Source organism: Triticum aestivum, chromosome 1D, assembly GCF_018294505.1.
Source record: "Triticum aestivum cultivar Chinese Spring chromosome 1D, IWGSC CS RefSeq v2.1, whole genome shotgun sequence".
Lineage (NCBI taxonomy): Eukaryota > Viridiplantae > Streptophyta > Magnoliopsida > Poales > Poaceae > Triticum > Triticum aestivum.
In genome coordinates, this window is record NC_057796.1 from 484,371,881 (window position 1) to 484,443,969 (window position 72,089).

General features: G+C 44.6%; 2 protein-coding genes and 1 pseudogene across 2 annotated transcripts; 2 read left to right on the top strand and 1 right to left on the bottom strand.

Moving 5' to 3' along the window:
• The first annotated feature begins 22,411 nt into the window (after positions 1-22,411).
• On the top strand, positions 22,412-28,665 carry LOC123183286 (peroxisomal biogenesis factor 6). Its single transcript, XM_044596062.1, has 16 exons — positions 22,412-22,798; positions 23,201-23,322; positions 23,422-23,510; positions 23,628-23,663; positions 23,972-24,065; positions 24,560-24,602; positions 24,693-24,790; positions 25,243-25,301; positions 25,377-25,873; positions 25,947-26,022; positions 26,101-26,187; positions 26,548-27,116; positions 27,217-27,355; positions 27,447-27,515; positions 27,875-28,117; positions 28,204-28,665. The coding sequence occupies exons 1-16, from the start codon at positions 22,578-22,580 to the stop codon at positions 28,315-28,317; spliced, it is 2,556 nt and encodes an 851-aa protein (XP_044451997.1). The 5' UTR covers positions 22,412-22,577; the 3' UTR covers positions 28,318-28,665.
• A 14,143-nt stretch (positions 28,666-42,808) lies between these two features.
• Positions 42,809-42,940, bottom strand: LOC123183783 (uncharacterized; annotated as a pseudogene).
• Positions 42,941-48,100: 5,160 nt separating this feature from the next.
• LOC123177948 (serine carboxypeptidase-like 50) lies at positions 48,101-49,066 on the top strand. Its single transcript, XM_044591356.1, has one exon. It carries the CDS (start codon positions 48,189-48,191, stop codon positions 48,804-48,806), a length of 618 nt encoding a protein of 205 aa, XP_044447291.1. The 5' UTR covers positions 48,101-48,188; the 3' UTR covers positions 48,807-49,066.
• Positions 49,067-72,089: the final 23,023 nt, after the last annotated feature.

The window sequence follows — 72,089 nt, forward strand, 5'->3', positions numbered from 1 at the left end:
TATTAGCCTGGGGCTAGAGTAGCTGTTTGCATATAGCTTTTGGGATTCTTTCTCAGTTCTTATATTTTTTTAATCCGCTGATGACCTTCCAGGTACAGACCACCATCGAAACAAGAACTGCCCAGGCTGCCTAGCCAGGAAAAAACAATCGAAATCCCAGGCCCAAGCCAGGCATCACTTTTGCCCAGGCATGTGGCTAAGGACAGCAACCAAACTACCCCTAAGAGCTTGAGTACAGTCTCACAGTAGGCAAGTGGTAGGACTTGCTCCGATTTTGGGAAAGTTCAACATGGGTTTTTTATTTTGTATTTTTCTGTGTTTTCTTTATGGTTTATATGGGGGGGGGGGGTATTTTATTTTTAGTTTTTGCAAATGCATGTCTACTGTTTTTTATACATGTTGTATATTTTTTGTATACACATTAACCATTCTCTTGATACTCGTTGAAAAAATTTCAAATATATGGTGAACATTTTTCAAATAGATGTTTGAATATATATTTTCAATACATGTTAAAAAAATTAAATACATGTTGACCAATTTTTGAATGTACACATCAAACACATTTTTAATACATGTGGAACATTTCTTCAAAGACACCTTCACATTTTTAAAAACAAATGATGAACATTTTTTTCCAAAGACACATTGAACATTTTTTAATATGTGTTGTACATTTTTCATGTACATGCTAACATATTATTGATACGCATTAAACATTCGTCAATACATGCTGAATATTTTTTGTCAAAATGCCATGAAAACAATTGTTAAACGTGACAAAATTTAAAGGTCATGAACATATTTTTGAATGGTGCAAACCATTTTTAATACTTGTGCGAACAATTTTTTTTACACTGAATGTTCATTTTTAAACGCGTGATTTTTTTAATGAAATAAAATAAAGTAAAATCAGCAGAAAAAAATGTAGATTCCACAAATATTGATATAATACACGTTGAACATTTGAAAAAGCTAGTAAAAAAATCATGTATGTATACGACAAGCACAGATGTGCTTCTGGTGTAAGCACAGTTTTGCTTCCGCGAGAAGCATAGTTGTGCTTCCCCGAAAATAAAAGGGAAAAGCACATCTTGTGCTCGAAAAAAATATGAAAAACTGCAACCATGCTTCGGGGCTCTGGTTTTTTCTTGGTATTTTTTCTGTGAACCGCGTTTTTGGTTGTTGTTTTCTCCAGATTTTGTTTCTTTTATTATTTATTTTGTATCTTTTTATTTTTTATTTCCGGGTTTTTCGGTTTCCTTGTGATAAAAAAGTTCAACGAACCCTATTAATATGGGATATAGATTCATATATCTCGACGCGAGAAACCAATGGTGAAGATGGTTCCAGATTTAGAAGCACGATTTAAGAGTTAAAACATTTTTAATAAACAAATTTATGAAAAAAAAAGGAAGACACACAAGTTATGACAAGTGGCGCACATGCAGTACACCACTTGTGAGTGTCTGAGATGTTGGGGTAACTTTGCAAGGGGTACCCCTTTACTAGTGATTTCAGTTTGCATGAGTTTTACTTTCTGTTCAAAAGATCATCGAGGCCCATGTATAGAGTCTACACATCGATCTTTAATTTTCCGAAGCCCGTGTGATCTATGGCCCACTATAATCTCTACATTAACACTCAACAAATTAATCTCTGCATTACGCTAAAAAAGATCAGACTCTACATGAACTGACTAATCATGACCACCCTGAAAAATGCACATCGATCCAGTGTGTATATATCCACAAATCCTTGCCACTTACCCCGGCTTCTTGGCAACACTCAAAGCCTCCTTGCACAACATCTCCTTCACCACCTCAAAGGTCGTGTGTCTCCTCGACACCTGCAACCGGCTCGACTTCCTCTCATCGGGCCCAACCATTGAAGAAATCGATGTCTCGCTTTTTACTCCTGCCCTTCGGAAATCCATTGCCGCCCTTCCCTAGAGTGGAGCTGATTGTGGTCATGAAACTTGAAGCTTTCACGTCACGTGTACCCACTTCAGCTCCACAGAAAAATGGGACGTTGCTACGTCTAACATATTGCGCCATTCTGTCAAAAAATAAACATATTATGCCACATGTCTTCTAAATCTTTTTGGCTTTCACACTAGTGCAGAATCAGGCTTCAGTGTCGATTAGCAAGGGCTTTTAGTGTCGGTTCAGCAACCGGCACTAAAGGGTGGGGACTAAAGCCCCCCCTCTTTAGTCCCGGTTCAACACGGCTCGGGACCAAAGGCCCACCACGTGACACGAGCCGGTGCCGGGGGCTGGGGGACCTACACCAGCTAGGACTAAAAGGGTTAGGTGTTTATGAATTATGGTTTATTTTTCCTTTTGATTTTGTGTTTTCCATTTAATTCTTTTTCATTTCAAACATATTTTACGCTAAATATATTCCTACATATTCAACTTGGTCACTTGGATACATCCACTTTAATCTAATATGTGTTTCTTCCACCCTAATGATATACAACTCATATCATCATCATAATGATATATATAACAATCATCATCGTAGTCATATATACAACTCATATTGATCGTAGTGATATAACAACCTCACCATTATGATCATCATAAGTTAACCACTACTAGGTAATTAAGGTGCTAGTGATATAACAATCTCACCATTATGATCATCATAATTAAGTTAACTAACTGCACTAGGTAATTAAGGTAGCAGGGCCTACTGCTCTCTCTCGGGTAGCATAGCATAAAATAGAAAACCCCTCCTTCTCCGTTATGTAGCATAGTGATCCAACTGTCTCCATTTTGTGGCCTTTGCTGAGCCAATATTTCTCTCCAAGCCTTGATTTTGAGGCCTCCATCTGTTTTAGAGGTCGAGTATGCATATTTGGGACCCTCCGACCATGGTCGTACGCAAACAACTGTCATCTCACCTTCGACAAACATAAATGGAAGCACAACCACATCTGGGAGCTTCTGTTGAAGAGCATAATAGTAACATATATAGTTAGCAATGAAGTTTACTTTAGACGAATGTATGAAAAAGATGGACTAACTAGTGTCACAACAGTAAAAATCTTACCATGATACTAGCACGAATGTTAGCATCGCATAACTCGTGGACTAGTGGCACGTATTTACCATAATTTTTCCCAACTCCATAGATGATCTTAAATTGCAGAACATCTTTAACAAAGGAGATAAGATAATTCTTCTCCTCCCAAGTTAGCTCTGCGCCATGACTGTAGTAGGTGTCGTCTATTATCTTTTGTGTTTCTTGGGAAGAGAGAAAATAAGCTGTCAATTATAAAAAGCAAGTTCAGCAAGTATGAATAACAAGTATTTTTAGATAAGGAATATAAATCATTTAACAAATGTGTTTAACAAACTCACACGGAGGCAGAATCGGAATCATGTTAGGATCCAGCCAAATGTTTTCATCTTCTGGATTGCCAAGATTGAATGTTATTTTCATATCCTCCTTGAATCCATAGGCTTGTATAATCCTTCCCAATTTGAACATCCAAAATGAGCGTGACCTACTTCATTTATGATCTTAACCTCAAAATCAAAACCATGTTTCGTTTTAAGGTGAGCTATCTTCGTGTCCACCTTGGACATCTCTTCGAAAGATAGCTTCTCAAGGACATATGGTCTTGCATAGCAGGGTATGCACTAGTCAAATTAAAAAAAATGGAAATTACACATTAAAGCAAAAATCTTAAGTCATGCTTAATTCAGAAGAAACACGTGTCACTGAAGTTACATACAGTAAAACCTTCGAAGCCCTCCTTAAGCGTGAGGGAGAAGCATGTACTGTTATCTAGGTGCGGTCTGTCGCACATACCCCCTTCGTCCGTGCAGTCATCGCACTCGGGATCTTATCGTCGTCAGACATTATTTCCTATATATGTTCATAATTCAAAGATTAAAAATTACGGCATGACCTTTGCTAAAATAGGACATATCGAGCGCCTAAAATTTCTCGGAATGGAAATGAATCAACAATCGTCCTAAAAGGTATAGCATTCTTTGATGACAAAGTGATAATGACATAAAAATTTATATTGTAAACCTATATTCAAAAAACCTATACGATTACTAGTTTACTGTTCTATTCAAAAGACCATTCTACCTATGACATAAAAAAGCCTATATGCAAATTAATCCACACTAAAAGGTATAGCATGCTTGATTGTCAATACATGGTCAACTTTTTCTATGCAACTTTTTTCTATAACTTCTAAATAAAACATCAAACTTTCATGCATACATGTATAAAAAAACTAGTGAAAAAAAAACTAGTCAAAATTCCTCAAAATTTCTATACATACATTATACTAATTAATTCCGGTTTGAAAAAGATACATGTGGTCAAATGTTTTCTATGCAAATTGTATACATACATACATACATATATTGTATACATAAATCATACATTGTATTCATACATATATACATCGATCATACACAACATATAGTAAAAAAATCAATCTATGAATGAAAAAAGAAAGATGAACACATTTTGTGTGTGTGCGCGTGTGTGCACCTGCGGCGGCGCAGCGGCTTCGATAGGAGGGAGGAGAGGGGCTCACAGCGTGAGCGAGGTCGAGGCGACGGTATGGCGAGGCACGGGCGAGGTCGAGGAGGAGATCGAGGGGGCGGCGTCTAATCAGAGAGGAGGCGCGGCGGCGTCGGCGACGATGACGACGGGCTCGGGGGCAGCCTGGCGGCGTCGATCGGCGCGGGAGGAGGCGCGGGCGGCGGTGGCAGCCTGGGGCGTCTGTTCGGCGTCGATGAAGAATGGAGAACGAAAATTTCGTAAGTGCTGCTTATATAGGAGGCACCTTTAGTCCTGGTTGGATCCACCAACCGGGACTAAAGGGTGAATTTTGGCCAAGCGGCGGGAAGCCAGGCCTTTAGTCGCGGTTGGTGGCTCCAACCGCGACTAAAGGGTGGGGGGTCTTTAGTCGCAGTTGGAGCCACCAACTGCGACTAAAGGTGGTGTGCTGGCAGGCGAGGTGCATGAAGTTTAGTCCCACCTCGCCCAACGAAGGGCGGCCGCACTGGTTTATAAGCCCCGCCCCGGCTGCTCATTCGAGCTCCTCTCTAAAGCAGGCCTTCTGGGCCTACCGCACTTGTGCTGCCCTGTGGGGCCTACTGGGCCTTGCGGGCCTGCATCCTTGCCCAACTAGAGGTTGGGTTTCTAGTTGTATGCAAGTCTGGTGGCCCAGTAGGCGGGCTTTTTTAATTTGTTTATTTTTCATTTTTTTGTTTCTGTTTTGTTTATTTTCTTTTGTTTCTAAAATGTTTTTTGCTTTATTTAGAGTTTCTTTATGAATCTTTTTGCTTTAGGTAGAAAAATATAAACTTTCTGTTAGTGCTAGTAGTTTTTAAATTTGAATAGTTTAAATTTGATTTATTTGAAATTTGTGTGAATCACTAGTTTGTGAATAACTTTACTTTAAAATAGATTTTCAGTGTTTTTTTCTGCTGTTTAATATTAGTGTGTTTTATCATTATATTCAATTTGGTAATTCTTAGGTTATTTAAAAAAATGTAATGCCTTTGTAAGAGATGAGTTTTCGTCTGAAAACCTTGATATTTTGAAAGAGATTGTCCATTTTGTACACGAAGTGCATCCAGTTTATGCTGTAACCCTCTCAACTTTTTGCACATGCTATGTGGGTGGAATGATAATATCGTGCCAACTTTCAACCTTTTCAGAGTTCATTTGTAGTGCTTTTCAATTTCAGGGTCATTTAGCTCAAAAATATCAGTAAATGCATGAAAAATAATAAATGATGTCAGAAAGGGTTGAAAATTGATGCGTGGCTTGAAATGGTGCGTACTGAATGCACAAAAAGCCTGAAGTTGAAATAAGTTTTAAAAAAATGAAATGCCTTTGTAATAGATGAGTTTTAGCGCACAACCCTGATACTTCGAAAGAGATTGTCCATTTTGTACACGAAGTGCATCCAGTTTTTTCCGTAACCCTCTCAACTTTTTTACATATGCTATGTGGGTCAAATGATGATACCATGCCAACTTTCAACCTTTTGAGAGTTCATTTGTAGTGCTTTTCAATTTTAGGGTCATTTAGCTCAAAAAATCAGTAAATGCATGAAAAATAGCAAATGATGTCAGAAAGGGTTAAAAATTGATGATGTGGCTTTGAATGGTGCATACTGAATGCACAAAAAGTCTGAAGTTGAAATAAGTTTTTAAAAATGAAATGCCTTTGTAACAGATGAGTTTTAGCCCACAACCCTGATACTTCGAAAGAGATTGTTCATTTTGTACACGAAGTGCATCCAGTTTTTGCCGTAACCCTCTCAATTTTTTGCACATGCTATGTGGGTGAAATGATGATACCATGCCAATTTTCAACCTTTTCAGAGTGCATTTGTAGTGCTTTTTAATTTTAGGGTCATTTAGCTAAAAAAATACATGAAAAATAGCAAATGATGTCAGAAAGGGTTGAAAATTGATTACGTGGCTTTGAATGGTGCATGTTACTAGTCTAAGTTACTCCCCACTGTGGCTAGTATTCTAGACTAGTGTAGGTGAGATGGAGGGTCGTCGTGAGAAGTCCAGCGGACTCGAGGGGGCGTCGGTTCACCTCGAGGGTGGCTCCCAACCCAGAGAGAAATTAATCACACGGGAGTTGTTGTCCCGTCAGTTGTCAAGGCTCGAGAGATACAGAATGGTGCATACTGAATGCACAAAACACATAAGTACCCTAACTATTATGAAGATTCCATCTGGTTTGTCTGAAGTGGGACTTTTCAGATATATATAAGTCCAGAAACTCACTAGAGAAGAAACTGATGACAGTGAAGCCGGTCACATCCCAGAGTGGGATCTTTGGGTGTAAAACTTTTTCTTCGCGTGTGTCCCTTTGCGCCGTAACCATGGACAATCTTCAAAGTCGTCCCACTTTCTCTCGATTTTTCTCCACTGCGACCCATCAGCGGGTACTCTCAACTTCCCGTGTTTCTTACGGTCTTCTTTGTGCCATCGCATCAACTTGGCATGCTCTTTGTTTTGGAACAAATATTTCAACCGTGGTATTATAGGAGCATACCACATCACCGAAAAGACTAAATTAATACACAACACCGATTGTCGGCTCATCTTCATTACACAACACCGAAAAGACTAAATTATTACAAGTTCATACACACTTATTCTCATAAAACAACATACAAACTCTCTAGCTAAAGCATTTAAATGCAGCAACAAATGCGATCAAGATCGTAACTAAGGTAACAATTGATCCAACAGCATGATGATACCAAGTCTCACTATCAATGGCATATTTTCTAATCGTTCTAATCTTCAAGCGCATTGCATCCATCTTGATCTTGTGATCATCGACGACATCGACAACATGCAACTCCAATTCCATCTTCTCCTCCTCAATTATTTTCAATTTTTTCTTCAAGTAATTGTTTTCTTTTTCAACTAAATTTAACCTCTCGACAAGAGGGTCGGTTGGCATTTCTGGTTCACATACCTCCTAGATAAAAAATATCTATGTCAACTTGATGGGCATAATTGTCATAAACACGAAATGCAACAAATAGTTATAAAAAAATATACCACATCCGAATCATAAACCGGACGAGGACCGACGAGGACGGATATCAAAACCATGCCACTATGTATAACAAACAAGGTACGGGTAAGAAAATTATACAAGTAACTATCTAAATCACACAAACATGATTTTCTTTTTATAAAAACGATAAGAATTAGAAGAGGCTCACCAAGGTGGTGCTGACGACGGGACGGTGCTTAGGACGGGGACGGGAAGGCACTAAGTAAACCACACCTACATATGCAAACTAAGAAGTTAATTTGAGCTCAGATTGCATATAAATCAAATATAACTCCCACATATATATATAATTACTCCCAAACTAAAACCCACAAATCACTACACTTATAGAGCATTGCAGAACTAATCTAGCAATGAGAGATGAAAGGGAAAAACAGAGAGAATGGGCTCGGGCTGGACGAAGGGTTTATAAAGTGGATTATTAGTCCCAGTTGGTTATACAAACCGGGACTAAAGGTGAGCCTATAGTACCGGTTCGTGACACGAACCGGGACTAAAGGGGCTCGTGGGGCCCCAGCCTGACACCAGCCTGCCACCACCCCTTTAGTCCCGGTTCGTGTCACGAACCGGAACTAATTATCCCCGCCCCCTAGCCATTGGAACCGGCACTAATGGTCATATTAGTACCCGTCCGTTTACAAACCGGGACTAATGTGTCTCACGTAAAGTAGTTTTTCTACTAGTGTCATCGTGCCATAAGTGGTACACCCTCCGTTCACAAATATAAGATGTTTTTGTAGTTCAATTTGAATTAAAAAAAACGTCTTACGTTTAAGAACAAAGATAGTACTAGTATATTGCTCTCTACATGCATGCGTGAGTGAGTGCATGCACTGCATGAGCGTGGCGGTTCCTGCTAAGCTGACAAGCCGCCGGAGACCGATCGTGGGCCGGCGAGGAGGAGATTCCATTCTATCCATGCACACCAATTATTTGCTCCATTCCATCAAGTTGGTTAATTATCACGTTTGCATGCGTGCTGCCAACCTAGGACACGGGACAAGTGTGCACCAGGACCTGCCTAGCTACAAGTTTAATTAAGCTAGTTATACCCTCCTACGTACGTGGTCCATGCATTGTACAAGTGACTCTCTGTACGTGGCCGCAGCACAAAGTTGCATCGAGACTATTAACAATGCTTGCCGCGGCAGCATGCAGTGCAACATTCTTTTTCCACCACTATAAAAAAAATGAGATGTCTTTAGTTGCCATTGGGCACTCTCGGCCAGGAACCATGTGCGACTTGACGCCCTCAGCCCTTCACAATCACAGCTAGCCATTCATCGATCCATCACGTCAATTTTTTTGATTAAGACCACCGTGTCAGTCCCAACAATAGACTAACCAATTAAGCTTTTCATGTGAACCCCGGCCAGGCCAGCTGATCTGATCCGATTGGTTGGCCATGCTCATGCATCCTTTGCTTGACCCTGATGCCCTGTCACTACTTTATCTACCGCGGGCTGATAATCAATTCACTGGAGCGTACGATCAGTGTCGGATGGACGCCATGTTCCCCAGCGAGGCTAGGGGTAGCCCCAAGCTACGCAGCTTTTTCCATGGCGGCCGGACGGTGACATGCATGCATATGCACCGATCATGGGAGCAGAGCTAGCTAGTGTGCAGCACCACCGCCGAGTAGACCGTAAAGAAATTTTGTAATCTTTCGACCGACACGCACGACAGGGACGGGATCCTGGTCACTGTCAAGCCCCGATTTTCCAATATATATTGAGCTAGTGTGTTACAATTGCTGTTCGTCCAGGGTGGCAGGTTAGTAAAGGCTAAAGGGCCTTTGTGCATGCCTGCCAAATAGGATGCCCACTAAGCTAGCTGAGTGGCCTCATCGTGCGATGGACGGATCCAGCGGGTGGCCGTGCGTGGTTGTTGACCTAATTTGCGTTTGCATGCCTTCTGGCCGCTCCTTTTGAGTTCCCTCCGTGTGCACCGTTGAAAATCCAGCTTAATTCCATCCACTGATTTTTCATTCTTATTAGAGTGCCCAAAAAATGCATGTGTGTGCAGTTCTGTTCGTGCATGCACCGTTGGCATTACAACCTTTACGTCTACATACATATGTGTGATGTTTGTGCTATGCCAATCTACAGATGTCTGTTAGGATGTGGAGTAGAGTATTGTCAGAGCCTAAGAGCAACTCCAAAGGGCCGACCCGTTTCGTCTGTCTGCGTCCGTTTGGATCGGCGCGGACAAAAGTGACGGCCCAACGTGCCGACCCAAACCCAAATCACGTCCGCGTCGCGTCCGCGCCGACGCATTTGCGGCCCAAATTTGCGCTCCAAATGCGTCGGCGCGGACGCCGAACGGACGCTTCGCGCGCCTTCTTGCTATCCGCCGCGTCCCCACATGGCGGCCGTCCAACTACCCGCTGCCCACGCGGTCAGCTTAATTTATGACGACGGGCCCACGCGTCAGCGACGGTGCTCGTCCTTTTTTAGGCCGACCGTGCGGCGGGGCCGTCCTCATCCAAACTCGCCATCCACATCTGCCATCCTTTGCTCCCTCGTCGCCGGCAAACCCTAGCCACCACAACCACAGCGAGATGGGCCTCTTCTCCGGCGCCAACGGCAGCAAGGCCAAGGGCAAATCCCCCGCCACCCCTTTCCCCTCAGGGTTCCTCCCACCTCTGCCGGCGCCGGCGCCTCGCCGGCAGAGGCAGCGCGTGAACGTGCCAGTGCACCAGGCGGAGTGGCACTGGCAGCACCGCCAGCCTCTGCCGTATCCCAACGTGACGCTGCCGCACGACTGTTATCTGGATCCGGATAGGATCCCAGTGCCGGCGGCACCGCGGACGGCTCGTGCTCACGCGGAGGAGGTGCGGCACCGGCGGTCGCTGCTGACGCCGGAGCAGCGCCGCGACCCCGCCTACGCAACCGACTCGCCCAACTGGGCGAGGTGGTTCGCCTTCGAGCACGAGGAGGCGAGGCGACGGGGCGTGCGCGAGGTCGGCCGGAGGTCGCTGCCACCGGCGCTCGTCGTCCGCGAGGAGGACCAGGCGGCGGAGGACGCCTACCAGGCGGCCCTTGCGGCCGTCTACCGAGAGAGCAAGGAGGACGAGCGGCGCAGAGCGGAGGCGGCGGAGGCGGAAGAGCAGGCTCGGTACGAGGCGACAATGGCGCCGGCCCTTGCCCTCTCCGCGGCGGGCGACAGCGTGGTGCCGCCGGTGGCCCCGCCGCCCCCCATCAAGCCGGAGCCGGAGCGGGAGCCGTCCCCCATCGAGCGCTACTCCTGGACGGGAGTAGTGCGCGAGTGGGTACGCGCGCCGCCGGTCTGGATGGGAGCGACGCCGGCGCAGGAGTAGGCGTACCTCGAGCACTCGCGCACGATCAGGGTGGCCGAGGAGCGCCGCAACGGCGAGTACCTCGAGATGCTCAAGCGCGACCTCGAGGAGGAGCAGCGCGAGGCCGAGGAGGAGGCGCGCCAGGCCGCGGCTGCACAGGCGGCCGCACCCCCCCCCCCCCCCCGCCCCGGCACTGCCTGCGCCGGCACAGCCCGACATGATGGCGCTCTGGAACACGGCGTTCGCCTGGGCCGGGCCGGCGCCGACGCGCATCGACCTCACGGACCCCGAGAACGACGACGATGACGCCTAGGGCAGCGCGCCGCCTCGTAGTTTAGGCTGTTTTATTTTTTTTAAATGCAAATATGGACGCGTGGACTCTCGCCGGCCTTCGTGGCCGGCTTTAATGTTTAATTAATGATGTTTCTCTTTTTTTAATATGCATGCATTCATTTTTTTTTGCGCCGTCAAAATGGGTTCAGGCCAGCGTTGGACGCACACGCCGACCCAAATGCGGAAGCGGGCATCCATGTCCGTCTGGCCGACCCAAACGGACTAAAAGCGGACGAAATCGCCGTCCGTTTGGGTCGGCCCATTGGAGTTGCTCTAACTGCTCCACTAGCCAGCCTAGTGTTGCTACGGGATGGATAGCAGCAGTATCATACAGTGTATGGAATAGGATTCAGCGTACATGTTAAAATGGAACATGTCCGTACGACACAAGCTCAAGTAGATACTACCACTACTAGCGACAGTATAGTTGTATAGTAGTGTGGATCAGGGTACGTTCCTGCAATTCTGCTGTCGACAGTATTTTATTTTCATTCATCGAAAAGGAGCGGTGCCGGCTGCTATGTTACTGTGCACATGCTGGAGATGCAGACGCAGTGGGCGATCGGTCGACAACGCAACCTGACATAGTGACATGCAGCCACTGGTCCAGGGAGGCACGCACGCGATCTTATCCTGACTTATGGGAGCTGCTGCAACATCTTCACGTACGCAGGTACATGTCAACATGTGTGTGCCGGCAGACGGCAGTGGAACGTACGCATGGTCCCTCGATCTCCTCTGCCATGCATTGCAAAACCAACGTGCTGGCTAGGTGTGTGATCGTATGGTACACATGGTCCCTCGACTCTGCCGTGCATTGCATAAGCAACGTGCTGGCTTAGATGAGAGAGATTCGCACGTACATGCATAGACGCTAGCAAGGATTCTTCATGAAATACATTGCCGCAACGGCTATTTGTAAGTAGACTGAATTTACATTTTGGGTCTGCCAATTGAGAAGAGGAGGAGGCACACGCCGATGCCAAGGACATGGGCGCCACAGTGAGCGCCAGCGAGGTGAGGGGATGCCCGCAAGGCGTCGGATAGGAGCGATGCAGAGCCCGCGACGGCGCAGCATGGTGACGCGGGTGGAGGAAAGTCGAAGGTCGACGGTTCGGGTGCCGGGGAGGAAGAAGGGAGGTGGTGTGGTTTCCGTCGTCGAAGAAGATCATAAGGTAGGAATTCACCGCTAACCGCGGTTGGTGGCGGCAGGCGGCCCGGCTGGCGTCGGAAGGCGGATCAAAAAGGGAGGAGCGTTTGGAGAGTAGAAGAATGCACTGCGGCCATCCGATTTAGATCCACCGGCTAAAAAATCGGGTGGCCCTTGTGTTTTTCTTTCACGTAATTTATCTATAGTCGGTCCCTTATCAGTAGTACACCACCTCGGTAGTCGACCAAAGTTGCATATGAACATTTCCAACTCAAAACAAAAGGCTGGACAAGTATTCGGTTTGGCCATTTGGTGCTATGTGACAGAGGTGACAAGGAACATGGGCCGGTGCCCGTTTCCGCTGCTGAGCTGAGCTGAGCTGGTTGCAGTGGGTGGTGACTCACCGTCGACGCAAAGGAATCGCCATCTCCGGGCAGGGCAGGGCCGGCACGGAGCCGCACGCTGCTCTTCGACACGTCACGCTGGCTACCCTGTGCATTGCCAGCCGTTGCTGCCAATAGCATGGACGGACGATCCACTGCCTCGAAAAGTTGTTTGGCAGGGAGCGGCGCGTGCAACCGTCGCTCTGTCGACCCATCGAGCGACGCCCAGCACATGGATGCAATCGATCCCATTCCACATGCACCCACGAACTAATTCAGTGCTTGCTAATCTTCATTTTTCATGTCGCCTAAAATGCTTGTGAGACCGAACATATTTCTGTAAAATGTTACGTTTACTTTGCGCCTTTTTATAACACCGCAATTTAAGATCGTTGGACGCACATTTAATTTCCTTTACTTGTGGAATTGTTATTTTTTTCCGGAAGGTCGGGTCAGCGATCCATGCGCTAACCCCTCCATGGAATTGATCTTTTTTTTTCAGAATGCATGCATGTATTCGTGTGGTGTACGCCATGCATCCAATCTTCCACGCAAATTTAATTAAGTTTGTGCATTTTTAGGCTTCATTCTTCTTTTATTGTAAACAATTCTTCCTCTATAGAGTTCTATCTCGTTTTACTCCTGGGTAATGCTTCTCCATGAATTCATTTTTTCTTTCGGGTTTCTCCCCATCTCCATGAATTCGTTCTCCAATAGGAATTTGTTTACGTGACTTTTGATGTTGTTTCTCCCTCTTTTTCCCCTCCAGGCAACGAGCATCATCTGTGAGTGATAAGACCTTCACGGTTCCTCGAGAATCCAAAAATATTAGGCATGTGGTCGAGATCGATATGCCTTTACCAAAGTATTCACTTGATGATCGCCAAGTGAATTTTGATTTGCCCAATGTATGTACAGCCATGCCTACAAAGACAGTTGCAAATGTCAACTACTCTAAGAAGATATCTCGATGCAACATATATAATGCATGTGTGCATGCATGGAATGGAGGAAAATAACTAAACAAACAGTGAACTTGACAACTTGTAGCATCGATCGTTATGCATTGCTTGTACGTGACCAAAAGGCGGACAGATTGTGTTCATGCATCACACAAAGTCGATCGCGGCGATACCAAGAGCCTTTGTCCCCAAGCAAACTGCAGCTAGCATGCACTAGCCGGCCAAAAGAAGTCAAGGTGAATGGCCTCAAGTAAAGAATATTTGTTTGCAACGCTCAAGGTGGTATTCTGAAAGCAACGCATTGGAAAGTTTTGAGTAGAAAACAAAAGGAGGGCCAAAAAAGTTATCATGCATGAGAGCGACACCATCGGCAAATACATAAGAAATGAAAAAGGTTGGCCCAAATTAAAGCCACACTAAGATTACTTGGTTGCTAATTAACCGGTGCAAAAAGGCTCTTATATATGCTAACTCTCATTTCATGCACTACCTTTGGCTAACTAGCTAGCTCAGTGCATGTGCAACTTTCTTTGAACTTTTCACCTTTCACAAACCCCCTGATGTGGTTGGTGCTTTTTGGGCTTGTAAAGGTGGTCGCTAGTGCCACCTTTGCCACGTCGGAGGCACCAACGAAATTAGCAATTGATTCGTGTCAAATCTGTTGTTAGAAGGGACTAAAGAATTGTAGACACTTGACAGTGTCCACACCATCTTTTCGGCAATTACCCATAATTTGCTTTCCTACCGACCATTTGACCAATAGCAAAACTCTACTTCGGTTTACCCTTTTTTTAATAAAAAAGAGTGCATATTCTAACTTCTGCACTAATTGATGCACATAGTCATACTCCCTCCGTCCCAAAATTCATATCTAGACAAATTTAAGACAAGAATTGTGGACAAAGATATACCTTTGCATATATCTGTATATACGTGTATGTACTTGAAAGCATCTTTCAGAAGAAAGATTTCCACGAAGATTCAAGAAAGCAACCGGGCAACAACTGAATATCACACATTGGCGTTTTGTTGGATCCAACATTAGCTGCGTTGGCTTTTGGCTTTTGCATGTTGGCAAACTTTTACCACCTTTGATTGATTGATTGTTTAAGCCCAGCACATCACGCCTTTTTCCCAAGTAGTGCCGCATCAGTACCACATATGCGAGAGGATGGTTTTGATTCCGCACCGTCCTTTTGCACACAGATGAGATTATAATATATACTTAAGTGGGACACTAATTAATCAAAGCTAGGGCACCAATCACATCCATGACCTGTGTTCGGTACGCAAGAAAACAAAACAGAAATATGCCGTGACACACACAAAGAAATTAGAAATTATGCCAACAATAATGGTATCTGTCCGAAGGAACATTATGTATGTGCTTGCTGGACATGAATCAGCGATGGGTCTACTTTTATAGATCACATAATATATATAACGGTATGTACTTGGGTACACGGCTTGACACTTGTGGACAAGGACTCCATTTTGTAAACCACTTGACCTAACATTGTGGCCAATCATCTGCCATATGCAAGTTGTTCAATTGGTACGGATTGCTTATTAGGAAACAACCAACAATAATGGTATGTGTCCAACGGAACATTATGTATGTGCTTGCTGGAAATGAATCAGCGACGGGGTGTACTTTTATAGGTCACAGAATGTATATAACGGTATGTACTTCGGTACACGGCTTGACACTTGTGGACAAGGACTCCATTTTGTAAATCACTTGACCTAACATTGTGGCCAATCATCTTCCATATGCAAGATGTTCAATTGGTACGGAGTGCTTATGAGGAAACGACCAACTATAAGAAACAATTAGCTGATCAAATGAACACAAGAGTGTCTCTTTCATGTTGTAACAATAATTAATTAGTTACAAGTGTCGTTTCATTCTGAGGAAAAATATATATTTAAGGTAGTTAGGACGTGGACATGAGAAATGATGGCTTGTTAGGCCGTGTGACATGGGTGCCACGTAGGATTGGCGTCTCTTCCCGGCCAACCACACCTCATGACCGCAAGATTCTAAAAATGTGTGGTTGCAAATGTCATGTCCGGTCAAATCCTACATTATCTGATTTAATTAATTAATTTTTCTTTTCAACTGGGCACCCTGTTCCATCAATTGCTCAATGGAAATACTCCTAACAGCAATTTAGTAACTTACAGCCATCATAGAATACAACAATCAAGGGGAAAATGGAAAGACAGAGAGCGAGCGAGTTGGAGCATTGTCAGGAAATCCACCACAAGTGATCGATCTCAAATCACTTGTCGTGGGACGAAAAGATAATTTGTTTCCACTAATTAGTTTGTTTGGTTGCACCACAGGGAGAACAAATGATTCTGTAGAAGAGGTTCCATTGGCTGGGAATTATTTTCCTATGATATATGGTTCAACAGAACCTTTAGAAACAACTCGCACAATCTTTTTTTCTAAGGATGAAAACCCTCCGTAACTTCTATAGAAATCTTTTGAATTCGAGAGACCCTTGTTTTGAGTGAGAGGAAGCCAAGAGACATCAATCAAGAAAAGTTATGGCTGCATGTATCATTTTGACGCAGAGGCCGGGGGCAATCCTCCTTTGAAAAAATGAAGGAAAAAAAATAGATGTCAAGCGACGTCAACCCAAAAATAATTAGCTACACACTGATCGACTAGTAGCATGAGATCAAAACGTACAAGCGACGAAAAACATTAATTAAAACAAACAAACACAAGAGATATTAGATACAACGATGGATGAGAAGGACCAGGACAGCCAGGGTACACAGGAGGTGGTCAAGGAGGCTGCCGCCGCCGGCTTCAATGCGCATGGCACGCGCGGCGTACGAATATATTACCTTTTTTTTCTGGATGATTTTGAACATTTCGTCGCTGAGCAAAGTCCGTTGAAGTTTTGTTACGTCGTCTTCATCGATGGAGCGTGATGGGAGGCCGATGGCACGAGCCGTGGGCACGAAAGGTGGTGCCGTGTCGGATCCACGGCGGAATCCGGGCAGGGCACGTCGGCCCCAAGTGGATCCACCGGCCACTTGCATGTATGCGTCGTCTTTGTGTGCGCCCTAATCAACTCGGGCCGTAATGTGTCACCATCGGCTGATCGCTATGCTGGTGGCCGGATTTGATTAACTATATGGAGCTAGCGCGCACGCACGCTCATGCGGTCCGGGTAAAGCAAACACCATATACGAAATCAAGTTTAGATCATCTCTAACCGATCCCTTAAAAAGCTTTTAATTTCTCAAAAGAATTGTTTTAAAAAGTTAAATCAGACCTAGCCGAACCCTTATATGGTTTAAATCCTCAAAAATTATAAGAAAGCCAGGCCGGCTAACCCTCAGATATAAGCACTAGCAACCAGTTGTCATGAAAAATATACCCTCTCCCGCTCGCCCGCATCCATGCTGGTGTCGCCCTCATTGCCTCCGCCGGCCACGATGCACCAGCACCGACACCCTGCTACACCTGCCGTCCTTCCTCCCCACTTTGATCGCTCGTTGATCGCGTCGCCGGAATCAACACATCTAAGACCGTCACCGGATTCGACGCACCCAGGTCCCGGCACCGCCGCGTTTTGTAGGGAACCAAACTGCGGAGCCACCCCGAGCGCTCCATGCCGCCTCTAGAGCTCCTCGCAGTATGTATTCCTCCTCTCGGCGCTGGCATTTCGTCCCTCAATCGGCCAAGCTCAGCCCGCGTCCAACAACTCGTCAGCTCGACTTTATCGATGACAATTGTTGTCAGTTGGTGTTGCGCCGAGTCTCGAAGACGGAAGAACAGCCTAGATGGGTCTTCTACAAGTGTGAAATGGACAAAGTGAGTGCATTTTCGTGCGGTTGTTCTTCGGTTTCAAAGCAATTTGACTTCATTGTCCGCTTGATGTTATGCAGAAGAGTTGCAACTTTTGGTTTGGGGATAGTTGCTAGAGATAAGATTACAGAGGATTTAATGTCCAAATGTCTTCATGGGGAAGGATTTACTGTCCAAATTTCTTCATGGGGGGGGGGGGGGGGGCGGAGAAGAAACAAGTGTGCAAGTCAGAGAAGTCAATAGATAAGAGCAAAATTGTTGACGATGAACTAAGGAGACGGAAAGTATTGATTGGACTTGTAGGAGCAGTCAACGAAATTGTGTTTCTATTAAACATTGTAATTTTGAGAGAAATTTTCAATCTATTCGTCAATCATAACAATACAAAGAACACAAGAGGTAATAAAAATTACAATTAGGTCTATGGACCACCTAGCGGCGACTACAAGCACTAGAGCGAGCCGAAGGCACGCCACCGCCACCGCCCCTCCATCACCAGAGCCGAGTAAACCTTGTTGTAGTAGGCAGTCGGGAAGTCGTTATGCTAAGGCCCTAAAGGACCAGCGCTTCAGAGCAGCAACCATCGTCAATGACAAGAGATGTAGATCAGAAAGATCAAACCTGGAACCACACGAACGAAGACAAACAAAAAATGAATCCAAATAGATCCACCGAAAACCAGCACCGACTGAATCCCACAAGATCCGACAAAGACACACTTCTACACATCCTCCTCCGACGATATTTGCATCATCAGGACGGAGATAGGACGTGAGAGACATTATTCGTACTAAGGGACAACGCCGCACAGCCCCAACCAAGACGTTGGACCTAGCAAATGAGAACATTATTAAAATGTGTAATGTATCTTGTCTTTTTCTTTGGATCAGTTCTCGTAGTGACGAACTAGTGAAGTATGTGCACAGGATATCATTTAATGAGTAATTGAGTAGCGAAGGTTAACTCAGATGGCCTAAAAGTAAATGAATATGTTAAAAGTTATGTTTTAAAGGGTTTGGCTAGGAACCGTTTTTTCAAAATCCTCATATAAATATGAGTTAAGGTTTGAGGAGGCATTTGAGGAGTTAAATTATAAGGGTTCGGCTATATATGCTCTTAGGGTATCTCTAGCCGATCCCTCAAAACTGGTTAGACGAGTAAATATTTGATTTTGAGGGGTTAAAACGGACCTAGCCGACCCCTTATCGGCTTTAGCCCCTCAAAATATTTACTCCTCACATCGGTGGCCACTTATATTTATTCAACCGACATTACTTCTCAGAAAAATATCTCATTTCCCCTCCCCAGCGGCCGCCTCCCCCCCCCCCCCCCCCCGCCGCTTCCACTCTGGCACGGCCGTCCTTGCCTCCGCTGACCATCACGCACCACCGCAAACGTCCCGTAGCACCCATCGCTCCTCCGCCCCGCTTTGATTTGGCCGCCACTCATCTCTGCTGCCAGATTCGACGCATCTACACCCGTCACTGCCGTCACCAGGTTCGACGCATCTACGTCCCGTCACTACCGCGTATCGTCGAGATTCATCGAAAATCATACCGCGTAGCCACTCGGAGCATGATATGTATTCCTCCTCCCGCCACTCGCATGTCTCTCGCCGTCCGACCGCCATCGCATCCTCGTCCGCCGGTCGGGCGGGCTCGTCCCTCACCTAGAAACTCATCGGCGTGCCTCTACTGATCATCAAGTGTGATGACTACTGGCGGCTGGTGTTGCGCTTGGTCTCGAAGGCAATAGAATATCCTGGATGGTTTTCTCCGCATGTTAAAATGGACAAAGTGGGTGCATTTTTGTACAGTGATTCCTTGGTTCAACTAAAATTTGTGCGCATTGTTTACTTATTGTTATGTAGAATGTTGCAATTTTTGGTTTTGGGAAGAAGAATACATTGATATATTGATCGACAGAGGTCTATTATATGTTGGCGCACTAGTTGCTAGAGATTAGATTGTAGATGATGCAATGTCCAAGTTTGAGGAGGCAGAGAAGACAAAATGTGCAAGTTAGAGAAGTCAATAGTGAAGAGCAATAGATGGAGAAACTATCAATTGGACTTGTAGGAGCAGTCAAGAAACTTCTGTTTCTATTGAAGTGTGTAATTTTCCTTCCCATTTTCTTTGGATCAGTACTCCTAGTGAGGAACCGGTGAAGTATGTGCCCAAGATATTGATGGCCTCAAAATAAATGAGTTTGTGTAAAAAAATTAAGGAGTTAAGTTTTAAGGGTGCTTTTTCTTATCTCCACAAATATAAGGAATTAAGGTATAAGAGAACTTTTAAGGGGCTAAATTTTAAGGAATCGGCTAGAGATACCATTAGCTAGTTACCAAGAAAGTATTTGTTTATAAACAAATTGCAGTGGAAATCGGTGAAAACCATGTGAAAATCATATGCTTCGAAATTTCTGAAAATTAATACGGTGCGCTGGAGAGATGACCTACAAACATGTAAAGTTTCGGTCTTAGATTCAAATTCATTTATTATCATTTTAAAGGATTTCGCCACGCTTTATATTATAAAGCAACCACCACCGATCACATAGCAACTGTTGGGGCGATGAACACATCAAGCCCAAAAGAAAAGAGAAAGAAATAAGAAATAAATGCCAACAACGGCAGCTTGACAAAGCACGGATGATCCGCCACCGTTGCGCCCTCCGCATTCATCCCACCGCACTCCAAGGCTCCGAACTGCCGCGTACCAAGCAACACCTCTAAAAAGGATGCAACATCGACGATACTGCTTCCCGGACATGTCCTAGGGTTTCCCCCGGCACGCAGATGGGAGTGGGGGATGGGTAACTACGAGGGTTTCCCCCGATACAGGAAGGAATGGCGGCACCCGCAGGCGACACTGTGTTGGTGCCAGATGAACCAGCAGGGATTTCTCCCGCACCCCAAACACCACTACCCGCCCGATCTGAAGCCAACCAGCCAGTTTACACCCGCCAGCATATCTTTCACTTAGGAGCTAGGGATGCTGAATTTGTTTTTTCTGGCTCCAAACTGAATCTGGTTTTGAATTTTACATGTTTGTGAAGGATGTGGCACTATGTTTTTTTTTCAAAATTTCTAAAACTTTTGAAATATGGTTTCACTTAGTTTCATTGGCATCCGCAGAAATTTAGTTTTCATGAATATTTTTTCTCGGTTGTAACCCACCATGAGAACGAGAATGTGAATTCAGGAGCATCTAGCACGTACGTGGCGAAATTCTTGGGGTTGCGGCTACCATGGAAAAAATATGGTGTCCGTCCATGCGACTTCAAAAGCTATGCTCCAACTGTCGATGGAGCTATCAAATACATGAGGAAAGATGCTGAGGCCGTTGCCACATTTGGGTAGACAGGAGAAGATGGGAGCAAAACAATTCACATGACATGCATGTATGTATTAGTACATCGCTAACAACAGCACACGGTTGCTGTCCAAGTGCATGACTTTCCTAACCCACACTCAAAGTGGCAGTTTTGGATCTCCAATATAGTTCTAGTGTTGTGTATAAAAATATAGTCTGCCCCCCCACCCAAAAAAAATCAAAAGAACATTAATTAGTAAGATTTTATCGCAGATGAACTAAATGAGTAGTCTGAAGTATCACCACAGAGTACATGGTAGTATCATATACATATGCAACACAAAATGGAGGTATAATGTTTACGATGCAACCGAAGGCCAAAATCACTGTTTTGACCGTTTTTGGTAACTTTGGCACGATTTGGACTCTTCCAGATTTTATTTCATGATCTGACCCTTTTGGTAACACCATAAACCGTGCCGTTTCTGCCTTACCTAGACATGCCACACTTGCCAATGTTTCTTCCCTGAATAGATAGGTGGTCATGGATGAGCGTTGCTGGAAACGCCAAGGGCCATGGCGTTTCTTCTTAGGGCAGAAACGTCATGGGCCATGGTGTTACTGGAAACGTTGTGGCTCATGACGTTTCTGCCCTGCTACGTAGGACGCTTGGCTTGGGCATGGTTAAGCAGAAACGCCAAACTTGCCTCCGTTATGGTATGTAGCAGAAACGCCACAATGCTTTGCGTTTCTGAAAGGTGTTAAATTGTGCTAAAGTTTTCGACTGGGTTCATTTTGCGCTAAAGTTCCAAAAAATGGTCAAAACAGTGATTTTTGGCCCAACCGAAGGGGCTGCCTCCGCGATGTTGAGACCCAGGCATCGAGGGGCATGCATGTTGCACATTTGTCAATGGTTTAGTCGAAGGTGAGCTTGCTTGTGTCTTCGGCTATGGCTATGACTCCCACTCCATTGCCCCTTGGAGCCTAGCTAGGCATCCACTTTCGAGGAGTGGTGGTTTTCTCGTTTTCGAAGAGGGCCATTTCATCTCCAAGGTTTGGTTGTGCCTCTTATCTTTGTCGATGTATTTTTCTCAAGTTGCAACCGTACGATGAGGCTACCTCTACGATGTTGAGACCCATGTGTCAAGGGTTTTTAGGAGTTGCGTGTTGGGAGCATTTGCCGGTATGTTACTTGTTCTTCTTTCTATAACAAATTTGTAAGGGCTTTTTCTCGGCTTTCCGCCAATTCTCGGGGCAGTTCTCGTCTTCTTTGTTAATGTATTAGTCAAAAAATGCCTCCATTTAAAAATATGTTTACGATGCATACATGTGTTAAGCTAACTTCTTGGGAAGAAATTAACCATAGGGTGTTTTAGTACACTAATAGTGGGGGGGAGTATAATCGAATTACCATATCCTCTATGCTAAAAAGCCATTGGTCTAGAAAAGCCGCTTTTTCACCGGAAGCCAAACCCCATGTTCGCCGGCTGGCTCGCCGCCATTGCGCCGCCTATATATACCCCCACCAACCCTCCCCCAATGGCTCATTTCCTCTCCGCCTTCCTCCTCACATCTCCTACTCTCCCCCGCCTTCCTCGCTTCTCCGGCCTGCCTTCCTCGAGTTGAGTTCGGCTGGAATCGCGGGGTCTTGCGAACCGTGCGTGCTCGAGGACGCGGTGATCGCGAGCGCGCGCGTCCGGACTAGCATGGAGCAGAGGAGCCTGCTCGCCTCGGCGGTGGGCATGGGCGTGGGCGTCGGGCTGGGGCTCGCGTCGGCGAGGTGGGCCAAGCCGGCGCAGGCGGCCGAGGGAGGTAGTGGCGGCGCGGGCGCCGCGGAGGTGGAGGCGGAGCTGCGGCGGCTGCTGCTGGACGGCCGCGACAGCGAGGTCACCTTCGACGAGTTCCACCACCGCCACTGCTACCTCAGGTCCGTTGCGCTTGCCTTGCTCGCCATCGCCGGATTCCGATCGAAGCTCCGATTTGGTCGGTCCGTCGATTTGATGCTTCCTGATTTGACCGGCGGCTCGACTCTGCCTGCGGCGTTCTCTCACTGACTCACTGTAGCTAGTCTGAACTGAACTCTGCTTTCCAGCTTCTTCACCAAAATGTCCCCACCGTTACCGTCCATGTTCTTCTACCAAAAGTAAAAGGCAGTTCGTTGGGTGATTCGCACGCATGGTACCGCAGATGTTCAGTTGAGTTGGTTGTGAAATTTAAGCAGAGTTTCTTGTAGTACTTTGCTCTGATCAGTTCAAGTTCAGTTCAGTTTTTGGGAGTAAAATTCAGTTCAGTTCAGTTCAGTCATATAATGTTGATGCGTGTGTTGCAGCGAGCAGACCAAGGAGGTGCTCATCAGCGCGGCCTTCGTGCACCTCAAGCAGGCCGACCTGTCCAAGCACATCCGGAACCTCTCCGCCGCCAGCCGCGCCATCCTCCTCTCCGGCCCCACCGGTCAGTCCTCCTTCCGGCCACCATCATCATGGACATGATTTCTCTCCACACCTGCCCTGCTCCATGGCTGACCAACTGCTGCTTCATGTATGTTTGCAGAGGCTTACCTGCAGTCGCTTGCGAAGGCTCTGTCGCACTACTACAAGGCCCGGCTGCTGCTCCTCGACGTCACCGACTTCTCGCTCCGGGTCAGCAACCGGAGATCAAACCCCGATACCGCTTGTTTTCACCTTCGCTTCGTCGTCGGTTCTCATGCCGTGATTCTGAATTTTTTGTTGTTTGCTGAATGTTGTTGTGTGCTGCAGATCCAGAGCAAGTATGGGGGCTCCGGCAAGGCCTTGGTGAGTAAAACAACATGCCTGCTTTGCGTGCCAGTGCTGTTGGTTGGGGCATCTTGAGATTTTTATTTGGGCAACTTGGCAAACTGGGTCCCTGATTGGATTCAGCAATAGCAGGCCCACAGCGTGACTGATAACAGAAGAAAAAGATATTGCCATCATTCAGTTTTGTCTGCATATACGTAGCCGTCGCGTCGCTTATTTTAGACTGATTTCCATGGATTTGTTGTCTTGCTTGCTTCTGTTTTTATGTGCTCTGAATTTACATGCTTCATTTTTTGACAGCCTGAAAACATGCTTGTGTTGTGCAGGTTCAGAACCAGTCCGTGTCCGAGACGACGTTCGGGAGAGTGTCCGATTTCATTGGATCTTTTGCAATGTTTCCAAAGAAGGATGAGCCTAGAGGTACCAGAGCATTACAATACAACCTATTTTATTTTGTTTTTGCAAGAGTACATACAGTGTACTGTCTTTGATATGCTTTTTCGATTTGATAAAAAAAAGGGGTTTTCGACATTTGTTTACTCTTCGGTATGTAACATTAGAGTACATACAATTCAACCTATTTATTTTCATTTTGCAAGAGTACATACAGTGTACTGTCTTTGATATGCTTTCTCGATTTGATCAAGAAAAAGGGGTTTTCGACATTTGTTTACTCTTCAGTATGTAACTTTAGAGTACATACAATTCAACCTATTTATTTTCATTTTGCAAGAGTACATACAGTGTACGTAAAACTAGCTGTTATGTGCACTTTCTTTAGCCCTTTTTTCCACCTACCAAGTTTTCAAAAAGAAAAATGGAAACCTTATTCTAAATAAGAATTCAGTTTTGTTGCTCAATATTTTTAGATTTTAACTTGTTACTGTCCTGTTGTTGATGAAATACTTTCGCAGAATCATTGCGTCGTCAGACAAGCAGTGCAGATTCGAGAGCTAGGTAAATCTACACTTGCTAGTTTGTTTATCGAATACGGAGATTAATATGTTCTGTTATCTGATCTCTATACCCACTGTTCTTTTTCTTCAGAGGTTCTGATGTTGCTAGCAATGACCCTTTACTCCGGAAAAATGCTTCTATGCCATCTGATATGAGTGACGTAGCATCACAATGTTCTGTGCATTCAGGTGAACATCTTTGTTGCAGTGTTCTTCACTTTAGTTTTTAGCCATTTTGATTCGAATATGCAGAATTTATTGTAGATGTCCCATACATAATACTCCCTCCGTTCCAAAATAGATGACTCAGCTTTGTACTAACTTTAGTACAGCTTTGTACTAACTTTAGTACAAAGCTGAGTCATCTATTTTGGAACGGAGGGAGTAGTTACTAGTGTCCAGTACATTCAGGCTGCATGACACCCATGTTTTCAGGTTAAATTATGTATACATGAGTTTGTACTAGTTCATGAAAATGAAGTGCTGGCATACAAATGGCATCTGTACTACAATTACTGCTCTGTGTTTTTAGTGCTTTTAATTTAGACAGGTTCTTCTTCTTTTTGCACATGTGGTCATGTAGAACAAGAAAATCAGGTCGTCCTTATGGCTGTTAACCTTTTATGTTTATACGATTTCAGCTAGGCGAGCCAGAAGCTGGTGTTTCGATGAGAAAGTTCTGATACAGTCACTTTACAAGGTAATTACACTTCTTGGCTGAACCTGACTGGCTCTGTTTTTCCATGGTGTGCTTAGCCTGTAACCACTTTTACAGGTCATGATTTCTGTGGCCGAAAGCGATCCCATTATTCTTTACATAAGGGATGTTGACCACTTCCTTCACAGATCCCAAAGAACTTACACCATGTTCCAGAAAATGTTAGCCAAGTTATCTGGGCAAGTGCTGATACTAGGTTCCCGGTTACATAACTCTGACGCTGAGTACAACGGTATGGAAGACAGAGTTAGTAGCCTGTTTCCTTATCATGTTGATATTAAACCCCCACAGGAAGAAATCCATCTCAATGGTTGGAAGACTCAAATGGAAGAAGACGCAAGGAAAATTCAGATTCAGGACAACAGAAACCACATTGTGGAGGTACTCTCGGCAAACGATCTAGACTGCGATGATTTGAGCTCAATCTGCCAAGCAGACACTATGGTTCTCAGCAACTACATCGAGGAAATTATTGTGTCGGCAGTCTCTTACCATTTGGTTCATACCAAGGATCCTGAATACAAAAATGGGAAGCTCCTTTTGTCTTCCAAAAGGTTCGGCAATTTATCTTAATGTTAGTATTGATTAGCTTTGTTCTGGTTTTCTTAACAAAATGTTACTCTGCAGTCTGTCTCATGGATTAAGCATTTTTCAAGAAACTGGCCTTGGTGGGAAAGACACGCTGAAACTCGAAGCAAACGAGGTATTTATGATGTACATATGCTTAAAATAGTGTGCCAGTTTACCTATGAGGCTAACCTTAATGCTACTGTTTGCAAAGGATGGTCTGAAAGGTGCACCTGGATCTAAGAAACCTGAGAGTGATAAATCGCCGGGTAAAGATGGCGATGCCCCACCGCCAAAACCAGTAAGTTCTGTTCAGTTTGCTTGTGCCTTTTGTTCTGCTACATATTTGCAAAAAGACAGGGTAGGGAAAGACTGGTGACCGATCCAATTTTATTTAAAACAAGACCGGAGTCACTCACTACACGTTACAGAAATTAGGGTACACCTCTTTTTACTGCCATGCTGAAGTATCTTGTTTGGTACTAGTTTACTGAATGACAATCAAAGCAAAACATGGTACTCCCTCTGTAAAGAAATACAAGAGCATTTAGATCACTACTTTAGTGAACTAAACACTCTTATATTTCTTTACGGAGGTAGTAGTTCTTCTTTGGAAACATTGACAGAAGTTCTTATCCTTGATGCTTTCCTGTCTGAGCAGGAAATACCTGACAATGAGTTTGAAAAGCGTATCAGACCAGAGGTTATACCACCAAGTGAGCTAGGAGTGACATTTGATGACATTGGAGCCCTGGCTGATATCAAAGAGTCTCTTCAGGAGCTGGTCATGCTTCCTCTTCGACGGCCCGACCTTTTCAAGGGAGGAGGACTTCTAAAGCCTTGCCGCGGAATTTTATTGTTCGGGCCACCAGGGACTGGCAAGACAATGCTTGCTAAGGCTATAGCAAATGATGCAGGTGCCAGCTTCATCAATGTGTCAATGTCCACCATCACATCCAAATGGTTTGGGGAGGACGAGAAGAATGTCCGAGCATTGTTCAGCTTGGCTGCGAAGGTGGCTCCTACTATCATCTTTGTGGATGAGGTAGATAGCATGTTGGGGCAGCGCGCTCGCTGCGGTGAGCATGAGGCGATGCGGAAGATCAAGAATGAGTTCATGAGCCATTGGGATGGTATCTTGTCGAAGTCCGGTGAAAGAATCCTTGTTCTTGCCGCGACAAATAGACCGTTCGACCTTGATGAAGCCATCATTAGGAGATTTGAGCGCAGGTCTGTTCAAATGCAGCATTTTAAGGACAGAGAATAGATATAGTGTGGTTGTTGGATGATGAGATGCTAATTGTTTGCTCCTATCTGTCACCCTAAACAGAATCATGGTTGGCCTTCCCACTCAAGATAGCAGAGAGCTGATTTTAAGGACAGTTTTGTCGAAGGAGAAGGTCGATAAAGACATCGAGTACAAGGAGCTTGCGACAATGACCGAAGGTTACAGCGGCAGTGATCTTAAGGTCAGTGCATTTGAGCATTTCTTTTTAACCCTGGTTAGTAGGTAGTATCTGACTGGATCACTGAAAGTTGTTAATTTCCTTTTGCACCCAGAATCTTTGTGTGACAGCTGCTTACCGACCAGTTAGGGAGCTCCTGAAGAAAGAACGGTTGAAAGAGATGGTAAGCTTACTTATAAGACCTTGTACAATGCTAGATGCTTAGGGAGGTGCTTAGAAAAATAAACCGGGTTTTTCTGAAGCACCAGTGCCTATTTCTACAGAAGAGACGCCTAGTTAAGCGTCTACCCTGTACAAATAAGCACCGGTGCTTAAGAAAAGTCTGGTTTATTTCTTTAAGCACCTCCCCTAAGCACCTTGCATTGTACAAGGCCTAAATGTCTTCTTTCTTGAGCATTTACGTAAGTGTGCGATGACTTTGAATTGCTGCTAAGCCAACTATGAATACTATACTTATGAACAAACAAATTGTGCTGGACATCCCATAATGCTTGTCCAACGACACATTCTTTGATGCTTCAGGAAAGAAGGAAAACGGAGGCGAAGCAGAAAACCGCCGCGGCAGCAGAGGATTCAGACAAGGCAGAGAGCAAGAAGGTGAGTTCAGAGAACAAAGACAGTTCAGAGAAGGTGGATTCAGATGGCAAAGAGGGTGATTCAGAAAGCAGGGTTGATGCCTCGGAAGCCAAGACTGAAGGCGACAAGGAAGCGGCCGTCGATCTTAGGCCACTGACGATGGAGGACCTGAGGCAGGCCAAAAATCAGGTGAGCTGCTTGCTGCCCTGACTTGCATTTTCGCATGTTGGCATTGATAGAAACGGGGCCACTGAACCGTTTGTGATGGTTTGCAGGTCGCCGCGAGCTTCGCCGCGGAGGGCGCTGTCATGAACGAGCTGAAGCAGTGGAACGACCTCTACGGCGAAGGAGGGTCGAGGAAGAAGGAGCAGCTGACCTACTTTTTGTAGAACCGGAAGGATGGTGGATGTGTCGTGTTGGGCAAATCGCTGAAGCCTTGGCAGAGCATGAGCATACATATGTTGGTGGGAAAAGGAGAGAGGATTTCCTGTGAGCAACCGTGAGTTAGGATCTTGGAGTGAATGGACTCCTTGAGATGTGTGGCAGGGGGCATTGGATCATGTACGATTCTTTTATACGAACAAGTATTGTAGTTATTCATTATTATATATGTTGTAGCTGGTTTGTTAGCCTGTGTGTATATCTGGATTGAATTTTAGCATGGACTGTTTATGTTTAGGCTATTTGTAATGTGAAGGACTATTAGAAATATAGTATGTCAGTGTTATTTAGTGCCACCATGATGTGTTTGCTTCGGTTGTTCAGTCAGATAAAGAATGTTCATTGTGAGTCGGATAACAGAAAAGAGATAGCGGCGTTCTGTGCGCCGAGGCGTTCCTCGCGGAGGTTGATCCACCTATAACCTTTTTTTATACACGTTGAACATCTTCCAAATACATCGTGAAAAACTTTTCAAAATACATGTTTGAATACATGTTACAAAATTAAATACACAGTGTCCACTTTTTGAATACACATTGAACATTGTTTTTAGTACATGTGAAACATTTATTAGATACACCTTCACAATGTTGTTAAATACCTGATGAGCATAGTTTTCAAATACACGTTCGAACATTTTTTAACACATCTTGTACATTTTTCATATACATGCTAACATTGTTTTGATACATGTTGAGCATTTGTTAATACATGAACATTTTTTTCAAAATGCCACGAACAAAATTGTTTAATTGTGTGAATATTTTTAAATGTCACAAACATATTTTTTAATGGTGCAAACATTTTTCAGAACTTGCCGAACAATTTTTTTTTACTACATGAGAATTTTTTTAATTCGTGGTTTTTTAACATTGTTTTTGAATGTGCAAACTTTTATTAAACGGCGAGAACAAAAATTTACATTCCCCAAATATTTTATAATAGGTGGTGAACATTTAAAAAATAAACAAAGTAATCTTCCCATATGTGTATCTATACTTTAGAGCATTTTTGAAATATAAACGTAAGTTTGTTTTTGAGAAACAAAGGAAAACATAAGTAAGAGAAAAGGAAAACTGGAAGCCTCACATTGTAAGAAAAGAAAAAGAAAATCCTACTGGGCTGGCCTGCTTACGAGTTCTTGGTTGGTCGTGAAAAACTAGTAAGCTGCCACTTTTTCTCTAATTTTTGGCAAAAGAACTACCACTTCTGTTACTGACGAGATACTGAATTCAGTTGAACATGGGGATAATGAAATGTTGATGCGTGTGTTGCGGCAAGCAGACCAATGAAGTGCTCATCAACGCAGCCTTCGTGCACCTCAAGCAGGCCGACCTGTCCAAGCACATCCGGAACCTTCTCCGTCGCACACCCGCAGAAAACAAGGAACCTCTCCGCCGCAGGCCTGTGGATATCTTTCGATGAAGGAGTGAACGACCCGACCGGCGACATCGGTGAGAGGCCCAAGGATGCATCGCCTGCACCAGAAGAAGACGGCCCAGAACCCGGAGAAGTAGGACCAAAACTCGAAAAAGTTTTTTACCGGAGCCGGAAGCTACCATCGAAGAATCCACCACATGTGATTGCTTTGAGATTCGTGGCCACTGTTCACGTATAAGCAAGCCAATCTCTTTCACACTTCAATACGTGATAATACAAACCTGCTGTGGACCCCTATGCATGCCCATGCAACTTTTGTCACGAATCTACATGTAGGTAGTAGTACGGCAATTAAACATTCAGAAGTCTCTCTCCCAAGGAAAGACTAGTATTAAATTTGATAGCCAAAATTTTGGAGATTGATATATTTTAAACAATAAATTTAATTGGTGATATTTTTTATATTTGAGTTACTCGAGGCAAGACCTTTAAAATAAGATCAAAATTGGATACATTTTGACTATTTTTTTTCGCAGATTCCAAATAACATATTTCACTCAACTAAAAAAACATATTTTACTTATCTTTAAAAAAATACTGATTTCACACATTTTGAAAATATATATTTCACTCATCTCAATAAACGATTTCACTTATATTATTTACAAAAGATACGTTTACACATTTTTTAAAACACATTACACTCACTCAACTGAAATAATATATTTCACTCATTTTCCAAAAAACTGATTTCACATATGCTTGAAATGTTGACATAACTGATTTCTGAAATATGCATGTAAAATATTTCACTCATCTTCGCAAATATATTTCTTTAGTTTCAATTAACATATTTCACTCAAAAATACATTTCACTCTTTATATAAAAAGAGATTTCCACACAGTTGAAAATGTAATTTTACTCAGTTCTGAAAAAAAAAACATTGGTTTCAAGTAGTGGTATATGTGAAATATAACTGAAACTGAAATTAGTGAACGAAGCAACTTCACAAAAAACAGACTGAAAAAAGGTGTTTCACAACAATTATTTTCAACTTAAAAACTAATTTCACTTATTAAAAATAATAATTCAAATAAAACTTATTTCACTCATTTTAAATGGCTAATTTCACTCGTTTCATTTGAAAGACATGTTTCAATTATTTTAGGGGCTCATTTCACTCATTTCAAAAGACTAATTTCACTCGTTTCATTTGAAATTTCATTTGAAAAGACATGCTTCAATTATTTTCAGGAGCTGATTTCACTCATTTAGAAAAAAAATCTTGTTTCAAGAAGCTGATATATGTGAAATATAACTGGAACTGAAATGAGTGAACAAAGCAACTTCACAAAAGAAACTCATTTAAAAAACACACTGAAATAGATTGAGTAAAATAAGTTGATTGAAATGCTAAAATTTAAATGTGTTGAAAATGTATCCAAGATTGGTCTTGTTCTCAAGGTCTTTACGCCAGGAGTTCAAATATATAAAAAAAATACAAAAATAGAGTTCTGGTTTAAAAGATATGAATGATTTAAATTATAACCAAAAAATAAAAAAAAATGGGTTTTCATGGAGAGAGGAGAGAGAGTATGAGTGGATAAGAGAAAGATGTCATCCCACGTGATGGGTCCAGGAGAAGGGAAACACCAAATATGCAAATGGCTGAAAGGAATGCAAAACCACGGGTAGCTCCCGGCTCCGGTAAAAATGACTTTGCGGACCAAAACTAGCTGTCCAAGCTCAGGCTGAAAGGTATGGTCAATCCTATTAACTCGAAAAGAGAGTTGGGTACTTCTAGACCAGGAACACTTGCTGGAAATAGCCACCACCACACGGGGAAGTGCATGGATGAACCCGAATACATATGAACTCACTTTGAAAAACACATTTCTAAATGCTAAAAAATCCAAAAAAGGCGGCATGGGTGCGTATTCATGTTCTATGTGCGTGCATAAAGTTTCACAGAAAAATAACTTTTTTGTGGCCTGTGCAAAAAAGACAAAAAATTATGTAGTGAAACGCTATTTAGAAGCATTGAAATTTGTCTTTTTTGCGGAGACAAAACAAAAAGACATTTTTTCACAAAACTTTGCACCGCGCACATACATTCGTGAACATGTATGCATGGAATTTCTTTTAATTTTTTTGAGATTTTAAAACGTACTTAAAATGCATTTTTTGAAAAATGGATGCAAATGCCCCTGGGTTCAGATTGTGCCCACTCCCACCAGACTTCTTTGTGACCAGTGGCGTACCCAGGGGGTGTGCCAGGTGTGCCATGGCACACCCAGTTTTTTGGGATATATTTTTTCACCATGTAAAAATTAGCTGTTTTTATGGCTCATGCAAGCTAATTAAAATATACGTCAATCTTTTTAATGTGTGCATACCCTTCATTTTATTTCTAGGTCCGCCACTGTTTGTGACCAGTCGGGAAACTTCAACAGGAAGAGCTACATCAACCCCTCCTATCTGTGCAAGGTCGCGAACCTCTGAATATCCCCTGTCAGCGTGTTTGTTTGGAGGGAGTTGCCGATGGGGAATGGGAGTTTAAGGTCTATGGGAGTTAAATTCCTTTGATTGGCTCAGGTAAATGGGAGTTAGGATGGGAAGAGGAAGGGGAATTAAGAGGTCCAACTCCCTTCAACCTCTTTCCTGGGAGGACCAGGTAATTAAGCGTGGGAGTGGGAATTGACGTAAAATGGAAAAACTGTTCGCTGACGTCCTATTGTTTAACGGTTGATGAAGCGCTCACTTTTCTAATCCAAACTCACGTATCGTCAACAATTCCCAGTCCTGTAACTACCTGTAGAATTCCCACCGATAATTACTACCACACACCAAACATGGGAATGAGACTAATAATCTACTTCCCAAGTCTAATTTCTTCACAAATTCCCACTCGTAAATTCCCATGCCCAATCCCTCAAGCTGCCAAACACGCTGTGTAAGTATTTTATAGCGTGCAGCGCAGCCTGCTCGTAAGTGGCTAGGGCTCCCCGTGCCGGCAGCCGCCCAGAAGAACCTCCTGTCTGCCGGCAGGAAGTCACCATGCGTAGGAAGTTCAAGCTCCACCCCAGCGAGCACGACCCCATCATCGGCTACCTCACACACGTACGAAAGAGCAGGCAAAGCAACCTGGGCCGCCACGTTCTCCAAAATATGGATCACAAAAGACATGACATGGCACATCCTGATCATATAAAACGGCATTAAAAAAAGTTACGCAATTGTCACGCCCACCACGTACAAGATGCTGGAATTTTGTCTATTTTGGGTCAATCCAATAGCAGTCTGAGAAATTCCTAATAAGTCCTAGAGGCCCACACAGTCCATTCGTGCAAGGCAAGAGGTGGAACTAAAGTTTAGTCCCACATTGCTAGTTTGGTGGGAGTTAGACGCTGCACCCTTCGGCTGCTGCCTGTCCGTTCCGTCTCCCTCTTTCTCTTCAGCTCCGGACGCAGCCTATTCGCCTCCTTCTCATTAAGAAACAGTATAACAGAGCCACCAACGAGCCCTCTCAGCGAATTTAGAACGTCAGCCATTGGATCCTCTTACGAACGAACAAGATCTTTCCATCGTTGCGCAACAGTTCATTGGGCCTCTTTCACTTGTGTGAGGCCGGAAGGGCCGGTCGGGCCTACGTAAAAAGGGCTGCTACTCCGCAGAACTACCTGCAGGCCTTCTCCTTCTAACCTGCAGTTTCATGGTCGATCTTACCTGGACGGTCGGATTGCACCACAGGGGATCGCGTAGGTAGAGATAAGTCTACCATCCTTTCCTCTAGCCACGCGTTGCACGACGGCCACGGGCACTCTCATACGCCGCCGGCAGCCCGTCAGACCTCCTCTTCCTCGCTTGCAGGGTGAACTGGCTTAGGATTGTTTCATTCTTGGTGAGCCTCCTTCTCAGATGTGAAATCCTTTTTCTGCAACGTATGCTCATTTATTTTACATCTGGAACAGATGGCAGGGATAATTCGCAGAGGTCGTAACTCATCCTTGTTGGAGGTGCAGGCTATTTCGAGTTCCCGACTGAGTTGACACGCCTCGTCCAGCTCGAGGCCTAACTAGACTCCTCGAGCAGAAGGCCATAAGGCGTGACGAGAAGCACTGAAGCAATAACACGAGCCGGACAGCTCTGAGAACCAGCAGCAGCCTCCCGCTGCCTAGAGAGTAGTAACCATGAGGATGGATGCTTCCCTCCTCCGTTTATTCATAGCATTTCTTAAAATAAAAATAATCTGATTTGTGTTTTTTTTAGATCAACAATCTGATTTGCGTTCACCTTAGATGTACAATCAGAAAGAAAGTGGAGTAAGAAACTAAAGTAGATGAGGGAGAAGTATCATTTCCACCCATGAAATGATTCAAGTCATTACATCCAAAATAATCACATTTACGCTATAGGATTTTACTTCCAAAATAATCACATATTGTACCTACACTGCTCTTTGCCAAGTAGAACGAGAACCCGACACCTGAGCAGCCTACCCTAGAAGAAGCGGCTATGCCAGTGAGATGGGCAGTGGCTTCTCCTCAAGCGGCAGCATCAAGGAGCCTGACTCCTACACTAGTAGAAAAATGGCCATTTGTCCCGGTTCATAAGGCCCATCTGTCCCGGTTGTGGAACCGGGACTAAAGTGTCGTTACTAATGCCCTAGGCCTTTAGTCCCGGTTCTTATACCAATCGGGATAGATGGGCCTCCACGTGGCCGCTCCGGCGAGCCCATGCAGGAGGGCCTTTGGTCCCGGTTGGTAGCACCAACCGGGACCAATAAGCTTCCACGCGTCAGCATTTCAGGGGCTTTTTTTTTGAAAGGAGGTGATTTAGGGGTTTTGGGGGTTAATTTAGGTTGTTATAGGTAGCTAATAGAGAGATGTGTCCTCTCTTATCTCCGTGCTACTGCTATACTGCTATTTCTAAACATGACTTAGATTGAAGTGATGCAACATGTGGTGCATGTCGAAAGTAATACTAATCCTAACTTGATCAAGTTTGGATTGTACTACTTTCTACATGCACCACATGCATGTTGGCTTCACTTCAATCCAATCCATGTTCATTTCACCCACAGATATATAATAACTCTTCATGCTCGCATCATGCATCATCATAATAACAAGTCCTACTAATCATCATCATACAACTTCTACTCGTTATTAATAACAAGTCATACGATCATCATCCTGATAGTCATCAAACCAACCCTACTAAATTGTTCTTAGCACATGATCATCAGTAGTATGCAGGACCTAAATACCCTATTTAAGGTAAAATAGCATAAAACAATATAGACCCTGCCTCTCCATTATGGAGAATGGAGATCATCCTGTCTTCAATTCTTGCGCGGCGCTTCCTTTTGCTTCCAAGAACCTCCTTACGACTGTCCATACATTTTTTTCATTCTCTGATTAGCATGTCTCCACTTCTTTTAGAAATCCGGTATGGACAGTTGAGATTCGTAGGATGACCTGGATATATGTTCAAAACATGAAGGCTGCCATTCTGATCCATCGAATGAGGCACACAATCCTCTGGGATTCTCTGTTGAAAAACATAGTAATAACTTCATAGTTAGCAATGATGTACTAGTTTTAGAAGTATGCAAAAGATGCACGGATGTTGTAATAGTAAAAAATCTTACCAGGGTATCTCCATGGTAGTTACCGTAGTTCAACACGTGCACTAGTGGCACGTATTGACCATAATGTTGAGGAGTTTGATTGTAGATATTGTAATTCTCAAGATCAGTACAAAATCCGACCAGATGATTTTTCTCCTGATAAGTTAACTCGGAGCCATCGGTGTAGTGGGTTTTGTCTACCATGTTCCACACATTGTTTGAACAATCAAAATAAGCTGTCAATGGAAATAAGTTGTCAACTATTTTGAAATAAACAATATAAATTAGTTAATAATTAACCATGTTTGAGAAACTCATATAGCGGTAGAACTGGAGGCGTATCAACAAGGACCCAAATGTCCATATTGTCTTGGTCGATGTCAGGATCACCAAGATCCATGGTGACAAGCATACCCTCATCAAAACCATACATCTTGCAAAATGCTTCCCAATTTTTGCAACCAAAATGGGTTACGCTCTCAGCATTATACAGATTTACTTCAAAATCCACATCATGATGGGTACTTAGGTGAATTTTCTTCGTTTCAAAATTTTCATGGTCTTCAAAATCCATCCTCTCCAAGACATAGCGTCTTGCATGGCATGGGATAAGCTATACTCGAATTGTAAAAGATGAATATTACACGTTGAAATAGTTGAAGTCATGCTTAATTACGAAAAAACACTTGTCGCCGTTGCGTACCGTTTCAACATCGAAGGTCTTCTCGAGCTTAATGCTGAAGCGCCGATCATCGTCTAGGTGAGGCCTGTCGCACAAACCTAGATCGTCGTAGCACCAGCCGCACTCCCCCGGGAGACTTTCGTCGTCCGATGACGACATTTCCTATGTTCATAATTCAAAGATTAAACTTGTACAATTAAATATATGTACTACAAAAACTAAATTAGATCATTATTATTCATCACGAGTTGACTATCGGTTTGTCGAGTCTTTTCTTGAAAACTCTCAGCTCACGTGGTGTATACATTCGACCGTTGATGATGGTCGCTCCTCCATTTGTCCCCGAGTGCATTACACCAAAATGTCTAGCACACGGGAACGAAGGAGAAGCGACCCCCACGACAACAGTCGGGATTCTTCGTCCTCTTATATATATATATATATATATATATATATATATATATATATATATATATATATATATATATATATATATATATATGGTGGAACTCTCCCTCACTGATTCCTCTTTGACATTTGCGACCGTCGGTGATGGTAGCTCCTCCTTTCGTTCCCGAGTGCATTACACCAAATTGTCTAGCACACGGGAACGAAGGAGAAGCTACCCCCACGACAACAGTCAGGATTCTTCGTCCTCTCATATATGGTGGAGACTCGACAGACTTAAAGTCAACCCGAAATATCGTTTAATTATCTTTCTAAAAGAGGATTTGGCTGGTCTCACCTCGAGGTCGGAGGGGGTCGGTGACGGGGACGACGGTGGGGATGATGGAGGGGCCGGGGGCTCCTAGATTTCTGCGAAAACAAAAACCCTATAAGCTATCAACTAATCATATGCATACGCCTTGCATAGTGCTCTCCAATTTTAGCATTCAAAGTAGGAGTAGTTTTCCAATTTGAGCATTCAATAAGCAAAATCAAATCGCAAAATAAAGTAGTATTCAAATAAGGATGCATTCAGTTATAAGCAAAACTACATCATCTCCATGCGTCCGTACATCGTCGAATATTATCACTAATACACCTCGAATACTATCATACATATAGCATCGCCGGTACAGCTAGAACCGTAGCGCCCGACGGGTATCGGCGCGGGCGGTGGACACCCAAAGAGAAGGAACCATCACAAGATCGCTCCAGTGAGATCCCTGAAGAACCTGTCAGGTATTGTCGAACCTGCCCTCCAACGCAACCATGTAGCGACGGACGTGCTCGTCCCCCTCGCTGACACGGTGACGTACCACCTCCGCGGTGTCCGGAAGCCTCGGCACCGTCACTGGCCCACGCGACCGCCACCAAACAAGGATCGGGTCAACGACGGGCTGGCTCCTCACCAACCTACGCCCCCCGGAAGGTAGCACCTCCCAAAACCAGCCCGGCGGAGCCCAGTCCCGGACATGGCCCCTCTGATCAAGCCGGCCTCCTCCGCCGAGTCGACGACGAGGATGCGGGATAGGCATCGTCGACGTCGATGCGGGAATAATTGCTTTAACTAAAAAAATAAACTAGTTCTATTAATTTCCTTGCTAAAAATAAAACTTCTATAGTAAAATAAAGTAGTTTTATTAAATCAACTAGTTCAACTACTAATTAAGCACTTACTATAAATAAAATAAAGTAGTACTTACTAAAAATAAACTACTTCTATATATAGTAAAATAAAGTAGTTTTATTAATTAATCAACTAGTTCAACTAAAAATAAACTAACTTTAAATGCACTAACAGTAGAACTAATAACCTACAATAAAACTATACAGCCTAAAAATGCTATGAACAAAAAACTATGAACAAAAAAAAATATACAGCCTAAAAATGCTATGAACAAAAACTATACAGCCTAAGAATGTTGGGCCTATTGGGCCATCTGCGGGCCTGAATCCTGGCCCATTATAGGGTTTCTAGTCGTATTCAGGCCGTGGATGTCTAGTAGGTTGCATTTTTTCCTTTTTTTCTTTTTATTTTTTATTTCTACTTAAAACTAAATACTTATATTTTTTAGTGATTTTTTTTTTCTTTTAGGTCACAAAAATTATAAACTTTCTGTTAGTGCCATTAGTTTTAAAATTTGAATTTTTTAAATGTATGTGAATCACTAGTTTTATGAATAAATTTACTATAAAAATAAATGCTAGTAATGTTTTGAACAAAAAATACTTTGTTAATATAAGTTGCATAAATTTTATATAATTTTAGTTTCAAAAATATTAGAGGTTTATATAAGCTTTTTAGTTGATTCCTTTTGCTATTATAGTTTTATAAAAGCTTTTTAGTTGATTCTTTTTGCTATTGAAGAATATTATAGTTTTATTTTAGTTCATCATAACAGAATATTTTAATTGATTTTAGTTTTTTAGTTGATCATAACAATTATTATAGTTTTATGCATTTTATTATTTTTCATGCATTAACTGCTTTTTTGAGCTATAAGACCCGGAAATTGAAAAGCATTTCAAATGAACTCCGAAAAGGTTGAAATTGGCATGGTATCATCATTTCACCCACATAGCATGTGCAAGAAAGTTGAGAGGGTTACGACAAAAACTAGATGCACTTCGTGTACAAAACGGTCAATCTCTTTCGAAGTATCAGGGTTTCGGACGAAAGCTCATCTGTTACAAAGGTATTTCATTTTTTTGAACTTATTTGAACTCTATAGTTTTTCTGTGTTTAAAATGAACCATTCAAAGCCATATCATCAATTTTCAACCCTTTCTGACTTTATTTGTTATTTTCCATGCATTTACTGATTATTTTGAGCTATAAGACCATGAAATTGAAAAGCACTACAAATGAACTCTGAAAAGGTTGAAAGTTGGCATGGTATCATCATTTCACCCACATAGCATGCCCGGTATCAGGATTTCATACGGACATGGATGCACTTCGTGTACAAAACGGACAATCTGTTTCGAAGTATCAGGATTTCATACGGAAACTCGTCTGTTACAACAGGCATTTCAAATGAACTACGAAAAGGTTGAGAGTTGGCATGGTATCATCATATAGTTGTGGAGAGAAAGTCTTCACTTTTTTTCTCGCTTGTGTGCTTTGCTTATTGCGCCGTAACCATGGATAATCTTCATCGTTTATCAGGATGCTTGGGTCAGCCTTGACTTTGAAGGGAGGAATTTCATGGAACTTTTCATAATCTTCAGACATGTCTGTCTTGCCCTCCACTCCCACTATGTCCCTTTTTCCTGAAAGAACTATGTGGCGCTTTGGCTCATCATATGATGTATTCGCTTCCTTATCTTTTCTTTTCTCGGTTTGGTAGACATGTCCTTCACATAGATAACCTGTGCCACATCATTGGCTAGGACGAACGGTTCGTCAGTGTACCCAAGATTGTTCAGATCCACTGTTGTCATTCCGTACTGTGGGTCTACCTGTACCCCGCCTCCTGACAGATCGACCCATTTGCACTTAAACAAAGGGACCTTAAAATCATGTCCGTAGTCAAGTTCCCATATGTCCATTATGTAACCATAATATGTGTCATTTCCCCTCTCGGTTGCTGCATCAAAGCGGACACCGCTGTTTTGGTTGGTGCTCTTTTGATCTTGGGCGATCGTGTAAAATGTATTCCCATTTATCTCGTATCCTTTGTAAGTCAATACAGTCGAAGATGGTCCCCTGGACAACGAGTACAGCTCATCACAAACAGTGCTGTCACCTCTGAGACGTGTTTCCAACCAACTGCTGAAAGTCCTGATGTGTTCACATGTAATCTAGTCGTTACACTGCTCCGGGTGTTAGGAGCGCAGACTGTTCTTGCGTTCATCGACATACGGGGTCACCAAGGTAGGGTTCTGTAGAACTGTGTAGTGTGCTTGAGACCAAGAATGCCCGTCCCTGCATATTATTGCTACCCCTCCTAGCGTGCCTTTTCCAGTCAGTCTCCCATCATACCGCGATTTAGGGAGACCTATCTTCTTAAGGCCAGGAATGAAGTCAACACAAAACCCAATGACATCCTCTGTTTGATGGCCCATGGAGATGCTTCCTTCTGGCCTAGCACGGTTACGGACATATTTCTTTAGGACTCCCATGAACCTCTCAAAGGGGAACATATTGTGTAGAAATACGGGGCCCAGAATGACAATCTCATCGACTAGATGAACTGGGACGTGCGTCATGATATTGAAGAAGGATGGTGGGAACACCAGCTCGAAACTGACAAGACATTGCACCACATCACACCTTAGCATTGGTATGATTTCTAGATCGATCACCTTCTGAGAGATTGCATTGAGAAATGCACATAGCTTCACAATGACTAATCGGACGTTTTTTGGTAGAAGCCCCCTCAATGCAACTGGAAGCAATTGCGTCATAATCACGTGGCAGTCATGAGACTTTAGGTTCTGGAACTTTTCTCTGGAATATTTATTATTCCCTTTGTATTCGACGAGAAGCCAGTCGGGACCTTCATACTGAGCAGGCATTCAAAAAAGATTTCCTTCTCTTCTTTGGTAAGAGCGTAGCTGGCAGGACCTTCGTACTGCTTTGGAGGCATGTCGTCTTTTTGTGCAAACATTGCAGGTCCTCCCGTGCCTCAGGTGTATCTTTTGTCTTCCCATACACGCCCAAGAAGCCTAATAGGTTAACGCAAAGGTTCTTCGTCACGTGCATCACGTCGATTGAAGAGCGTACCTCTAGCTCTTTCCAGTAGGGTAGGTCCCAAAATATAGGTTTCTTCTTCCACATGGGTGCGCGTCCCTCAGCGTCATTCGGAACAGCTAGTCCGCCGGGACCCTTTCCAAATATTACGTGTAAATTAGAGACCATAGCAAGTACGTGATCACCGATATGCATGGCGGGCTTCTTCCGGTGATCTGCCTCGCCTTTGAAATGCTTGCCTTTCTTTCGACAATGATGGTTGGTCGGGAGAAATCGACGATGGCCTAGGTAGACATTCTTCCTGCATCTGTCCAGGTATATACTTTCGGTGTCAGCTAAACAGTGCGTGCATGCGTGGTATCGCTTGTTTGTCTGTCCTGAAAGGTTACTGAGAGCGGGCCAATCATTGATGGTCACGAACAGCAACGCCTTTAGGTCAAATTCTTCCCCCATGTGCTCATCCCACGCACGTACACCTGTTCCATTCCACAGCTGTAAGAGTTCTTCAACTAATGGCCTTAGGTACACATCAATGTCGTTGCCGGGTTGCTTAGGGCCTTGGATGAGAACTGGCATCATAATGAATTTCCGCTTCATGCACATCCAAGGAGGAAGGTTATACATACATAGAGTCACGGGCCAGGTGCTGTGATTGTTGCTCTGCTCCCCGAAAGGATTAATGCCATCCGCGCTTAAAGCAAACCATACGTTCCTTGGGTCACTTGCAAACTCAGCCCAGAACTTTCTCTCGATTTTTCTCCACTGCGACCCGTCAGCGGGTGCTCTCAACTTGCCGTCTTTCTTACGGTCCTCACTGTGCCATCGCATCAACTTGGCATGCTCTTTGTTTCTGAACAGTCGTTTCAACCGTGGTATTATAGGAGCATACCACATCACCTTCGCAGGAACCCTCTTCATGTGGGGCTCGCCCTCAACATCACCAGGGTCATCTCGTCTGATCTTATACTGCAATGAACCGCATACCGGGCATGCGTTCAAATCCTTGTACGCACCGCGGTAGAGGATGCAGTCATTAGGGCATGCATGTATCTTCTCCACCTCCAATCCTAGAGGGCATACGACCTTCTTTGCTGCGTACGTACTGTCGGGCAATTCGTTATCCTTTGGAAGCTTCTTCTTCAATATTTTCAGTAGCTTCTCAAATCCTTTGTCAGGCACAGCATTCTCTGCCTTCCACTGCAGCAATTCCAGTACGGTACCGAGCTTTGTGTTGCCATCTTCGCAATTGGGGTACAACCCTTTTTTGTGATCCTCTAACATGCGATCGAACTTCAGCTTCTCCTTTTCACTTTCGCACTTTTCCCTTGCATCAACAATGATCTGGCGGAGATCATCATCGGGCACATCGTCTGGTTCCTCTGGATCTTCAGCTTCCCCCGTTGCAGCATCACCGTATTCAGGGGGCACATAGTTGTCATCGTCCTCTTCTTCTTCGCTGTCTTCCATCATAATCCCTATTTCTCCGTGCTTCGTCCAAACATTATAGTGTGGCATGAAACCCTTATAAAGCAGGTGGTTGTGAAGGATTTTCTTGTCAGAGTAAGACCTCGTATTCCCACAATTAGGACATGGACAACACATAAAACCATTCTGCTTGTTTGCCTCAGCCACTTCGAGAAAATTATGCATGCCCTTAATGTACTCAGAGGTGTGTCTGTCACCGTACATCCATTGCCGGTTCATCTGCGTGCATTATATATAATTATGTGTGTCAAAAGTAAGAAAATTAGACAAGTATCTATCTAAAGTAAGATTTTTTTCTTTCAGAAAGAAGATAAGAACAAGAGGCTCACCACGGTGGTGCCGGCGACGAGATCGGCGCGGGCGATCGACGGCGGTGAAGACGAGGACGGGGCGTGACGGACCGCTAAACCTAGACAAATCTCGAAAAAAATGGAGCTCGGAGGTCGAGCTTCGAGAGGAGAAAGCTTAACTAGTGTGGCTCGGGCATTTCATCGAACACCTCACATGCATAAGAGGTGAGCTAGAGCACCCAAATGCCCTTCCTCGCCGGCCAGCAAAAAACAGAGCACTGTGGAGTGCTCTGCCCGCCGGCGATGGGGTATATATATAGGCAACTCATTTGTCCCGGTTCGTGGCTGGAACCGGGACTAAAGGCCATCCTTCTGTCCCGGTTCATGCCACGAACCGGGACCAATGGTTGTGGGCCAGGAGAGAGGCCCATTGGTCCCGGTTCGTGCCAAGAGCCGGGACAAATGGGCCCAGACGAACCGGGACCAATGCCCACGAGGCCCCGGCCGGCCCCCTGGGCTCACGAACCGGGACAAATGCCTCCATTGGTCCCGGTTCGTGGCAGAACCGGGACTAATGGGCTGGCCAGGCCCGAACGAAAGCCCCTTTTTCTACTAGTGCTAAGCCATGCTCCTAGCGCCAAGGGTTGGGCGCTGCATCAACGAGGTATTCTGCCATGTGCTTGGTCTGATATATGCAACATATTCAGTGTTCTGCCTGACACATGTTCCTCAAGCTGCTTTGATCATAGCTTTGGGGCCACTCATATTTACAGATCTAAACATTAAGAACTGATTGCATATTTTCCACATTTTCTTTATCCACTGGCCTTTTGGAATGTATACTGGTAGCATTGAAGTAAAATTTGCACCGTATGTTGCTGCTAGCCTGCTACTGCTGGTGTTGTAGGCCTTCCTTGATGTTTCATGAAGGTGCTGCAACTCCATGGAGGGAGAGGAAAAACATCTATTTATTTTTAGACCTATTAGCAGCGCATATTCTCTAAGGTGAGATAACTTATGCACCACCAAAATCAATGTTTTGTTGATCAGGAGTGGCACATCCTCTGAAGAAAAACCAGAAAGCATTTTTATTAGATTGCTCAGCGTACAGGTACAGGTATGGAGATGAGCACATGACTTTTTTCCTGTTGGCTGTGCCGACTTTCACTTTGTAATTTTTTGTGTTATTATTCACTAATGACAATGTCCAATAATTGAGAGCTTCAAAACATCAAGTTAGGTTGCTTTTCTTGACCAAGAGATATAGTTAAACATTCTATGAACTAATTGCAATGAACTTTGCCTACCCTGTTAAACTGAGCTATATATCTCTGAAAACGTGCAGTCTCATATTTTCTCAGATTTTTTATTTCATGAATCTTAGTTGTATAATTACTCATCTTATTGATACATATCTGAAACCTTTCCTTCTAACGAGGAGACACAGTAACAAAAGAATAGTTTGTTCTGTTCCATTATTCTTTTTGTATATTCTCTCCCCAAGGACTCAAAAAGAAGCATTTGTGTGAGTATAGATAAGTTGTGCCCATTCATTAACCTCAGTACTGTTTGTAAGTACATGCGCCCGGTTTGAGACATTAATATATTAAGCTTGGTGGTTATATCATCCGAAGTTGAGCAATCTATGTTGAGAATGAATGGCATTGTTTGCAGATTAAATCCACTAACTAATGCATAATCTGCGATTGGAGATGATTTGCTGGTAGACTACACAAAGATTCAAAGGGAAGCAAGGTACATAAAACTTTTTCTTTGTAAGATCCTCCTAGCGAGTTGATATCGGGAAGAATAACATCCAATTTTCACTGTATATCTTTTCATGTATTTCATCACACTTGACTCTTAAAAATTAATTCCATTCCTACAACTAGGAGATGAATCTCCATATGCTTAATGCCCCTCCTCAAAATTGCTATTGTTATAATTTGTCTTTTGCTGTCTGATTTCTATATCTGAATTTGGTGTCCAAGTGTAGTGTTAACAATTCATATTTTATTAAATATCTGTGTCCAAATTCTTATATTCTCACATATTTCTATCATTCTTTCAATGAGACACACATGCATCACAATACGTACTTTGATTTGCGCCAATTATCAATTATTGACCAACATATGGATTAGTTTATGCTAATTAATTTGAATGTTTTGCACCTTTACATATTTATGTGTCTCCATATATTTACAATACTTCCTACAGGTCAACTGTAGAAATAGACGGGCGCGGCAACGCGCGCCATCATGATCTAGTGTGTCTATAAAAGAGAGGTCGCTCCTCTCTAAAGAGACACACCAGAAGATCATCTCCCTCTCGCCACCGAGTTCCAATCTCTGAGATGCTGCTACGATCTTCCCCATCCCGGCTTGTGGCGTGCACCGCAGGTCGAGACAGTAGGCCTCCGAAACCCCACCTCTTTGAGTCCTGTACGGGAGAAGGGTGATAAGTTTTTTGGGGAGCGCTCTGCGCGACTACTGACTGGTTCATCGCGGACGCTCCAGACACCAACAATCACTTCCCCAACGACGACTTCTTCCCCAACGTCGACAACCTCTTCGACGACATGATCGGCGAGGATGTCGACCCCAAGACCAGTGCTTCTGCTGCTGTAGCGTACGTGTTCATGCTTTTTCTGTTTGAGGTTCTGCCACAGTTTATTGCTCTAGTGTCTGCTCTAGATATGTTTGGTTCTAGTTCATATATGCAGATGCTATTTATCTTCTATCTGTCAGATAGCATGACTTATTTTATCTCTGTTATATTAGTCATGCTTTATCTAATATTTCTGTTAAAAAAATTATTTGGTAAATTGCTCATATTTTCAACACAAGAATTATCAAGCAATCCACCACAAAATGTAACAAGGCGTAAGAACAAGGACAAGGTGAACAAACAGACCTTGATTGAAAGACGGAGAGCCGATGACCAATAGAATGGCAGGTAGGAAAGCAGCCGAAGATACCAACAACAGCACCTGCAAAGCACAAGAAAAGAGGAACACTTTTTGTAAGCAACGCCTAGATAGAAGGTGAGGTGCACACAAGAACAAGCAGCAAGCAAAGCGCCTACCATCAATGGCGGAGCTATGTTGAGGACAGGGGGCGTTGGACCCCCCCCCCCCCCCCCTCCAAATTAAGAGGGTTTAGATGAGTTTTTGTAGCATTTGCCTAAAATTAGGTGGGTTTAGATGAGATTTTCTTTACCATTTGCCCCCCCCCCCCCCCCCAAACACTGGTGATTTGTGCCCCCCCCCCCTCCCCGTGATTTTCGGCTAGCTCCACCACTGCCTACCTAAAACTACAAGCTAATTTAATTGAACAACCTTCTAACTCTGATGCACCCAATAAGCAAGAAACCAGCAAATGGGCATGTCAACCCCCAGAACCCTAAATCTCATAATTAAAAACAACAGCATATAGGATAACCAATAACACAAAGCCCTGAAAAAGAAAGCTGTAGCAAAACCGTATATAAAACATCATAACCATAGCAAGTAAGAAATCCATAACCACAAGCAAGGCATTCAAACAAGCATCAGCATACGAGTATATCAGCAATATGTAAAGTAGAGCAAGCAGAGGCAGTATGTAAAGTAGAGGAAGCAGAGGATCAGATATAGAAAAAGCTAGACAGAACAACCAACAGCAAAGCATATATATAGTACTCCCTCCGTCCCAAAATTCTTGTCTTAGATTTTTCTGGATGTATAAAGTCATGTTTTAGTATTAGATACATCTGTATCTACACTAATGTACGACAAGAATTTTGGGACAGAGGAAGTATAAAGTTGAGAGGTCGGAGCGGACAGAACTGTAAATAAATACAGTAAGCACATGTATTTTAGCCCAGGACAAAAAAAGGACGCATACCCAGCTCTCAAAACAAGCCAGCAAACAAAAGCCCACCACGGGTGCTCTTCTCGGCATGAGACAAATACTGTACAAGCACGAATCTCAATGCATTAATTAAACGGCTATGCTCGAGACTAAACTAAATCTCAGTTCGCTGAATTTTAGCAATCCCAATTTTAAAAATATTACTACCTCCGTCCCTAAATAGATGTCAAATAAATTCAAAAAATGCAATGCTTGCTAAGTTTGACGAAGTATATATACAAAAATATTAAGATAAAAAATATATAATCAGTATCAATACATTGACCATTAGATCAATTTTCATAATCTATTTATCCAATATTGTAGTTGTTGCTATTTCCTTCTAGATATTTGGTCAAATTCAGAAAGAATTGACTTTCTGACTGGATTTATACGCCATGTATTTTGGGACAGAGGGAGTAAAAGTGTATATAAATTTTTTACTCATGTATATAGAAAATGTTCCTAATGTATACAGAAAATGTACAATGTATATGCAAAAAAATTGACATAAAGTGTTTAAAACAGCATTAATCATTTGTTTAAAATATGTTAAACATGTATATAAAAAATGTTTCTGATGCATACAAAAAGTACAGTGTGTACGCAAGAAAGTAAACATAAAAAATATATGTTTTAGAAAATGTTAATCATGTATTTTGAAAAAGGTTAAACGTGTGTATAAACAATGTTCCTTATGTATAAAAAATGTAGAATGTGTATGAAAAAGTTGACATATAAAATATATGTCTGGAAAAAAGTTAATCACGTATTTAAAAAAATCGAATGTGTACACAAAAAAATGTTTCATGTATTCGTTTCAAAACTAGCTAGACTCGGTCGTCCAGATACCTACCAGTATGCACGAGTAAACTTCCTTGTCTCGTTCCACTCGTCGCTTACCACATCCCAGAGTATGCCGTCTCCGTTGTGCGTCCGCCGGCGTGCTCCATTTCAACTCGTCGGTAGTAACGTGCGTCCCAGTCAGCTCAAATGGCTCCACACAGAACGCTTCACCAGCCAAACCATTCGTCGGTATATACTCGGCGGTGCAAGACAGTCCACAGTCATCAGGACCTCACTCGAACTCGGCCGCTCCATTGATGGCTCCGCCGCTCCCACCCCTCCTCCTCGCCCTCCTCGCGGCAGCGGCAGCGGCCGTCTCGCTGGCGGCAGCGGCGGCGGTGTTCCCCAAGGAGGCGCTGCCCACCAGCTCGGGCTACCTCTCCGTCGACCCGTCCGCCAACGCCTCCCTCTTCTACGCCTTCTACGAGGCCAGCGCCCCGCTCTCCGCGCCGCCCGACACGCCGCTGCTCCTCTGGCTGCAGGGCGGCCCGGGCTGCTCGGGCCTCGTCGGCGACCTCTTCGAGCTCGGCCCCTACCTCGCCGACGCGCCCGACGGCAGCTCGCTCTCCCGCAACCCCTTCGCCTGGAACCGCCGCTTCGGGCTGCTCTTCCTCGACAGCCCGCTCGGCACCGGCTTCAGCGCCGCGCCGTCGCCCGCCCTCATCCCCAGGGACCAGCCCGCCATCGCCGCGCACATCCTCGCCGCGCTCCAGTCGTTTTTCGACGCCAACCCGCCCGCGTTCCGCAAGCGGCCCTTCTTCCTCTCGGGCGAGAGCTACGCCGGCAAGTACGTCCCGGCCGCCGGGGCGCACATATTCGCCGCGAACCCGACGCTGCCGGCGTGGCGGAGGATCAACCTCCGCGGCGTGGCCATCGGGAACGGGCTCACGCACCCGGTCGCGCAGGTGGCCACGCACGCCGACTCGGCCTACTTCACGGGCCTCGTCAACGCGCGGCAGCGGCGGGAGATGGAGGCGATGCAGGCGGAGGCGGTGGCCCTCACGGAGGCCGCGCGGTGGCGGGAGGCGGCTGAGGCGCGGGCCCGCGTGCTTGACTGGCTGCAGAATGCCACGGGCCTCGCCACGCTCTACGACTTCGCCAAGCAGCGGCCGTACGCGTCGGCTGGCGTCGAGAAGTTCCTCAACAGGGCGGAGGTCAAGGCAGCGCTGGGCGCGCTCCCGGACGTGACGTGGGAGGGGTGCAGCGACGCGGTGGGAGAGGCCATGTACGAGGACGTGATGAAGAGCGTGCTGCCGGAGGTGGATGCGCTTCTCCGGCAGACGCGCGTGCTGCTGTACCAGGGCATCCGCGACCTCCGGGACGGCGTCGTGTCGCAGGAGGCGTGGATCAAGGAGCTAAAGTGGGGCGGCCTGCGCGCGTTCCAGGACGCCGAGCGCGCCGTGTGGCGGACCGGCGAAGGGGAGGAGCAGGAGCTCGCTGGGTACGTGCAGCGGTCGGGGGTGCTGACGCACGTGGTGGTGTACGGCGCCGGGCACCTCGTGCCGGCGGACAACGGGCGCGCGACGCAGGAGATGATTGAGGGATGGGTCATGCAGACGGGCGTCTTTGGAAGCGGCATGAGGTAGCGCGGCCTGTTGCCAGCCGGCGACCTGATTCTTGCGGCTTGACGAAGCTGGTCTTTTGTCTTGACGAAAATTGTTGCAGTAATAGTCATAGATTAAAATAGCCCGCGAAATAGCCGCGATAGCTGCGCTATAGCTGCCTGGGAGCCTCGCCGCTAAGCTATGGCTGTTGCCGCGAAAACCTCAACATATCCCTCTAAATGGATAAAAAATCGGCAAAACCCTCCAGAAATCATCTCTCCCACCAGAAAATTTTCCGCCATTTGCCGCTATTGCCCACTATGGCGGCCGCTATAGCTGCTGGGAGAGGCCGCCGCGAAATCATTTCTCCCGCGATTTTAGTGTCTAGGTCTCAGTCGACTGAGACTTCGCGAAGTCTCAGTCGGCTGACGTCATCGCATGCAGATTAGGCCTGTTAAGTAGCTCTGTTTTTGCTGGGTTGAAACGCTTAGCACCTGGGCTTATTTCGTTTCCCCCCTGTTTGTTTGTTTGTTACTTTGGGCTGGGCTTCTCACTTTGTTTGTCGTGGTTGAGGCTGGACCAACAAGCTGCTACTGTTGTATGGGCCTGGACGCACCAAACACACAAACAAAAAAAGCAGAAAGCCCATGTATAGCTAAAAGACAGGAAAACTTTTGCTCCTCTGTCAAAAACCCTGAACCCCCACCCTCCCACGCTGAGAGAACACGCCAGTCCTCACCCCTCCCACCTTTCCCCTCCTTCCTCCCTGTCCCTGCCTCCCCTACCCAACCCTAGTGTAGGTGGCGGCTGTTCTTGGACATGAAAGAAGCAGATGATGAAGATAAGAACAGGGATAAGGGGAAGCAAACTCACCAGGGTGAGTTTGTGCGTCCATGGATCCATCTGCAACTCCTTTCTTTTTCAATTCTCCTGATCTTGTTCCCTTCTTCTTTTTGGATCTGAAAACCTTCTGATTTCTTCTTCTCCCTTTGTTTTTCTGCAGCAATCTTGGAGCAGTATGGAAATTTCCTGATGGGCACGCAGGTTTGTCTTTGAGATAACTTCATGGGAGGAAAACTCCATCTTTGTCTCACATGTTGTTCAAAGTTTCTCTGAAGAAAAAAATGAAGAAGAAAATTGTAGTATATTAGAAGCATGGGTATTCAGTGGTTTGATGACATAAAGGATAATAATTTCCATGCTGCTACTATTTTTGTGTATGTCCAACACACATACAGTTCAGGACACACTGAAAAAAACATGTAGTGCGCTTGTTTGTGGACAGAGAAAAGGTTGTATGCTTGTTTTGGACAGAGAAGTTGAAAATTTGCTGTTGTTGTTGACACTTTTTGAATATGATAAACTAATGAACATGGTTCTTTGCATGAGACAAAAAAAGAAAAACATATGTCATGGAAATTGATGCTGTACAGTTCCCTACAGAAACATGTATATGAGCTGTTTTGATTTCATGTTTCAGGGCAAAAAAACAGAATTACCTAGGTGTAAAAATTCAGCAAATTCTTATACATGCCCCCTCCCATGATTACCCCAGTACAAATACAGTGAAAACTGAACTTTTTTTCAAGATCTGCTATAGTGGGTTGTACAAGAAAAAGCATATAAAAGCATACATGCCCCTGCCCCCTCTGGATCTATACAGAAAGATGGAAATGTACAGTATATGTAACATCTTGTTTGCTGACTACAGAAGATAGAAAATGTATACCTCACAATTAATGATTCCTCTTCATTTTGTAGGTGCCGGGTGAAACTATGGCACAAGGAACTCCAATCAGTCGTGGACCAGTCCCAGTTGATCCAGTAACATCGGTTCATGTAAGATCGCTGTTTTTTTTAAAAGAACAAAACCATTAGATTGTGAAAGAAAAAATACATAATTTTTTTGGGTGACCTCAAAAAAGAAAAGAACTTAGAACATTACTCTCTATGTGCAGCAGCCATACGTTGGTGCCCAATATGTGCAGCAGCAACAAGCTGGGACGCGACTGGCATTTCAAACATCTTCAAGTCCATTTGCAACGCGTGTACGTGCTTTCATGAAAAAAAATGATAGCTTGTGCCCTCTTCAAGTCATGTGCTTTTCATGAAAAAACTTGTTCTTCTGCTATGTTGCAGACACTTATAACTCTGAAGAACATAAAAAGAGAAAAGAAAGTAACTTATACTATTACCAAATTCTAACATGCAAAAAGGGGAAAATAATGCAGGAAATGAATTTCCTTGGAAGTGGTTACATGAGCTACACACAATTGTTGATGGCTGCTGATCAAGAGGTACTATAAAGTGCCTTTATATTGTTGACTTTGACATGTATAGTGGAAACAAAAAAATGTTGAAAAATGTCAACAAATAAAATATAAAACTACATAACATGTTTGTGGTCACAGGCTGGTATTGGTGGATCTCAACATTCTGGTCAACAACAAGATTCTGGTCGGGCAGCACCACCGGCGCCCATTTCACCTCACGGGCGACCACGCTAGTCCCCCCCCCCCCCCCCCCATGCCGCTGCACGAAAACACACCAAAATCCCTCTTCTAGACTTGCAATTCCCTCACGGAATCGTGATTCTCAACAAATTATGAATCCTATACTGCAAAAAATGGACATCCGCAGCTCGATTTCGCCTCGCGTACACGCAAACGGGGGCGCGATTGTGTGGGGTGGAGGGGAGAGAGGGGAAAAGGGGCCGTAGCTCACCTCATCAGCGGGGCGTGAGGACTCTGGAGGGGCGCCACCGAGCATCTCGCCGCGGGCGTCGACGAGCACCTCGTCGCCGGCGACTTCCGCCGCGGAAACCTTGGATGTGACCGCCCCCGTGATGCGGCTTCCTTCCTTTCCCGTTCTCTCTCTGTGTCTATGTGCCGTTGGGTGACCTCTAGAAAGAAGTAGAGCCTGGGTCCACATTCCGGAGACTTAAAAAAAGGAAAAAAACAGCAGCACACCGTGTATAGTCACTGTTTTCTGTTGATTTGTTGGGCAATTATCTCTGCTTAATTAATCGATAGGACAAATCTTTTGCCTCCGTTTCGAAAAAACTCCTTTCCTTCACAAAAAAGTATTAAAAAAATATGTCTGAGGATCTGGACAAGTAACTCTTCTTCCTTAATATGCTCCTTTTATTTTTGAGAAAATGAGCTCCGCTGTTAGAATAAGATACAAAAATATTATTTTTTCTTAAATCTTTGGGAAAACAAAAAATGCAAAAAGAAGAAAGTAAACAAATGTATATGAATATTATTTTTTCATAAATCCTCTACATAGTGAGGGTAGAGCATGCTTGATTTGTGTTCGCGAGCGTGGTTTAAAACAGCGGTGTTATGGTGCTCGTATGACACATAGTGAGGGTAGAGGATTCACGGGGGAGCTGCCCCCTTCCGACCAAGCAAAAAAAGTCTAGTTTTGAGAAAAAAATTGTTTGTAAAAGAACATCTTATACTCCGGGGGACAACGCTTGCAATTGCATGACTAGTTGCAACCCAGCTAGAAGACATGCAGTTGCGTGCCTGGTGTGGGACATGCAACTGGGCCCCCCATGTCTCTTGACGCCGCTCCGGGTACCCCCCCCTCCTCGAGTTGGGACCAAAAAACAAGAAGCCGCCCCTCCGGCAAACAACAAAAAATGGAAGTCGAGTTGCGACCAAGCTAGAAGACATGCAATTGCGTGCCTGGTGTGGGACATGTAACTGGCCCCCCCATGTCTCTCGACGACGCGCCCCATCGACAAGACAAAATCCCTCTAGTTGCGACCAAGCTAGAAGACATGCAGTTGCGTGCCTGGTGTGGGACATGCAACTGGGCCCCATGTCTGTTGACGCCGCCCCATTCGACAAAAAATTGGGTACCTGCCCCCCTCCCCGAGTTGGGACCAGAAAACTAGAAGAGCCGCCCCTCCGGCAACCAACAAAAAATGGAAGTCAAGTTGCGACCCAGCTAGAAGACATGCAGTTGCGTGCCTGGTGTGGGACATGCAACTGGCCCCCCCATGTCTCTTGATGCCGCTCCGGGTACCCCCCCTCCCCGAGTTGGGACCAAAAAACAAGAAGCCGCCCCTCCGGCAAACAACAAAAATGGAAGTCGAGTTGCGACCAAGCTAGAAGACATGCAATTGCGTGCCTGGTGTGGGACATGTAACTGGGCCCCCCATGTATCTCGACGCTGCGCCCATCAACAAGACAAAAAGCCCTCTAGTTGCAACCAAGCTAGAAGACATGCGGTTGCGTGCCTGGTGTGGGACATGCAACTGGGCCCCATGTCTGTTGACGCCGCCCCATTCGACAAAAAATTGGGTACCTGCCCCCTCCCCGAGTTGGGACCAGAAAACTAGAAGCCGCCCCTCCGGCAACCAACAAAAAATGGAAGTCAAGTTGCAACCCAGCTAGAAGGCATGAAGTTGCGTGCCTAGTGTGGGGAGATGCAACTGGGGCCCCATTTCTCTCGACGCCGCGCCCTTCCGACAAGAAAAAATCCCTTCTAGTTGCGACCAAGCTAGAAGACATGCAATTGCGTGCCTGGTCTGGGACATGCAACAGGCCCCCCAGGTCTCTTGATGCCGCGCCCACCGACAAGACAAAAAGCCCTCTAGTTGCGACCAAGCTAGAAGACATGCAGTTGCGTGCCTGGTATGGGACATGCAGTTGCGTGCCTAGTTTGGGACATGCAACTGGTCCCCGTGTCTCTTGACGCCGCCCCCTCCAACAAAACAAATCCCCCCTAGTTGCGACCAAAGCTAGAAGACATGCAGTTGCGTGCCTGGTGTGGGGCATGCAATTGATCCCCATGTCTCTTGATGCCGCCCCCTCCGACAAAACAAAGCCCCTCCTAGTTGCGACCAAGCTAGAAGACATGTAGTTGCGTGCCTGGTGTGGGCATGCAACTGGTCCCCGTGTCTCTTCACGCCGCCCCCTCCGACAAAAAAAAGCCCCCCCTAGTTGCGACCAAAGCTAGAAGGCATGCAGTTGCGTGCCTAGTGTGGGAGATGCAACCGGGGCCCCATGTCTCTCGACGTCGCGCCCTTCCGACAAGAAAAAATCCCTCTAGTTGCGACCAAGCTAGAAGACATGCAATTGCGTGCTTGGTCTGGGACATGCAACTGGGCCCCCCATGTCTCTCGACGCCGCGCCCACCGACAAGACAAAAAGCCCTCTAGTTGCGACCAATCTAGAAGACATTGCGGTTGCGTGCCTGGTGTGGGACATGCAACTGGGCCCCATGTCTCTTGACGCCGCCCCATTCGACAAAACATTGGGTACCCTCCCCTCCCCGAGTTGGGACCAGAAAACTAGAAGCCGCCCCTCCGACAAAGCATAAAAAAATGGAAAAGTCAAGTTGCGACCAAGCTAGAAGACCTGCAATTGCGTGCCTGGTCTGGGACATGCAGTTGCGTGCCTGGTTTGGGACATGCAACTGGTTCCCGTGTCTCTTGACGCCGCCCCCTCCGACAAAACAAAGCCTCCCCTAGTTGCGACCAAAGCTAGAAGACATGCAGTTGCGTGCCTGGTGTGGGGCATGCAATTGGTCCCCATGTCTCTTGATGCCGCCCCCTCCGACAAAACAAAAGGTACCTTCCCCCCTCCCCGAGTTGGGACCAGAAAACTAGAAGCCGCCCCTCCGGCAAGTAACAAAAATGGAAGTCAAGTTGCAACCCAGCTAGAAGACATACATTTGCGTGCCTAGTGTGGGACATGCAACTGGGCCCCATGTCTCTTGACGCCGCTCCGGGTACCCCCCTCCCCGAGTTGGGACCAAAAAACAAGAAGCCGCCCCTCCGGCAAACAACAAAAATGGAAGTCGAGTTGTGACCAAGCTAGAAGACATGCAATTGCGTGCCTGGTGTGGGACATGCAACTGGGCCCCCCATGTCTCCCGACGCCGCGCCCATCGACAAGACAAAAAGCCTTCTAGTTGCGACCAAGCTAGAAGACATGCAGTTGCGTGCCTGGTGTGGGACATGCAACTGGGCCCCATGTCTGTTGACGCCGCCCCATTCGACAAAAAATTGGGTACCTGCCCCCCTCCCCGAGTTGGGACCAGAAAACTAGAAGCCGCCCCTCCGGCAACCAACAAAAAAATGGAAGTCAAGTTGCAACCCAGCTAGAAGGCATGCAGTTGCGTGCCTAGTGTGGGAGATGCAACTAGGGCCCCATGTCTCTCGACGCCACGCCCTTCCGACAAGAAAAAACCCTCTCTAGTTGCAACCAAGCTAGAAGACATGCAATTGCGTGCCTGGTCTGGGACATGCAACTGGGCCCCCCATGTCTCTCGACGCCGCGCCCCCGACAAGACAAAAAGCCCTCTAGTTGCGACCAAGCTAGAAGACATGCAATTGCGTGCCTGGTGTGGGGCATGCAACTGGGCCCCCCATGTCTCTCGACGCCGCGCCCCCGACAAGACAAAAAGCCCTCTAGTTGCGACCAAGCTAGAAGACATGCAGTTGCGTGCCTGGTGTGGGGTATGCAACTGGGCCCCATGTCTCTTGACGCCGCCCCATTCGACAAAACATTGGGTACCCCCCCCTCTCCGAGTTTGAACCAGAAAACTAGAAGCCGCCCCTCCGGCAACCAACAAAAAAATGGAAGACAGGTTGCAACCCAGCTAGAAAAGACATGCAGTTGTGTGCCTACTATAGGACATGCAACTGGAGCCCCATGTCTCTCGAGCTTGCAACTGGCCCACTCCCTCCGACAGAACAAAAAAGACCAGTTGCGGTCGGGTTACAAGACATGCAGTTGCGGTCGGGTGCGACACTTGCAGTTGCAAGGCTGTTGTCGGGCTTGCAATTGACCCGCCCCCTCTGACAGAACAAAAAAGTCGAGTTGCGGTCGGGTTACAAGACATGAAGTTGCGGTCGGGTGTGACGTTTGCAGTTGCATTCCTAGTGTCAGACATGCAACTGGCCCGCCCCCTCTCCCGGCGCCCCCTCCGACAAAACAAACGTCCAATTACAACCATGTTTGGGGACATGCAGTTGCGGTCAGGTGTGACACTTGCAGCTGTGGCGATGTTGTCGGGCTTGCAACTGGCCCACCCCTTCTACCAGCTCCCCTTCCAACAGAACAAAAACTTCCGGTTGTGGCCGGGCTAGAAGACATGGAGTTGCGGTCGGGTGCGTCACTTGCAATTGCATTCCTAGTGTCGAACATGCAACTGTCCCCCTACCAAAAACAAAGTTAAAAAAACTCAAACCAAAAACAAAGTCTAGTTGGCCGGTGACAAATTTTTTTAAGAAGGAAAAAAGATAAGTTACACGCCAATGACACACATACAATTGTGTGTGGCCGATGTGCATGAAACCGTGTGTGGTCGATGGGCGTGTCGGCGATAATATTTTTGGAAAAAAAGTTGCATATAGACACTGACAATAAAACATGTAATTGCATGTGATTCGATGTACATGCAAATGTGTGCAAACGATATATGTGTAAACAAGTGACAATATTTTTTAAATAATAAATAGCAATAGAAAATGAAGAAAAAACAAAAAGAAAATGGGAACCAAACCAAAGCGAACAGCCCTATTAATCGCTCCTGTCCCCAGGCAACACGAGCACTAACAAAAAATTCAGCCTAGAAGATAGCCCAAAATTCAGACAAAGAAAAAACCGCACCACCCCTCACGGCCAGCCCATGGACATCTCTGTCCAACACAAAGAAGAATATAAGAGAAGGCAAGAAAAGGAAAAAGAAACAAGGCAATGGGCCGGGGGCACAACTAAAATAGGCCGATACAACATAAGAAACAGTGATCCTGGATCTTAAACAGAAAATGATCGAAGGTCAAGTACATCGATTGAGACTTCCTTAAAAATCAGTCGACTGATTTTTAGCCCAGCCGCACAAAAAACACAATAGAGTTGCACTCACGCTGAATACATGCAGTTGCTGTCGGGAGCGACACTTGTAGCTGCATGCCTAGTGGTATATATGCAACAAACCCTCCCCCTGACAAAGCACCACTAAGTTGCAGTAGAATTGAAGGCATGCAGTTGCCGTCGAGGACAACACTTGCAATTGTGTACCTAGTGGCAGGCATGCAACCATTCCTGTAAATCGGGGCAACAATTATAGTTGCATGCATGCAACTGCCCCTTCCTCGACAAAAACACCACATAGTTGTAGTCGCGTTGAAGATATGCGATTGCCGTAGGGGAGATATTTGCAGTTGCATGGCCAGTGACATGCATGCAAGTGCCCCTCCCGACTAAACACCACAAAATTTCAGTCAGAATACAACACTTGCAGTTATGTGCCTAGTGGCACACAAACAATTTTCCACTTCCCTGACAAAACTCCACATAGTTGCAGTCGCATTGAGGGCATGTCGTTACGTCAGGGTGCAACACTTGCAGTTATGTGCGTAGTGATAAAACATGCAACTATCCCCTCCCCCGACAAAGAACAATTGATTTACAGTCGGTGAAGTTAGGGAGATTGTCCAACCAGATGACAATGTTGTCAATTTTCAAAAATAAAACGTGTTGATTAGTTAAGAAAATAAAAAATAATAAGGTTCGTGCAAAAAAAAGGTTTGAAAACAACAATAAAAAAGGAAAAGAAAAAAAGAAAAGCAAGAGAAAATGAGAAAATACAAAATGTAAAAAGAAATTCAAACATGACAAGGAACATAGACGAAATAATCATTTAAAATACTTAAAAGCAAATAAAATATTAAAAAAGATTCTCAACCGCTTCCCCACCCCCTCTTTGGACGGTTTGTTTCCCCGTTGAAAAATTAAGCCCAAAACAAGAAAAAAAAGAAACCTCTCAAGCCCAGCCCATAGCGCATATTTGGCAAACACGAGAGAAAAGAAACAACAAAAGAAAAGGAAATTGACCCATCGCGCACCTAAGCAACCTATTTCAATATAAGACAGACATAGTTACATAGATCTTGAAGCAACAATGATCTAACGGCCAGGGAGTCGACTGAGTTTTAACAGTCCTATATGAGCCTAAACAGAGAAAAAATAAAATGAAAAATAAATAAATAATGAAAATAATGAAAAAAATATAGAAAAAGTCGAGACCTATGAACTGCTACTAACTGAAGAACAAAAAGACACACACAAGTCACTTCACTCTACCTATTCGTTCCCATCCTGTAGAAAAAAATCAAAAAGAAAAAAGAAACGGACCTAAACCTTGTAGAACAACCGGCAAAATAAAGCCCAACACAGAAAGAAAAAGGACCTCCGCCCAGCCCACCACCTGAAGCCTGCCCCGACGAAAAAAACATAGACAAAAAAACAGGCCCACCCAGTTCGTTCCATATGTGGGCTGATATACAGGAAACAACAGGGTTGCACAGATCCTAAAGCAACACAAAGATCTAAGGGTCAACAAATCGACTGAGACTTCACTAAAATCAGTCGACTGATTTTTAGCAGTCCCCTAGTACTAATGTTTTTTTGTTCAGTAAAAATGGTAAATCTAGGTATTACCCTTTAAAAGATGCCGGAGCACCGGTCTCTCGCACCCTTTAATGCCCTCCGTGCCGCATGTGTCTCGCGACGTCCGATCACATATTCCCGTGCCCGATAATCCTATATCTACGGGCTGCCTATGAAGGCCTAAGTAAATCCCCATGACTAATCTTCTCCGCCCCCTGATTTTCATCGGGGATGAGCCCCATCCCTCCTAGCGATCCAATAATGATTCTCCACAATGCTGTTTACGTAAATCACGTAACAAACTTTAAGTAGGTCTAGCATTACTCTCCCGTGCCTCACTTTGGTGGTCGCTTCGGAGATCCATGACATGTGGGCTACGGCTATGTGTGGGGCCCGCTTGTCTCGTGTATTTTGTGTTGGTCCATCATATGTTGTCTGTGTTGATGGGGGTGTGAATGGTCGGATGAGGTTTCTCTTTGTGCCCGCTCTGGTAAGTATATGATTTGTTCCCCGTGCTTATAGTTGTGTTTATGGTTTTTGTTTAGTATTGACTACGTAGGATTGGATTGGATTCGATTCAGATCAATTCGGATCCAATCAATTGAGGTTCAGTAACAATACTGCTAGATGGCAACTTCTTTGGGTGTTCATGCAAGATCGGTGTTGTTAGTGTTGTTCTTGCTATAATCACAATGTTAGATTGCTACTGCTTAGGGTGATGCTAGATTGGTGCTGTTGGTGGTGTTCTTGGTGCATTGACCATTAGATTGATGATGTTGCTGATGTTCTTAGTAGACTGGTGGTTAGGATGTGTGCATGATCATAGTACGTGCTTGATGATCATAGCAAGGACAATGCATGTGCATGCTACAAATAGTAGTAGGACAAATCTGCATGCTATAAATAGTAGTAGGGCAAATTTGAATCCATTTTGGGTGGTGCTGAACATAGCATTGATCATTTGCAATTGTCACTGGTCAGTGGCAGTTGCAAATGATCAGTGCTATGATCAGATCATAACACTGCCCAAGTGCAACTGCCGGTGATCAATGGCAGTTGCAGATAATCATGATCTCCGTACTTACTCGTCCACTTACCTGACAAGGTTGTGAAGACGGACTGGGACACCGAGAGTAGGGGCGCAGGTCATCATTGGCGCCGAGGATGCCGAGGACATCATCCCAATGAACCGTTGGTTGAAGTGGGTGTACGTGCCGGGCAGGGTCGACGCCATGAGCCAGTCGCTAGGCATTGGACACAGGCCTAGGATCGGCCACTAGGAGGTAACACGGGATCCACTAAGGTTCTACGTGCCGATCAAGGACAAGAAAGATATCGCCATGCTTGTCATCCCGCGGGCCTTCAGGACAGTGATCAAGCAATGGTATATAATCAAGCTGTTGGAGGTATGCCCTAGAGGCAATCATGTTATGATCTTATTTCCCTATGTATGGATGAGTTATTTCTTTTGTCCTTGAACATCACCAATGATATATATCAATAAATATGTGGCTTGTTTGTGAAACTATATATTGTATGGTGATTGTTCTAATTGTCCTTGGTTGATAAGGTTATGCGGACACATACCGTCTAACTAGTATATGATTCGGTTGATGACTATATTTCACAAGTCATGGGCATGGAGATGCTAAATCGATAGTATGGACTTGCGGATGGAGATCACCGAGTTGGACAGACCCACTTTGAGATGCAATGAGATATTGTCATCTGTTAGTCTCAAGTATGATGTATATGTCATGTCCTAGGCCTGAGGTCCTCGCATGTTCTCGGGATGAGGATCGAATCACTTAGGATCTATCAAATTCTACTCCGTAACTGGGTAGTCATAAAGGTAGCTTTCGGGTGAATTGTGAGACATGTCGCAGACATGGTTGACCAAGATGAGATTTGCCCCTCCTATAAGGAGAAACATTCTCTGGGTCCTCTCGAGTGATCAAATTTGGAAAGCATGGCCATGCTACTTGGTTTAAGAGTTAACATGGTTCAGGAATCCGTATCACGGTTTCAAGAAGAGAGGTTGAGCTGCCACAAGGGTGACAAGTACTCGCCCTGAGCTCAACAACATATATTGTGAGGCAAAAGGAATGACTCATATGACATATTGTCGAGGTTCGTCAAACAACTTTACGCACACATGGAAGTTGACACGTTCTGCTAGGAGCCGCTACCAACCACTACTAGGGATAAGCCTAATACTGGCGCAGGGTAAAGGCGTAGCAGTAGTGTGGGGTCCCGCGCTACTCCTAATTAGCTGTAGCGCGGGGCTAGAACCCGCGCCACTACTAAATGTGTATCTTTTCCTTATTTACGCAGTATTTATACATCCGTTATAGTCCAACATACACGTACATCATTGAAATTATATGATACAACAATGTCTCATCTTCAAAATGATATAACAATATCTCATCATCATCACCATCATCATAGTGATATAACAATATCTCATCATCTTCACAGTGATATAACAATGTCTCATCATTATCATAGTGATATAACAATGTGTCACAGCCCTGGCATTAGCCTTGCCTGACATTGCATAAGCATCCATGCATCATACTTAAAATTTGTTAAATTTGAAATGGCAAATTTTTTGTTAAATTTGAAATGGCGATTGATCCAACCCTAGCACCAAATCAAATCAACTAGTTCAAAATCAAAATATTTTCAATGAACCCAAAATGCCCTTCAAAATGTTCATTATTTATGGAAAAAGGTGAAAACCTTAACCAGAGATGATTCACATTTTTCTATGGCATTTATGGTCTCTGAATTAATCCAATAATTATTTGCATTGGAGTTATAAATTCCTATAATTATATTTATAGCTCCGATAATTTTGAAACTTTTTATGGAGCTCTGGGATAAGCCATCACTACTAGGGAAAAGCCTAGCTGTAGCTCTGGTTTTTGTCCTAGTAGTAGCGTGGGGTATCGCGCTACTGCCACGACGTTACAGCTAAAGGTTAGTAGTAGCGTTGGTTTACCCGCGCTACTGCTATAGCTACTTAGTAGTAGCGCTTCTTGCAGAACGCGCTACTGGTAATTACTATTAGCGCTCCTCTCTGCCCGCGCTACTACTATTATTTTGTATTCTATTTATTTTTTATTTTATGTCATATTCATACACCATTATACAAGTTTTCATACAGTAGCAATTTAGAGATTGTTCTTACATCATAATGAGTTATTAAATCACTAGGTGAAAGAACCATGGATTAGTTCCAAGTGGATGGATCCTATCACTTAGGATCCATCCACTTGAAACTAATTTGCGGTTCTTTCACCCAATGATATAATAACTCATCATCATCATCATCATCGTCATATCATTAACAACTTATCATCATAATACATCATTGTCATATAACAACTCCTCATGATCATCATTTTCGTCCATGCGACATCATATAATAACTTGGTCACTAGTCATAATCACAACTCGTCCTCATCATCATCAACTCTAACACATTGTAGCACATTGTACCTAGGACCTACTCCTCTCTCATAGGACCTACTACCCTCTCTAAGGTAAAATGGCATAAAACAATATAAGCCCTGACTCTCCATTATGGAGAATGGAGACTATCCTGTCTCCAATTCTTGCGCTCCGCACAATGTTGGTTCCAAGTAGCTCCCTACGATTGTCCATACATTTTTTTCTATTCTTTGATTGTCATGTCTTGATTGGTTTTAGAAATCCGGTATGAACAGTTGTGACGCCTAGGCAGATATGGCCATAAGCTAATAATATCAAGCCATCCTTTCGGAAACATAAGATCAGGCACACAATCCTTCGGGATTTTCCGTTGAAAAACATAATAACAACATCGTAGTTAGCAATGTAGTTTAGCTTTAGAAGAATATATGCAAAAGATGCACGGATGTCATAATAGTAAAAAATCTTACCATACCATCTCCATGGATGTTACCGTAGGTCAGCACGTGCACTAGTCGCATGTATTGACCATAATGTGCAGGAGTTTGATAATTGATATTGTAATTCTCAACATCAATAATAAATGAGATAAGATGATCTTTCTCCTGATAAGTTAATTATGTGCCATCGGTGTAGTAGGTTCTGTCTACCATCTTCCGTACATTCTTTGAAGAATGAAAAATAAGCTATCAATGGAAATAAGTTGTCAACTATTTTGAAATAAACAATATAAATTATTTAATAACTATGTTTGAGAAACTCACATAGCGGTAGAATTGGAAGCGTACCAACAAGGACCCAAATGTCCATATTATCTTCGTTGATGTTAGGATCACCAAGATCCAAGGTGACAAGCATACCCTCATGAAAAATCATACATCTTGCAAAGTGCTTCCCAATTTGGGCAACCAAAATGGGATACGCTCTCTGAATTGTATAGATTTATAGCAAAATCTATACCATGATGGGTCCTTAGGTGAACTATCTTTGTTTCCATACTTTCATGATCTTCAATATCCATCCTCTCCAAGACATAGCGTCTTGCATGGCACGGGATAAGCTAGTCGAATTGTAAAAGAGGAAAATTAAACGTTGAAGAAGCAGAAGTCATGCTTAATTACGAAAAAACACTTGTCGTCGTTGTGTGCCGTTTCAACATCGAAGGTCTCCTGGAGTTTAATACTGAAGCGCCGACCTTCTACCAGGTGAGGCCTGTCGCACAGACCCCGATCATCGCCACACCAGTCGCATTCCGCAAGCCTATCGTCGTCAGACGACATTTCCTATGTGCATAATTCAAAGATTAAACTTCTAAAATTAAATATATGTACTACAAAAACTAAATTAGATCATGCATTATTATTTATCACGAGTTGACTATCGGTTTGTCGAGTATTTTCTTGAAACTCTCATCTCACGTGGTGTATGTATTCGACCGTCGATGATGGTAGCTCCTCCCTTCGTTCCCTAGTGCATTACACCAAATTGTCTAGCACACGGGAACGATGGGATTCTTCGTCCTGTCTCATATATGCCGGACACACTCCCTCACTGATTTTTTGACCGTCGGTGATGGTCGTTACTTCTCCTTCCCCTAGTGCGTAACAAAGGTCTAGCACAAGGAGAAGAAGGAGAAACGACCCCCATGACAACAGTCAGGATTCTTCTTCTCTCATATATATATATGGTGCAGACTTTCTCCCTCACTCACTCAACAGACTTAAAGTCAACCCGAAATGTCATTTAATTATATTTCTAGAAAATCCAGGACACTCGATATTTCCTACATATTCTAGCACAAGTCATGCCAAAATTCACGGAAAAATCCAGCATGACCTTTGCTAAAAGTGGACATATCAAGCGCCTGAAATTTGCCGGAACAGAAATGAATCAACACTCTGGCAAAACATAGGCCACTCGGAGGTGTTCCTTGCAAACATGGCCACTTGGGAAAGCACATATCCTATTTGAGCAACACTACATATACATGTTTATATCTACATCATATGAGCATTCAAACATGATGGTCATTGCATTTCACTGATTGAAAATATGAACAAAAACATTTCAAAATATCTTATATATAATCCTAACATAACTAAATTTGCCAATATAGGTCTCTCTCTCTCTCTAAACTAGTTCTATTAAGCACTAACTAAATAAACTAGTTCTATTAAGTACTTACTAAATAAACTAGTTCTATTAACCACTTACTAAATAAACTAGTTATATTAAGCACTTACTATAAATAAACTAGTTCTATTAACCACTTACTCAACAAACTATTTCTATTAAACACTTACTAAAAACAGTAAAAAAACTACATTATGCAAGAATAGATCAGTGAGGAGAGATGGAGGGAGGCAGTAGGGAGGAGGGGGTGGGAGGAAGGAGGAGGAGGAGGAGGGAGAGAGAGGAGGGGGAGGAGGGCGGTGGGAGGAGGGAGGAGAGAGAGAGAGGGAGAGAGGGAGAGAGAGGGAGGGAGAGAGAGAGAGAGGAGGGCGGTGGGAGGAGGGTGATACGTCTCCAACGTATCTATAATTTTTGATTGTTCCATGCTGTTATATTATCAATCTTGGATGTTTTATAATCATTTTATTTCACTTTTTGGTACTAACCTATTGACATAGTGCCAAGTGCGAGTTGCTGTTTTCTGCATGTTTTTTACATCGCAGGAAATCAATACCAAACGGAGTCCAAATGCAACGAAACTTCATGATACGTCTCCGTCGTATCTATAATTTTTGATTGTTCCATGCCAATATTATACAACTTACATATACTTTTGGCAACTTTTTATACTATTTTTGGGACTAACATATTGATCCAGTGCCCAGTGCCAGTTCCTGTCTGTTGCATGTTTTTTGTTTCGCAGAAAACCCCTATCAAACGGAGTCCAAACGGGATAAAAACTGGCGGAGATTTTTTTGGAATATTTATGATTTTTGGGAAGAAGAATCAACGCGAGACAATACCTGAGGGGGCCACGAGGCAGGCGGCGCGCCCCAGGGGGTCAGGCGCGCCCTGGACCCTCGTGGCCGCCCCGTAAGGTGGTTGGAGCCCTTATTTCGCCGCAAGAAATCTAATATCCGGATAGAGATCGTGTCCAGAATTCAGCCCAATTGGAATTACAGATCTCCGCTTATAAAAGAAACGGTGAAAGGGCAGAATCCAGAGCGCAGAAACAGAGAGACAGATCCAATCTCAGAGGGGCTCTCGCCCCTCCCATGCCATGGAGGCCAAGGACAAGAGGGTAAACCCTTCTCCCATCTAGGGAGAAGGTCAAGGAAGAAGAAGAAGAAGGGGGGGTTCTCCCCCTCTCTTCCGGTGGCGCCGGAACGCCACCGGGGCCATCATCATCACCGCGATCTACACCAACACCTCCATCATCTTCACCAACATCTCCATCACCTTCCCCCATCTATCTACAGCGATCCATTCTCCCGCAACCCGCTGTACCTTGATGACCCACAAGTATAGGGGATCTATCGTAGTCCTTTCAATAAGTAAGAGTGTCGAACCCAACGAGGAGTAGAAGGAAATGATAAGCGGTTTTCAGCAAGGTATTCTCTGCAAGCACTGAAATTATAGGTAACAGATAGTTTTGTGATAGGATAATTTGTAAGGAGCAACAAGTAACAAAAGTAAATAAAGTGCAGCAAGGTGGCCCAATCCTTTTTGTAGCAAAGGACAAGCCTGGGCAAACTCTTATATAGAGAAAAGCGCTCACGAGGACACATGAGAATTATCGTCAAGCTAGTTTTCATCACGTTCATATGATTCGCGTGTGGTACTTTGATAATTTGACATGTGGGTGGACTGGTGCTTGGGTGCTGTCCTTACTTGAACAAGCATCCCACTTATGATTAACCTCTATTGCAAGCAGCCGCAACTACAACAAAAGTATTAAGGTAAACCTAACCATAGCATGAAACATATGGATCCAAATCAGCCCCTTACGAAGCAACGCATAGACTAGGGTTTAAGCTTCTGTCACTCTAGCAACCCATCATCTACTTATTACTTCCCAATGCCTTCCTCTAGGCCCAATTGATGGTGAAGTGTTATGTAGTCGACGCTCACATAACACCACTAGAGGATAGACAACATACATCTCATCAAAATATCGAACGAATACCAAATTCACATGACTACTAATAGCAAGACTTCTCCCATGTCCTCAGGAACAAACGTAACTACTCACAAAGCATATTCATGTTCATAATCAGAGGGGTATTAATATGCATAAAGGATCTGAACATATGATCTTCCACCAAATAAACCGACTAGCATCAACTACAAGGAGTAATCAACACTACTAGCAACCTACAGGTACCAATCCCGGACTTAGAGACAAGAATTGGATACAAGAGATGAACTAGGGTTTGAGAGGAGATGGTGCTGGTGAGGATGTTGATGGAGATTGCCCTCTCCCGATGGGAGGAGCGTTGGTGATGACGATGGCGATGATTTCCCCCTCCCGGAGGGAAGTGTCCCCGGCAGAACAGCTCTGCCGGAGCCCTAGATTGGTTCCGCCAAGATTCCGCCTCGTGGTGGCGGAGTCTCGTCCCAAAAGCTTGCTTATGATTTTTCTTCGGACGAAAGACTTCATATAGCAGAAGATGGCCACCAGAGGGCCAACAGGGGGCCCATGAGGCAGGGGGCGCGTCCCCCACCCTCGTGGCCAGGTGGAGGCTCCCCTGAGGTATTTCTTCCGCTCAATATTTTTTATTATTTCCAAAAATAACTTTCGTGGAGTTTCAGGACTTTTGGAGTTGTGCAGAATAGGTCTCTAATATTTGCTCCTTTTCCAGCCCAGAATTCCAGCTGCCGGCATTCTCCCTCCTTATGTAAACCTTGTAAAATAAGAGAGAATAGGCATAAGTATTGTGACATAACGTGTAATAACAGCCCATAATGCAATAAATATTGATATAAAAGCATGATGCAAAATGGACGTATCAACTCCCCCAAGCTTAGACCTCGCTTGTCCTCAAGCGGAAGCCGATAACGATAAATATGTCCACATGTTTAGAGGTAGAGGTGTCAATAAAATAAAATACGGACATGAGGGCATCATGATTATTCTTATAACAGTAACATATATGGATATTGTCATATGATTTCTTATGCTCAAGTAATAATCTATTCACAATGCAAAGTATGAATCAGAAACTTTATTGAGAACTAACAAACTATAATCTCAGTCATTGAAGCAATTGCAATTTATCATAACATCAGAAAGAGTCTATGTCAGAGCTTTCTAGCAAGTCCACATACTCAACTATCTTTTGGTCTTTCATAATTGCTAACACTCACGCAATACTTGTGGTTACAGAGTTTTAATCAGACACAGAGAAAGATAGGGGCTTATAGTTTCGCCTCCCAACCTTTTACCTCAAAGGTAATGTCAACAATAATAACTCATGCTAACCCACATCCAATTAGATATATGCACTAGTAGAAAACTGGGCTTTGGTCACAGGGCAATATTCACATTAGTCCCGGTTCAGTCACGAACCGGGACTAATGTGAGCATTGGTCCTAGTTCGTGCGGCCAGGGGCCTGCCGGGCCTCATGGGGGCATTGGTCCCGGTTCGTCCGACCCCTTTGGTCCCGGTTGGTGGGACAAACCGAGACCAATGGGCCTCGCTCCTGGCCCACCACCATTGGTCCCGGTTGGTGGCTTGAACCGGGACCAGAGGCTCACCCTTTAGTCTCGGTTCATACCACAAACCGGGACTAAAGGGTTGGTCCTAGTTGCGGTCAGAGTTTAGTCCCACCTCGCCAACCGAAGGGCGCTCACACCGGTTTATAAGCCCGTCCCTCTCTGCCTTGTTGAGCTCCTCTCAAAGTGAAAATAGATGCCCTTATACAGGGAATTTGACCTAAATTCAAAGTAAATTTCTTTGAATTTCATAGAATTTTATTATGAATTTAGGTTGAATTTTCTCTATAGGCGCATCTATGTTCATTTTTTATAGTAAATAAAATAAATAAACCTTAATAAAATAAATAAAAATAAATAAACCTTAATAAAATAAAATAAAATAAACTATAGTAAATAAAATAAATAAACCTTAATAAAATAAATAAAAATAGCAGCAGTAAAATAAATAAAAATAAAATAAATAAAGTAAAATACATAAGTAATTAGAAACAAAATGGAATAAAATAAATAAGTTTTTTGTTGTAAGTAGAAACAAAACAAAATAAATAAAGCAAAAGAGAAAACAAAAAACAGGGAAAAAAATTATGCCACCTACTGGGCCACCACGGCCTGAATACGACTTGAAACCCATCCATGGGCCAGGATTCAGGCCCGCAGAAGGCCCAGTAGGCCCCACAGGCAAAGAGAACGGTTAGGCCCGAAAGCCTGCAGTTGAGAGGAGCTCGAGAGGGTGGGCGCAGCAGCGCTTATAAACCACTCTCGAGCTCTCTCAACTAGCGAGGTGGGACTAAACTTTTGACGCGGGGCAGCACAAGGCCTTTGGTCCCGGTTGGTGCCACCAACCGGGACTAAAGGGGGCATGCGTACCGGTTCGTGGCACCAACCGGGACCAATGCACCCCCTTTAGTCCCGGTTGGTGCCACGAACCGGGACCAATGCGCCCCCTTTACTCCCGGTTCATGCCACGAACCGGGACCAATGAGGTGCCTATATATACCCCTCGCCCGCGAGCAGAGCACTCCAGTGCTCTGTTTTTCTCTGGCCGGCGAGGGGAGGGCTTTGTGGTGCTCTAGCTCACCTCCTATGCACATGAGGTGTTCGATGAAATGCCCGAGCCACAGTAGTTAAGCTTTCTCCTCTCGAAGCTCGACCTCAAAGCTCCATTTTCCTTGAGATTTGTACGGTTTAGCGGAATGCACGCAGATGAACCGGCAATGGATGTACGGTGACAGACACACCTCCGAGTACATTAAGGGCGTGCATGATTTTCTCGAAGTGGCTGAGGCAAACAAGCAGAATGGTTTTATGTGTTGTCCATGCCCTACATGTGGGAATACGAAGTCTTACTCTGACCGGAAAATCCTTCACACCCACCTGCTTTACCAGGGTTTCATGCCACACTATAATGTTTGGACGAGGCACGGAGAAATAGGGGTTATGATGGAAGACGGCGAAGAAGAAGAGGACGATGACAACTATGTGCCCCCTGAATACGGTGATGCTGCAACCGGGGAAGCTGCTGAAGATCAAGAGGAACCAGACGATGTGCCCAATGATGCTGCAACGGGGGAAGCTGCTGAAGATCAAGAGGAACCAGTGCCCGATGATGATGATCTCCGCCGGGTCATTGTCGATGCAAGGACGCAATGCGAAAGTCAAAAGGAGAAGCTGAAGTTCGATCGCATGTTAGAGGATCACAAAAAAGGGTTGTACCCCAATTGCGAAGATGGCAACACAAAGCTCGGTACCGTACTGGAATTGCTGCAGTGGAAGGCAGAGAATGCTGTGCCTGACAAAGGATTTGAGAAGCTATTGAAAATATTGAAGAAGAAGCTTCCAAAGGATAACGAAATGCCCGACAGTACATACGCAGCAAAGAAGGTCGTATGCCCTCTAGGATTGGAGGTGCAGAAGATACATGCATGCCCTAATGACTGCATCCTCTACCGCGGTGCGTACAAGGATCTGAACGCATGCCCGGTATGCGGTGCATTGCGGTATAAGATCAGACGAGATGACCCTGGTGATGTTGACGGCGAGCCCCCCAGGAAGAGGGTTCCTGCGAAGGTGATGTGGTATGCTCCTATAATACCACGGTTGAAACGTCTGTTCAGAAACGAAGAGCATGCCAAGTTGATGCGATGGCACAGTGAGGACCGTAAGAAAGACGGGAAGTTGAGAGCACCCGCTGACGGGTCGCAGTGGAGAAAAATCGAGAGAAAGTACTGGGCTGAGTTTGCAGCTGACCCAAGGAACGTATGGTTTGGTTTAAGCGCGGATGGCATTAATCCTTTCGGGGAGCAGAGCAGCAATCACAGCACCTGGCCCGTGACTCTATGTATGTATAACCTTCCTCCTTGGATGTGCATGAAGCGGAAGTTCATTATGATGCCAGTTCTCATCCAAGGCCCTAAGCAACCCGGCAACGACATTGATGTGTACCTAAGGCCATTAGTTGAAGAACTTTTACAGCTGTGGAATGGAAACGGTGTACGTACGTGGGATGAGCACAAACAGGAGGAATTTAACCTGCACGCGTTGCTGTTTGTAACCATCAACGATTGGCCCGCTCTCAGTAACCTTTCAGGACAGACAAACAAGGGATACCACGCATGCACGCACTGTTTAGATGACACTGAAAGTATATACCTGGACAAATGCAGGAAGAATGTGTACCTGGGCCATCGTCGATTTCTTCCGACCAACCATCAATGTCGAAAGAAAGGCAAGCATTTCAAAGGCGAGGCAGATCACCGGAAGAAGCCCGCCATGCGTACCGGTGATCACGTACTTGCTATGGTCAATGATTTACACGTAATCTTTGGAAAGGGTCCCGGCGGACTAGCTGTTCCGAATGACGCTGAGGGACACGCACCCATGTGGAAGAAGAAATCTATATTTTGGGACCTACCCTACTGGAAAGAGCTAGAGGTCCGCTCTTCAATCGACGTGATGCACGTGACGAAGAACCTTTGCGTGAACCTGCTAGGCTTCTTGGGCGTGTATGGGAAGACAAAAGATACACCTGAGGCACGGGAGGACCTGCAACGTTTGCACGAAAAAGACGGCATGCCTCCGAAGCAGTATGAAGGTCCTGCCAGCTACGCTCTTACGAAAGAAGAGAAAGAAATCTTCTTTGAATGCCTGCTCAGTATGAAGGTCCCGACTGGCTTCTCGTCGAATATAAAGGGAATAATAAATATGCCAGAGAAAAAGTTCCAGAACCTAAAGTCTCATGACTGCCACGTGATTATGACGCAACTGCTTCCGGTTGCATTGAGGGGGCTTCTACCGGAAAACGTCCGATTAGCCATTGTGAAGCTATGTGCATTCCTCAATGCAATCTCTCAGAAGGTGATCGATCCAGAAATCATACCAAGGCTAAGGAGTGATGTGGCGCAATGTCTTGTCAGTTTCGAGCTGGTGTTCCCACCATCCTTCTTCAATATCATGACGCACGTCCTAGTTCATCTAGTCGACGAGATTGTCATTCTGGGGCCCGTATTTCTACACAATATGTTCCCCTTTGAGAGGTTCATGGGAGTCCTAAAGAAATATGTCCGTAACCGCGCTAGGCCAGAAGGAAGCATCTCCATGGGCCATCAAACAGAGGATGTCATTGGGTTTTGTGTTGACTTCATTCCTGGCCTTAAGAAGATAGGTCTCCCTAAATCGCGGTATGAGGGGAGACTGACTGGAAAAGGCACGCTTGGAGGGGACTCAATAATATGCAGGGACGGATATTCTTGGTCTCAAGCACACTACACAGTTCTACAGAACTCTACCTTGGTGACCCCGTATGTCGATGAACACAAGAACAGTCTGCGCTCCAAACACCCGGAGCAGTGCGACGACTGGATTACATGTGAACACATCAGGACTTTCAGCAGTTGGTTGGAAACACGTCTCAGAGGTGACAACACTGTTTGTGATGAGCTGTACTCGTTGTCCAGGGGACCATCTTTGACTGTATTGACTTACAAAGGATACGAGATAAATGGGAATACATTTTACACGATCGCCCAAGATCAAAAGAGCACCAACCAAAACAGCGGTGTCCGCTTTGATGCAGCAACCGAGAGGGGAAAGGACACATATTATGGTTACATAGTGGACATATGGGAACTTGACTACGGACATGATTTTAAGGTCCCTTTGTTTAAGTGCAAATGGGTCAATCTGTCAGGAGGCGGGGTACAGGTAGACCCACAGTACGGAATGACAACAGTGGATCTGAACAATCTTGGGTACACTGACGAACCGTTCGTCCTAGCCAATGATGTGGCACAGGTTATCTATGTGAAGGACATGTCTACCAGACCGAGAAAAAGAAAAGATAAGGAAGCGAATACATCATACGATGAGCCAAAGCGCCACATAGTTCTTTCAGGAAAAAGGGACATCGTGGGAGTGGAGGGCAAGACAGACATGTCTGAAGATTATGAAAAGTTTCATGAAATTCCTCCCTTCAAAGTCAAGGCTGATCCAAGCATCCTGATAAACGATGAAGATTATCCATGGTTACGGCGCAATAAGCAAAGGACACAAGCGAAGAAAAAGTGAAGACTTTCTCTCCACAACTATTATGATGATACCATGCCAACTTTCAACCTTTTTGTAGTTCATTTGAAATGCCTGTTGTAACAGATGAGTTTTCGTCCGAAATCCTGATACTTCGAAAGAGATTGTCCATTTTGTACACGAAGTGCATCCAGTTTTTGCCGTAACCCTCTCAACTTTTTAGCACATGCTATGTGGGTGAAATGATGACACCATGCCAAC

Bases quoted from the DNA above. Each gene is read 5' to 3' on its own strand.
- LOC123183286 (XM_044596062.1), top strand. From the start codon at position 22,578: ATGGAGCAGAGGAGCCTGCTCGCCTCGGCGGTGGGCATGGGCGTGGGC. The intron at 24,603-24,692 runs GTAAATCTACAC...CTTTTTCTTCAG, and splicing joins AGTGCAGATTCGAGAGCTAG to AGGTTCTGATGTTGCTAGCA. The intron at 27,516-27,874 runs GTAAGCTTACTT...TTGATGCTTCAG, and splicing joins AAGAACGGTTGAAAGAGATG to GAAAGAAGGAAAACGGAGGC.
- LOC123177948 (XM_044591356.1), top strand. From the start codon at position 48,189: ATGGAGGCGATGCAGGCGGAGGCGGTGGCCCTCACGGAGGCCGCGCGG.